General features: G+C 46.3%; 2 protein-coding genes across 2 annotated transcripts; one reads left to right on the top strand and one right to left on the bottom strand.

The window, feature by feature from the left end:
- Positions 1-31,595: 31,595 nt before the first annotated feature.
- On the top strand, positions 31,596-38,177 carry fgf16 (fibroblast growth factor 16). The gene is made up of 3 exons (XM_080007935.1): positions 31,596-32,144; positions 33,929-34,032; positions 36,178-38,177. Exons 1-3 carry the CDS (start codon positions 31,874-31,876, stop codon positions 36,421-36,423), a joined length of 621 nt encoding a protein of 206 aa, XP_079864061.1. The 5' UTR covers positions 31,596-31,873; the 3' UTR covers positions 36,424-38,177.
- Positions 38,178-40,146: 1,969 nt separating this feature from the next.
- atrx (ATRX chromatin remodeler) lies at positions 40,147-70,768 on the bottom strand. The gene is made up of 34 exons (XM_080008377.1): positions 70,659-70,768; positions 69,293-69,354; positions 69,037-69,083; positions 68,810-68,919; positions 68,618-68,698; positions 68,392-68,501; positions 68,211-68,278; positions 61,670-64,140; positions 61,495-61,561; positions 61,242-61,399; positions 60,981-61,157; positions 60,770-60,884; positions 60,581-60,680; positions 60,103-60,279; positions 58,090-58,234; positions 57,826-57,935; positions 57,438-57,584; positions 56,579-56,756; positions 56,260-56,397; positions 55,856-56,031; positions 55,628-55,745; positions 54,470-54,600; positions 54,220-54,314; positions 53,977-54,113; positions 53,587-53,737; positions 53,376-53,476; positions 52,075-52,183; positions 51,729-51,906; positions 51,448-51,639; positions 44,343-44,492; positions 42,464-42,580; positions 41,999-42,094; positions 41,713-41,841; positions 40,147-41,282 (listed from the first exon to the last, which is right to left on the bottom strand). The coding sequence occupies exons 2-34, from the start codon at positions 69,347-69,349 to the stop codon at positions 41,058-41,060; spliced, it is 6,561 nt and encodes a 2,186-aa protein (XP_079864503.1). The 5' UTR covers positions 69,350-69,354; positions 70,659-70,768; the 3' UTR covers positions 40,147-41,057.
- Between the last annotated feature and the right edge of the window lie 1,321 nt (positions 70,769-72,089).

The raw sequence follows: 72,089 nt of genomic DNA, 5'->3' as shown, positions 1-72,089 counted from the left end.
ATAAAGTGATAGTCATAATGTCCAGGATGAAGCAATCTCGGAAAACATTGGCTATCTGTCTGACGACAATACCTATAAGGATGACGGCCAATATTTCTGGGGTTCCGGTTCCAGCGGATATCTAAGCCAAGACTTCCTCTTCCGTGCGCCTGTCATTGTTAACAGTCTGTGTGGGGAGCAAAAGAGGCGGAACGTATTAGTCGAAATGCAATCTCAGAACCCATCATCTATTGTCTGATAACGATTTAGATTTTTATTCGCCTTTTTTTTTTTTTATTAATCTGCATTAATATGTAAATATCTGTTTATAGAGATTCGCTTAAATGTCGTATGGACCTGAAACACCCACAAAAAGTATTATGTTGAGAAATGTTTGAGTAAATAAAAGAAACTAATTGCTTTCAAAGTCAGATTACAAAATTGCCGTTGAAAAAATTACAGGAGTTGGCAATTCTCCCGGAACCGTATATAACTCCTTCACAAGAGTTATAGCCTCTAATACAGTACAATCACAGCAATGAAGAAGCCAAAAACAGAATTGGTGGTCTAGTTCGAGACATAACTGTAAATAAAAATGTCAGACAAAAACAACAGACCCAGCCAACCCAGTCCAGTCCACCTGTATCTGAGGCAATACCACCAGCAGATGCTGCTTTCATGCAGCTTTCTGCCAAAGACTACTCTAGCATGATCGCCTCGTACAGTTACGGTCAATGTTTTACGCCAATGTAATGCATCTATACACTTTCAGTCTATGCATTCCAGTCAGTCCATCACTGGCGCGCAGTGGGGCACAGTCAATACTGTCGGAGAGGGGCCGATGGGGGCACATTCTTAAAAGATTTGGGGATAAACCCACCTCTAACTACGAGGCTGAGTGTCACTATTTTGTGATAGCAAATCTCTTCTCCACTGTGTCATCTCCACAGGATGCAGTGAGTAGAGTAAAGTATCGTGGGTCCAACAGACCCAGCCAGCCCAGTCCACCTGTATCTGAGGCAATACCACCAGCAGATACTGCTTTCATGCTGCCAAAGGCTACTGTAGCAAGGTCCCGTTAAGGTTGGTCACAATGTATTATGTCAACCCTTTGGTCACTGCTGTTACAACCTATTATTTTGCCTTGACACGCTTTTAGCCTGTGTTATCTCCACAGGCTGCCGTGAGTAGAGTATCGGGGGGGTCCAACAGACCCAGCCAACCCAGCCCAATCAACCTGTATCTGAGGCAATACCGGCAGCAGATGCTTCTTTCAGGTCAACAACACCAACCAAGCAGAGCAGACGGAAACAGCCAGAAATGCAGAGAAGACAGATAAAGAACCATGAAAAATGAGGACACAAGCTATGGCAGACTTCAGGGCTTTGTTCCAGCTGTGGCTGACTTTCACTGAAGTATGAATTTCAATGATCTCATCTTTAAAGAGTTCTGTAACACAAAGTCTAATACAGACATAGGCACTCTACACCAAACTGTGGAATTTGGTAAACAGATAGATTGTAAAAAAATCAGCCCATGGAGAACATTACAGGCCCTGTCACGTATTCATTCACAATGTCACTGATGCTTCCGTCATAACTGCAGCTCTTCATTATTTCAGCATGGAATCTGTCCAAGATGCACCCAAGTCAAAGCAAATCCCAACAAACTTTACATCTGCAACTGAAAAGCAAGCAGATGAACACCTGCTGTACAATACCATAGATAAATGCATTATGAATGACAATACAGAGTTAACCATTGCAAGTGATATACAAAGGCATTCAATCTCTGGCTCACATTCAGACTCCCACACAATGAATCAGATGTCGGTTTCCTGACAGCAGTCGCCAACCCTTTAGAAGTCAAACCGAAAGAAAACAACATGAGATAAAGGAACACAATATCAACATTCTTGAAAACCGAGGACAACATTCAAGGACAACAGACGAAAGCAGTGGGGTCTCAGATAACATCTACCATTATCACACTGCGTTCCAGAAAGTATCATAACTAGAAAGAAACTTTCAAGATTGTATCACAGAAGGTGACGGTAAGAGGACGTGCCGATTGCAGTTGCTGCACTTGAGACAAGCGGACCAGTTGAACTACAGCCTGGAAGCCTTGGATTGCAACTTCACCTTCAATCGCTTCTGGCACCGGACGTGGCTCACAGACTGATGTGGAATGGGTCTGTGAATGTCATAGGTGGAAGAGGGAAGAATGTCGGATACACTATAGACCTTGTGGCACGGGTGGCGCAGTGCATTGCACTGCGCCACCGAGGTCCTGGGTTCGATTCCCGCCTGGGGCGCTGTTGGCACCGTGCTCCGGCGGGTTATCTCCCAAATAGGAGCCTTTCTTTGTGGAGTTTGCATGTTCTCCCCGTGCTCACATGGGGTTTCCTCCACCTCACGTCAGTAAGGACCCCCACCAAAAACATGCACCCATCATCGTCTGACCAGCGATGGACATTTATCATCTGGTCCCCGGGCGCGTCCACGTATGCTGCCCACTGCTCCTGGCTGTGCCCGCAGAGGAAGGACAAGCCAGGATGGGTCAAAAGCAGAGAATCCATTTCACCGGCCACCATCAAAAGCATGTGCATGTGTGTGTGTGCAAGCATGTGTTGTAGTGTGGTGTGTTGTGTGATAAATAAAGTCTGTTTCTTCTTTCTTCTAGACCTCACAGGCCATCTGGGGACCAAAGTGGAGTTCATCTTAGCTCAAGAAATGTCAAGATGCACAGGACAGCAGACGGAGTTGATAAAAGGGTTTGATGAAAGCTAGGGTGTCATTTGGCCTGAGTCAGGGAGACACACAGCTGTGAATTGGCAGAATGACATCGTGACAATGGTTAGGGTTCTACATGAGCAACAAGTGTTCGCTCACAAAGAAAGGGAGATTCCACACACATTTTCCAGAACAGCAGGCTAACACCCCTGCGCATCAGATGATGTTCTGAACTGGATTAACAAAAACAAGAGGAATAACCATCTGATTTACAACAAATGTGTCATTTATTGAAAGTGAGGTTTTTAAACACAACAGTTTTTAACAATTTAACAAAAGTTTGACTGCAGTTCAGATATACATTGCACATTAAATTAGCGTGCATTACTGCTGCAGTTACTTTTTAATGTAATCTAACTGTTTAAATTAAGAAATAACGATTCACTGCTCTGAAACACCTCAGATAAATCACCAAAAATAACACGTGCTTCTTCAAGACTCCCTACTTTACAGAGAATATCCTCCACTGTGAATAGAACGTGACTTGCTCTTATCACTTTCTGTTGTGATGTCGCTATTTTCAGTGAAGGTGCAATAAATGTTCAGTTTTCTATAGGCTCCATCATGTGTTAGCAGTTGTCCTCTGGCTTTTACTGGCATTGCCATCACATCTAGGGTCACCGGTTGCAACAATTTGCACATACACCGATCAGCCACAATATTAAAACCACTACAAACCACTAATATTGTGTTGCTCCACCTCATGCCGCCAAAACAACTCTGACCTGTGGAGGCATGGACTCCACAAGACCTCTGAAGGTGTCCTGTGGTATCTGGCACCAAGACGTTAGCAGCAGATCCTTTAAGTCCTGTTAGTTGCGAGGTGGGGCCCCCATGGATCAGATGAACAGATGCTCCATCGGACCGGACCCTAACCCTGGCCATCCATATGATGTAGAAGAAAACATAATTCATCAGACCAGACCACCTTCTTCAATTGCTCCATGGTCCAGTTCTGATGCTCGCGTGCCCATTGTAGGTGCTTTCGGCGGTAGACAGGGGTCGACATGGGCACTCTGACCAGTCTGTGGCTACTCAGCCCTATAGATAACAAGCTGTGATGAACTGCGTGTTCTGACACCTTTCTATCATAGCAGCATTAACATTTTCAGCAATTTGTGCTACAGTAGCTCTTCTGTGGGATCAGACCAGACGGACTGGGCTTCTCTCCACACATGCATCAGTGAGCCTTGGGTGCCCATGACCCTGTCGCTGGTTCACTTTTGGTAAGTACTAACCACTGCATTTTGGAGATGCTCTGACGCATTCGTCTAGTCATCACAATTTGGTCCTTGTCAAAGTCGCTCAGATCCTCAAGCTTGCCCATTTTTCCTGCTTCCAACATATCAACTTCAAGAACTGGCTGTTCACTTGCTGACTAATATATCCCACCCCTTGTCAAGTACCATGGGGACTAGATAATCACTGTTATTCACTTCATCTGGCAGTAGTTTTAATGTTGTGGCTGATCGGTGTATGTCGCCACATGAATGTGCAGGAGAGCCAGGGTCCAGTTTCTCTCTATCAAAGAGATCCAGCAATGTGACTCTCCTGCATTCAGTTGTATTGTAGTATCCTACAATGATATACAGGCCTATGGCAGTATTGACATACTGCTTCATGTTTGCAAAGATTCCTAGCACCTGTCGTCCATGGAAGGGAATAAGGGAATGTGCTTGTGCACAAACTCTCCCTGCTCTGCCATAGGCCTGAATATATGCCTCAGGATCTTTAGGAGGGCCATAGTTCACAATATGATGGACTTCCTGGAAGTCCACACCCATCCCAAGAGCAGAGGTAGCGATGACAACAAGTAGGACAGAGGAGGGATCATTGAGGGAATTTGTGATGTGTTGCTTGATTTCGCTGTCTGTTTCAGAATGATACATCTCCACAAGCCGGTTTTTGGAGATGTCAGCAGCCCAACAGGGCCCACTGACTTGTCTCCAAGCACTTTAAAAACATCACAGGCGAGTCTCGCACAGTCATCCAGAGATTTGCAGTAAATAACAGTCATCTCTGTACGAGACCCTTTTGACTCCAGCTCCCTGACGAACCATGAAAATGTCTCTGTAGGGTCAGAGGACACCTTCTTTATGGCGAGGCGAATGTTGGGATGATCCGGGCTTTGCACAATTTCGACGCAGTCCTGCATACCCAGGTGCTTAATCACACTCAGACTTGTTGCCAGAGATGCTGTCACTGTGATTGCCAATACAGGGACTGCTTCTGGAAGTATGGAGTGAAGTTCTCCCACAAGTCCACAACACTCTGAAAGGAGCATCAATGTCTTGTCCTCCACCCCTGTAACACAGAAATACCAATGATAATGTTAATATTGGCAAATAGTGTCAAAAATGACTGTTCTATAACACCCCTTTGCTTTGAGTAGAAGTAGTAAAGGTGTATAAACCACTTAATTGTAGCCTAGACCAATCAGGTGACACAAAATGTGAAGCCCAGTTAAATGTGGGTATGGAGGACAATAAAATTCCAGTGTTCTTTAACTTAGACTTTTAGCGCACATTTGATGCAAAAGCTTCTCCCCTGCAAGGAATTTTGCATTTACAAGATGTTTAATAGTTGTTTATACGTAGACTCAAGAATATGATCAGCATCTATCATCTCACAAGCTGTGTAGGCAAAAACTACATCGAACCAATTTAAGATGGTTTGGAATAGAATTGGACAAAAATCAGGGCTATATCCAGCCTGGCTGTTGAAATTATAGTCATTGCTTGCTGGGTCTCATTTAAGGAGGCTAAATAGACGTAACAGGATAATGACGATGAGACTTACCACAGAACGACAGTATGGACCTCATCCACAGCCATCCCCACCAGATGTTTGCAAAATACATTGATTTGCAAAATCTTTCTCTGGCTATCATTTGCCAGGAACGTTTCAGGGAAACCGAAAACATTGGGCACGAGTCCCTTGGCAATGTCTTCGTCTGTATTTTGGTTCTTCGAAGCATATGCAGCAAGTATGCCCATGTCGTTCATGATTTTGACCTGCTCTTCCATTATAGAAACAAGTGGACTGATCAAGATGACAATGCCATACCTGGTGTATCAAACCTTTGCAATACCCTGTCGGCAAGCGAGCTAACATGTCACATTTGTATAGAAAATACCCCAAAGAAAGCCGTTGTAGTGGTTTTAAACTGTTTATTGAGCATACTTGTGAAACAATCTGTTCATAGACATTGTCGCTCAACTCTAACTCCATTCTTGCGTCTCAAGTTTCTAAATGGACAGTAAATAATGAAGGATGCATTGAAGAGGAAGTTTTTTCCTGGATATCCACTGGCTACACCGGAACCCCAGAAATATTGGCTGTTGTCCCCAGAGGTATCGTTGTCAGAGTGATAGCCAATGGGTTCTGAGGTTGGGGATATAGTGGCAGAGGGTGTTTCATGCTCAACTATATTCAATATTTGGCCAGTTGGACAGTCCGGTTGGACAGTCTTTTGGAACCGGGATTATGATGGTGTTGGTGAAGCAGGTGGGAACCGTTCAACAAGGTGAACGGTGAAAAACTTGCCTAAAAAGATATACAGAACAAAAAGGAGGAACTAGTGAAGACAAGAAAAGAAAGAAAGAAAGAAAGAAAGAAAAAAAGAAAGAAAGAAATAAATAAAGAAAGAAAGAAAGAAAGAAAGAGAAAAAGAAAGAAAGAATCACACTTAAACAATTAACAAAGAAGCTGCTAAACAAACATGGACATTAGGGTCAATCTGAATCATGTTCCTGAGAAAATGATCAAACTTCCAGAAACTTGGCGGTCTGCAGTGGTCTGATCCTGCGGTTACCTAAGAGCCTCCAAACACAGACGTGACCAGACCTCCAGTTTCCCGCCAGAATGATCTGTGCTTTACGGCCCAAGTGGCAACAGAGAGCACTTTAATGGTGCTGAAATTTGTGCAACATGTGGTTCACAAGTTACATACCAGAAACAGGAGCGGAGGTTGGCGAAAGACAAGCCTCACCACAATCCCAATATAGTTCATCATGACGGCACAATTACACCCCCCCGCCCCAACTCCCGAAACAGGGGGACTATTGCCCACTGGGAATTAAAAGGTGAGTGTCCGCTGCACGGCATGAGTCCTACTAGGCTAACCAGTCTCTATCAATTTATTCTCAATTTATTCTTGATATGTTCTCGATGACATTGTCGTCCGCTCTATCTCCACAGGGCGCCCCACCCTAACTCAAACCAGATGAGCTCCATCATGTCATACTTGGAGGAGAACCAATCATACATGACAAAAGTGGGTGGATATTTCTTTACTTCTGATAAAAACGGAGCGAGTGGGAAAAACATTTCTAAGGGGACACTCTATTAAAGAAAAGGCATGAGGCCCTTTCCACAGCTGTTTTGCACATTGCCTCGAGTGGAGGCTCTAGCTGGTAATGGCCTGATAGACAGTGTGGAGGCTCGCTCCGCTGAGGACCATTTCACACGTTTCAGGGTGTTGCAGAAGTACATTATCAGGACCGCACACACTCCCCAAGCCGCTTCTCTCACTTTTGTTTCTCACACACACACACACACGCACACACACACACACACACACACACACACACACACACACACACACACACACACACACACACACACACACACACACACACACACCGTGTCATTTGCATATGCACAGAGACACTGCCTGTGGACCGGAGGAAATCACAGGCAGACAATTCCCACCTGAAACCCTGTGGGCAAATTGTTTTCTTCTAAACCCAGGCTTATGAAATAAGCAGGAGGGGGTTACTGACACACTTGTCTCTCAATGCACGACTGTAGCAGCAGGGCCCCCCCGGACAGCCCCTGATAGCTTGATAGGCCAAGCCGACTTGCTCTGTCCCACCTGATTCCCACAACTTTACTGCCTGCCGTGCAAGAAAGCTCATAACATGAATTTGCACTTCAAAGTCCATTTGGAGCACTGCGCTTCATGTTCTCTGATTGCCTCACTCATACATTAGAGTCATGTGCAATACTAAAACAGCCTGTAAACCTTCAATGCGACCATAATGTTTAATGCATTTTCTTTGGTGTTTGCTGTGCAGCGCAAGCCTTAATGTTTCCTTCCACACACAGCCAAGACTTATTTTAGTGACCAGCTGCATGCGCCAATGATCACTTTGCATTTACACTTAGAAGTATTCTGGCAGCTCCTGCACCTTTGTTCCACGCAAACACAGACATGCAAACATGCACTGCATGCACACACCCACACCCACATCCAAATTCATGCGTGTCAGACACTATTATGTGATCTGCATAACACATAATTTGGGAAATCAGGGAGATTGGAAATTCTGACGTGGCAGAAATTGATTTGGGGTTTTGGAGCAACGGAGTGTGTGTAGACGCCTTGCCAGTTGTACTTTGAGCTTGTTGTTGTGATGCTGCAAACTATGAACAGCAAAGAGAGCTCCCTGGAGGCTGCTACACCTCTGCATCAACCCCACAACCCCATCACACTCAATAACTAAGAGTCTGAGTGGCTTTTGGAGAATTCAAAAATGTTTTTTTGTTTTTAGTATGATCACATCTTTCCTTCCCCTCCCTTGATCAGTTTAGACCGTTTACCATGGACCAATAGCATCTGCTCATTTGCTGCTGTCAACACGTTTGGCATCTCTACCTTTAACCAATCAAGTTTAATCACACATTAACTATGAAGCAATAGCAACAAAAAAAGATTTAACTTTGTTTGACTCCACACTTCCATGTACTTATAATCAATCAAAATAAGAATCATGCTCTAAACATTAAAATTTTACTAAAAATTAAATGGAATGGGAGTATTAATTAATGTTTTGATGTGATGGGCCGAGACTTGGTGGTTTCACTGACCTTTTTTCTTTCAAATCTAATCTTAATTTCAACCCTAATTTGAGCAATGAAGTCATTTGGGGTACTTTTCTTTATGTGGTTCTCAATGTCATTGGCCTTTTGTCCTTCTAGTAGTGAAGGTACTGATATACTGTCTTCCTGGCCCATTCTTGGGCTTCCCAGATGAATTTTCAAATTTTGTTTCTCACATGGTGATGCATGCAGATACTATATTATCTGCACCCCTTAGCAGGGCGCTCCAGGAAAGACTTGCCACATTTAGCTTCACTCAGTTAAAATTTGAGCCGACACACAGTAATGGTAACACTGTTGACCTTGTACTAACCTGAGGCATTGGTACCTAATATAATGGTCCTCCCTTAAACCTCTGGCCTTGAAGAGTATTACAGAATGCTGTGGCCAGAATCCTGACTAAAACCAGGAGGTTTGACAACATAACTCCTTAGTGCCTACTTTGCACTGGCTCTGGTGCTAGTTTATGTCAGATGTGACTTTAAAGTCATTTACCAATAAAACCACCACCTTTTTATTCGTCTGACTCAGTGGTACTTAAAGTTTGTACCATCTCAAGCCCTACTTTTACAGCATGCTGGCCTTTTATTGACTGGAAGAGTTAAAAAGAAGTCTGCAGATCTCTGTGCAATGCTTCAGCACAATAGACTCCCACAATGTCTAGTTAAACATAATATTGAAAATATAGTTTAAGACTGATATATTAAATAATGCTAATATTGTTGCCCACTTGCACCCATTGCAGTCTGGCCATCCTAGGGGTCCAAGGGGGGATCCCTCCCACTGTGGCCCCTTCTCTTTTTCCCCAAGTGGTCTTTCTGGGAGTGTTTCTTTCCCCGGTGGAGGTTAAGGGTTCCAGGTTAAGGATTCTGTTGATTTCTTCTGTATATTTCGATTTATTTATGCATTTTCTCTGTCTGTCTGTCTGTCTGTCTATAACACACATTTCTCTTGTCTTGTATATATTTATTTCTTCTTCCCCCTAGAATCTCTCACATTCCAAAACATTCCCTGCCATGTCGGCTAGATGCTGGCCAAACTACACTGAGTGACAAAGTGGATCGGTGCTTGAATTTCACAGAGGAATCCACGGCCTCTCATTAATCTGACTTCAGAGAAGGGGAAGGAGGCAGCATTATCATCGTGGCCGAGGTGCGCGGCGCCCCTTCGCAGCGGGGGCCCTTTTCATTGCAACACTGAACACATGCTGTCTTTATTAGACCATCTAGATAAGGTAATGCCTTCTGTCACAGATGTGCTCTGTTCTCATACGGGGGTGATGATGCACGTAACTGAACACCACCTTCACAGCCTACGAAGCCTGGAGCTCAAACTAGCCGACCGTGACTAAAGACAACCGCTGACCCCACCTGCTCTGAGCGAACATCAGCTGCACCTTCCACGCCCATGTACAGGTTCAAATCCTCGGAAAACGTAATTCATTTATGCTGACATACAGTGCATACATACTGTATTGCCTCTCTCTCTCTCTCTCTCTTACACACACACACACACACACACGCACCCACACACGCACGCACGCACGCACACACAACACACACACACACACACACACACACACACACACACACACACACACACACACACACATACACACACACACACACACACACACACAGAGATAGCAGCATAAAACTTTTTATGGTCTTTTGTGAACATTTATCCCACAACTTGAGCTATTCCATTCAACATAACTGTAGCATTACAGTAGAAGAACATGTAAATAAATTAATAAAATGAACAATAAACAGCTTCACGGGGACGTTAATGACTACTAGACGGACTAGACCAGTGGTCCTCAATAGTCCAACACATTTGGTGCCTAAACAGAAAGCCTCATACAGGGTTTTAAATACTTGCAGCTTGACATCTGTTGAAGCAAAGGCAAAACAACAGACGATGACCTTCCACATCCCGCCCAGGGACTGGGATGCCACTGGACACTAAGACTCTATAAGTTACACCTCCCACTTCATTGAAGCATGCTTGTGTTAGTTTTATAGCTCTTGGCCAGTGGCGCTACATATCTGTAAAAAAACTCGGAGCGCACAATGGAAAGTCAAGGTAGTGGGCCGGTCGGTATAATCAGACCAGGACAGTCGGGAAGGGGAGAGATAGGGGCCGCCACGAGCCCACCAAATGCGCCGAAATGTCACAGAGTGGAGAAATGAATCCATGGAAAAGGCGCATAATCCTCATTACAAAGGGCTCTGGCGCCCCTTTATTTGACACATGTGACTGGAGAACAATTATGTGCTCTCCAATCCCCTCGAACCAGTCGACAGCCACCCCTGTTACAGTGGAATCTCCTGATCAAAACAGGACGTTTCTCCACCCCATCATTATACTCAGTTTTTCTTAGTTACACTTCTATATCTACATCTACACGCACTACATACCACAATACATCCACCAGCCAGGACAGGGAATTCCTCAATGTACTTGTCTTTGTGTGCTTGTATGCGCATATTTGATATGTAGAAGTAATGAAATACAACTACTCATGTTTCTGCACTTGAGTAGATTTTTGTTATTTTGGGGGTATTTTTCCAGGTCTGTGATTCCTACTAATTACTCATAATGTGATGTAATGTGTTTTTTTTTTTACAGTGCAATAATTGCAGCTGCAGTTGAATGCAGTAATTGTTTGGTGTAATGTACTGGATTATGCTCAAAATCTGTATTTAAATACTAACAACGGCCTAACTATCTCTATGGATAACCTGCTGTTTCTGTGGATGTATTCATCTCACTGCTACAGCGTAGGAAGGTGATACTGAAAGAAAGTATTGAAACTTAATATTTGGATTACATTTTGTTTAATTAAATCAATTCTACCGATTCTATTCAATCAATGCAATCTATCTAGTCATTTGAGTTTTGACTAAAATATAGCAGTCAGCACACTAACGCAAAGTACTATTTATTTTCATCAATATTTTACTATAATATTTTATAATATTTGGAAAGAAATTTGCAAAACTCCACTCCACAATGCTCCATCCACATCAAGATAATGCGGGCGGGTAAATTGTCCCATTTGATGTTGCTTTACGGGGCTGAAGCCTTCTGCTTTGGTTTATGGGTTTCTATGGCCACAATTCATTGGAAAAACGTTTCTTGTCAGGCTCTTTACAACTCCATCAATGGAGGAGGAGTGAACACACACACACACACACACACACACACACACACACACACACACACACTTCACCCACTGTAAAGGAACCGATTAAATAAATGTTTTGTTAATAAACCTGTGTGTGTGTGTGTGTGTGTGTGTGTGTGTGTGTGTGTGTGTGTGTGTGTGTGTGTGTGTGTGTGTGTGTGTGTGTGTGTGTGTGTGTTAGTGTGTTTATCTATGTTTGTGTGCGTGTGTGTCCGCTCCAGAGAAGGTCTTCGAGGATGAGGTTTGCTGCGTGACCCGCTCAGGCTCCTCCAGCAGCTTGTCAGTGTTGGCGGCTCCCTCCGTGGGGCCACTGGCTCGCTTATCCAAATTGCAGTCAAGCTTCAGGAATAAAGAGCCCCTGAGGCCCATTCGCCCAGGCAGGCAAACCCCGCACTGACTGTGCGTCACAAACTCCACAGTGACACTTTCATTGCTGCTTTTTTTTTTCATTTCATTTTTCTCTCTTTTTTTTTTTTTTTACCAGCGCTTTGACCTTTGGAGAGTTTTCACTATTGTTCCCTCCTTTACCCCGCCCATGTCCTCGATATTTTTTCCCCTTTCATTTTTTTCTGCTCCCTTTCTCTTGTTTTGTTATGCTGTTTCCCCCCCTTGATTTCTATGGTGACAGTGCACTTCCCAGGAATAATGGAGGCTGGGGGATTAGGAGGCGTGAAGGCGGATGGATGGCTTTCTCATAAATAGGTAGGGAACTCCTGGATCTGGCTAGATGGGACCAGCAGATGTGTGACATGAGATCAGGCTCTAATTGGAGATCACTGGGAGGTATGAGGACCCAGGGAGCGTTCAGGCGGGCAGGGAATAACCGAGACACCATTTTCTACTGGCAGCCGTCCTCCGGTCATCTCACTCCCTTTGAACGGCGCTGCCACTGAAACTGCCCTTAATCTGGGCTCAGGCCAGAACAATAAGGCACTCACACACCTACATATGAGCACGCACATCCACGTACACCTGCACACAAGCACAAACACACACACACGCAGCGCTGGCCAAACCCCAAGAACTGCAGGTATTGACCTACTCGCATCCTACAATGTGCCGCTCCCTTGTTCGCAGAGAGGCTCCATGTTGACTAGAGCCCGTCCAGCATGGCTCGCTGAGGCATGGGAACCCCTCCAAGTCAAAACACATCAAGTCGCTTCGCAGACACAAGCAGGCAGTCGGATGGGAGGCCCGAACGAAAGAAGTGCGGTGTGTTTACAATCCGATGTGACTTGTTTGGAATACGAGTGCGGGGCCGTGGGTTGGTTCACATGGACATTTCACTCTGCCATGCAGTAATTCTAACACAGCGTAATGAGGAAGTTTGGTTTCAACAAGTGGTTTTTTCAACTAACTGCCAAGCCCTGCGGTATGTGCGCACAGCTAGTGTTCAGACAGAGGGAAACAGACAGCAAGGCAGAAGGACCGAGTCAGAGAAACAGGGCCCAAGTAGCTCAAGTCCGTGTGTGTGTGTGTGTGTGTGTGTGTGTGTGTGTGTGTGTGTGTGTGTGTGTGTGTGTGTGTGTGTGTGTGTGTGTGTGTGTGTTCGCGCTCCGTATCTTAGGGAGCATGTGAAAGCCTGAAACGTTCAGTGGTGGCCGGGCCCCTGTGCTTCCCTGACCGCAATAACCACAGGCCTGCCACAGCTAAGCCTCCAAAGCCAATTAAAATGTTATGAACTAGCGCTCCCTCTTATTTATTTATTTGCCGCTTGGCGTTGGGGATGGCGAAGCGGTCGCAGTAACTGGCGGAGCCGGCCGCGAGCATCTGGCCTTTTCGCGGCCGCGTCTGTGGAGAAGACGTGTGAGTGGCAGTTCCGTCTGCGGCCTGGCAGAGCAGACGCAACTTGTTTCTTCAGGTTTCCCTCTGACGGGCCGACGGAGGCCTCGAGGAAAGGCTGCTTGCAGGCGTCAGGGAGGGAGGCCACAGTGAGCGCCTGCACACCCAGCGAACCGCACAGCAAGACGGGGTGCACTGATCACGTAACCCCATGACGTCACGACCCGAGCCGATACGCCTGTGCTCGCGTGCAAGCGCGCGCATGTGTGCGTGTGTGTGTGTGTGTGTGTGTGTGTGTGTGTGTGTGTGTGTGTGTGTGTGTGTGTGTGTGTGTGCAAGTGGGGATTGCCTTCCTTATAAAAACATCCTGTGCGTCCAGCTGAACATACACCCAAGTCCCTTGCAGAGCCTCAGCAGCACAACGCACCCTCGACGTGCACCCCAGGAACACTCAAACGTACACACACCCATCCCCCACTTTCATCCCTCCACGCTAATCCGGACCTTTTCCCAGGCCTTTTTCTCATATTATGTGTCACAGGTGTTTAACCACTGGTCTCGGCAGCAGGGAGCAGAGGTACAACTTCGGAAACACTCCAGTGCCGGTGTCAGGCGTGAGGGAACATGCTTGATATTACCTTGACAACATGTTTATTTCTTTGCTGTTTTGCCTCCCCCTTAAGTGAAGTGTCTCTCCCCCCCGGTATTCCCTGGATAAGTCCCTGTTCCGCACCAACACCCTGTAGATGACAAGGCATCAACCAAAGTCATTCCCACCTACTGATGTCATCAGCCTAGCCTCGCTGTGTGGGTCTAGCTACCTGCTTCTGTCTCAACAAGAGGAAGAACTGCTGCATATTTCAGAGCTGCTCTCCTGCAGTGTGTGCATGTATGTGCGCTAACATCTGCTTGTGTGTGTGTGTGTGTGTGTGTGTGTGTGTGTGTGTGTGTGTGTGTGTGTGTGTGTGTGTGTGTGTGTGAGAGTGTGAGTGTGTTCAGGCTCTACACCAGTGAGGATTACAGGTGATTATGTCTACAGTCTTGTGGGTGAGTCTTCTAGCTGTCATGAAGTGGCCTTTCTTACTCTCTTTCTCTCCCTGCCTCTTTCACACACACGCACACGCTCACGCACACACACACACACACACACACACACACACACACACACACACACACACACACACACACACACACACACACACACACACACACACACACACTCCTTCAGGGCACCTGAGCCTCCTGACTGAGAGGAATGTTTTTCCTTCCTCAGCCATCAACACAGGGGGAAATTGTTGTTTGAGTGTGTGCGTGTGTGTGTGTGTGCGTGTGTGTGTGTGTGTGTGTGTGTGTGTGTGTGTGTGTGTGTGTGTGTGTGTGCGTGTGCATGCGCGTGCATATAAGCGTAGGCTCAGGAGACACGTCGAGCACAATACCTGTGAGCGGCAAGACAATATCTCATGTCTTAGCAGGTTGAAGAGCCTGAGTAAACAGCGTGTAAGCAAAGCGGTAACCTGACAACCTGTTCCTAAAGGGAGGCGGCGGCGTCCCACCACACACAGGCTTTCCATCAGCTAATCAGGATACAAGGTTGTTTGCTGTGGGGAAAGATCCGCTTTCCAGCCACCACTTAGCCTAATTGGCGAGGGAGATTGTGTGTGGTACAGGCTACAAAGAGAGAAAATGATTTTATGTTTGGAGGGCTTCGTCCGCCGTGGCTACGCACAACAAAATAAAAGGCGCTCCCTTGGCCGTGCCTTTCTCAGTTCTCAGTCAGACCACCAGGGGCAGTACTCGACTAAAGCGGACGAGGGCGGCCCCGGCTTTACTCTGCTGGATCGGACGAGGCGTCACCGGGCACGAGGCGATGCTCTGAGAAGGACAGCGGTGGTCCGAGAGACGGAGGAGCGGAGGAATTCGGATTGCATGTTTCTCAGAGAGAAATCAACCGCGGAGAAGGGGGGAAAAAAAGACGGCGTTCTCCGCCGGGCCAAGGATGACAGCGCCGATGTTGTTCTAGGTGAATAGGATGATTGATGCGTCAAGATGTGAGGGAGAGAGAGAGCTCTCCCAGGTCCGAGGGGCTGTGCTGCCTCACAGTAGTCCGCTCCAACACCCCCCCCCCCCCCCCCGATGTTGTGTCTTCCCCACAGCCTGTCTGGGCCGCGCTCGGCTCGGCATGGCCCCGCCACTGGCTGGAGCACCGGGCGCTGTTCCTTCCGCCTGGAAAGCGTGGGGTGGAGGTGGCGAGGGGATCCCGCTATTAGTCTAAATGGCGGAAACATGGAAGCCCACCAGCTTGAGAATGAAATCCCACGAAGCTAGGTTCACGGGGCCGAAACCCGGACACCTGCAGGAGAGCCACAGAGGGTTGACTACAAACGGTAGCGTTCGGCGTTTGAACCGCGGGACTTGAGCGATAAGACGCGGTGCCGATACAGTCGAATAAAAAAAACTCGACATCCAGCCAAAAAACCCAGAGCAAATCCCTGTCGTCGGTTGTAAACAGCGACTGGGAAGCCGGGGTCGGGGGAGTTTTCCCGTAGCTTTAAGCGGAATTAAAGGGAAGCCCGAATCTTCCAAAACGGGCTTTGCGGTCTGATCCAGGAAATACCGTAAAGACGCAGCAACTGTTTGCGAAGAGTGAAATAATGTGAAATCATTTGTCCTGGCTGTCAATGCTCCGTTCTCGGATATGTGCGGAATCTCAAACAGAGTTTTGTTTTTTTAATCTGAAAAAGAGGAGAAAGTCACTCCTCAACTTTGGCTTATTTCACATAAATAAGGTTCGATACCCGTGGTAACTCCGCTATAAAGAGCTCATATTCTTTTTCGCAATTTTCCAATTGCTGCGGACTACACCGGGTGGATAAGGGGTGTGGGGGGGCGGTGATGGGGTGGGGTGGGGCGGGGTGTGGTGGGGTGGGGTGGCGGTGTAATTCATTTCAGAACCTGCAGACCTCATAGCACAAAACTTCTATCATCTTCTCCGGTAAAAGGACAAGTCGGTTTCTTTTCCTTTCACGTGAAAAAACAAACAGTGGCATTCTTTCCCAATCGAGTCTACTGTAATGCAGCCACATATTTGTCGTCCCCCCCCCCCCCCCGCCCCACACACACACCCACCCCACCTCCATCCCCCCACCCCCATCCCCGAATCCCAATCAATTCCTGCTGGAATTACAGTATTGTTCCATGGAAACTGTTGAACATGAGCAGGTGTTTCAGACGGTGGAGCCGCAGCTCGGACCGTTGGCTTTAATCTAACGTGACGGGGCCTCCGAGGACGGGGGAAAGAATGGGAGATCATTCCGCTTTTCCAGAGCCAGCCTCGGTTATCATGTTAACCACAGGTTAACCACAAACCGGTGAGAGCATTAACGTCAAACATTCGTTGGAGTTTTTTTTTTTTGCCTCTCTCTCTTTCACTCGACAAGTCGAATTCTCTTCCATCGGATCGCATCGGGGCATCGACGCAGCTGCGGCGCAAGGAATTCCATCGTCGTCATTATTATTATTGTTATTATTATGAATGGCCTCTCCTCTTTGACGCAGACTTATACACATACTGGAATGATGAATCATATTCAGACATAATCACCTTTCTTTTAGCTCCGACGTTTTCCCTGGATAAGGTTCCGAAAACAAAGCAGCGCGTTTGAAGAGCTAATTAGAGGTATTTCATCCCTCGCTGTTTTTCGGGTGAAGATGGTATCATTCGTCAAACGGGTTTACATTCCCAGGACATAATTCGATGATGGATTCTGTTTAAATGATCTGCCAGGGCATGTAATATATGAGCCTGTGTGTTGGCAGTTACTAATTTGTTTTATCAGCATTAAAGGGATATCCACTAATTAGGTAATTTACTCGAGGAAAAGGGACGTAACTTTATTTCCCCCTCTCACACATGTATATATATATTTTTTGCTTTGCACATTTTTCGTGACAAAGCGGGGAGGAGACAATGTGCATGAGTGTTGTGTCGCCGGGTGATCTGGCGGCCGCCCTGGTGCAGCAGGTGTTTTGAAAGGGGAGAGGCACTCCATAAATCCAATGAAGAACATGTTCACAGGCAAACAAAATGTCATCAATCCCACGTCCACTGGGTCGCGATCGAAAACAGAGACCCGCGAGGAATCTCGCCCACATCTGGTTCCAGTGACTTCAGCGGACAAAAGTCATGGAATCACTCACTGGAGAGAATAAAGAGAGCGAGAGGGAGCGTAGAGAAAGAAAGAAAAGGAGAAAAATAGAAACAAGATGGTTCAGATTAGAGGGCTATAGATAACCTCTCATTTTCTCGAGGCTTTGCCCCAAAAAACAAATGTAACATTGACACCATTGGCTAATACGCTCTTTCTTTTACCGAAAGCAGATCCCTTTATCAGCCCTGGACAGCATCAGCTGTAGGGCTGTTTTTAGCCGGGATCCAATGCTCCACGCTGACAGGATAAAGGGTAAACAATGGGGAGGGCTCACGCAAGGCCCCAGAACCCCCCCTCCCCTCCTCCTCCTCCTCCCTGGGCTGAACCTGTGAGAGCAAAAGAAAGAAAGAGAGAGAGAAAGAGCTGAAGCGGTGCCACGGCCGCCGCTGGACGGCGAACAGAGACGACAACATCTGCTCGGCCGATGACTGCGCCGAGCCACACAGAGTCTGTGCCCCTCAGCGGCGGCCAAGCGCTCCCCGAGACTCCAGTTAATTATCTCAAACACTCTCTTCCTCGCGCATGCACACACAGACACACACACACACGCACACAATCACACACACACGTGCGCGCGCACACACACACACACACACACACACACACACACACACACACACACACACACACACACACACACACACACACACACACACACACTCATCAGCCTCCCCCCATCCCCCAAAATCCACCACAGATCCAGTCTAAATAATCACGCCTTCGTAAAGTTAAACATATAATGTCCCCTAATAAACTGGAGGATAAGCGTATATATGTGTGTGTGTTAGATCCAAGTGGGACTCAGAAGTGCTGGCCTCCGTGGTTGAGAAACGGCCCAGACGCAGCCAGGAACCACCTATTGGGCCGCAGCAAAGTCAGCCGAATTAGTTTTTCACTTTCCAGGGTATTTCAATAGTTAAGGGAGGGGAATCCGAGACGCGGAGAGCGAACACGGACGATCGTTGGCTGCGTACGGGGCGACCAGAAAAACAGGTGTCGATGTCAAGTTTCACGACAGGTCCGATCGCACCGAAAGTACGGAACGCGCATGTGATTTTAGCATTAGCGCTTTCCTCCCTTTTCTGGGAAAATGTATTTTCCCGGGACGTCTGGAAAGTGTTTATCGGTGGCCGTCGGCCTGATAAAAACCGCTGCCAGGTGTATTAACTACTGTCAGGAGTCGCTGGGAGTAAAGAAAGGCCAAGACGCCGTCACTCGAAACACCAAGATCACAGGGAGAGGTGGGTGTAGCGGGACCCCTGGGGACATCCCATAGTACCTTTCCCCTGGGGGTCACAGATAACAGGACCAATGGCATAATGAATGACTCTAATGGCAGGTACTTCCTTTCCTGCGTCCTGATGACACGGTTGTTTGCGGAGGTCATTCTTCTCGGGTGGCGGGGGGTCGGGGGCGGCTCTCGGTTTTTAAGCGTGGCGCCATCTTTTTGAAGCTAAAACGAAACGCAGCTGCTGTTTTTTTTTTGTTTTTTTTTTCTTTTTTTTAATGCAACTGACACGCCGCCGCAATAATTAATAACCTCACACATGAAAGCCCTCGGAGAACGTTGTTTAAAGTCTCATCCATCACGCCGGGGCTCTCGTGTTGTGTGGGCCTCCCGGAGGCTCTCGGCCGCTCACATCCATTATCACAAAGCCGAAGCAGCTCCGTTCTGCGCTGTCCGATGTGATTAAATTCGGGATATCGACGTGAGCGGGAGAGAAACGGGGAAACGGGGGAAAAACACCGCGACGGCTTCACCTCCTTCCATCGCCGTGGCGAGCCGTCCAAAGGGTTAAGGTGGCTCCCTTTTCCCGCTTACACTGTTGAACCCTAACCCTCTGAGAGCGCGGAGGGCAGCCGGAGTCGGGCTCTGATTCCAGCTTTGGCTCCTCAAATAGATTAAAGATGTGGTCAAGACTTCCTTTTAACCGCGGGAAATGCTGGAAGAGCGGGCCAATGCCCTTAAAAGCAGACGCTTGGCCCTCCTTCCCCCGTCCCGAGATCCTCAAAACCATTAACGGCGAACATGAGTCATATTTTCTCTGAAACTATTTGATTGATGTGGACCCCGGTGATAAATGTAAGCAATTAGATGGAATTTAATGTGCTGCGAGCCTGTGATCTACAAATGACTATGGGATGGGGGGGACTACAACAAAAAAAGAAACATAACGGTTGCAGCCACATAAACATAGACAGACAGGCAGATAAACACACACATGCACACGAACGGACATGCATGCACACACCCACGCACGCACGCACACACACACAAACACACACACACACACACACACACACACACAATCTCTTCCATACCTGCCATGTGGAAAGATGTAATTCCCTCAAAAACAAGCAAACAAGGGCCCATTAAACATAATTTTTGTGGTTATGTTTGAACAAATAAACAATTGGCGGCCCGGAGGGAGCTGTTGTCTTTCTTGTTAGGTCACATAAATATAAGTTTTAACACTTTGTAAACATTTTGAGAATTTGTCAACATTCGCTTATATGCATCACGCTCTTATCCAAACTGCCCCAACGTTTGAAGCTTTGGAGCAATCGATGAAAATGATGGAGGACTTCAGTCGCACGTTTGTTTTAATTGGTTTTAATTTTTGGTTTTAATGACCCATAAGTCATAAAACTAAAACTGAAAACGACCATCGGTTGCACCAGAGATCCTTCCACCCTTTCTGCTCACCCATCTGATGAAGCCGCTTTTTTTTTTAATCTTTACCCACGTTTCGCCCTTCACTAATCCCCCCCCCTGCCGCACTAAAGGCAGCGAGGAAATGAAAAGTTGTATTTGATTCCATGAATCCATCTGGCACGTAAACAAAGCATCCTCTCAGCGTGTGTTTCCCCAAAGAACGGCAAGAACCTCATCAAATTACCGGAGCTATTCATACCTGTCTCTCCTCCGCTGGGAAGACTTAGGGCCCAAAAAAAAAAAAAAAAAAAAAAAAAAAGAAACCCCAATCCCATCTTTCCTCAAGAAGCTTCAATCGCTCTTTAATTGTTTCCCTTTTAACCGCTGGCTTAAATGGCATCAGGCGGGTAGAACTGAGATTTATGTTCCAAGCTTCCTTGTTGTACTCCATCGCCATGGAGATCTCTACAATCGGAGACGTTTCCGATTTATTTCAAATCATTTATTATGCGTTCATCCTCTTTAATAACGTGATATATTCATGTTTTAGCTGACGCCCCGCCACAGATTGCAATTCTCCATATGGTGCGATCTTGAGGTGTAGGGTGAAATGAGTCGCGCTGGCTGGAGTTTTGTAGCCATAAGCAATATGCCATGCTAATTTTCTTATCATAAAAGCAGATCTACCCAATCGATTCGATCGTTGTTTCTTTCTGTGGCCCATCATTTCCTAATCTATCATTTCAGTAATATTTGGTCCGGGTTCCCCGTGTTGTGAGCGATTTTCCAGCGTCTCAACTCTCCGGGTTCTGGAACACTCGGAGGAGCGGTGCAGGAGCGGTGCAGGAGCGGTGCAGGAGCGGTGCAGGAGCGGTGCAGGAGCGGTGCAGGAGCGGCGTTTTTCACCTGCCGCATGATATTTACAACCTCACCATGGGCGGCCCGCGGCCCCACAATGCATTGCTGTCTGGCTCACTCTGTGGCCCCGGCTTTGGGTGGAAAGATGTATCTGTTTTAAATAGCTCGGCAACACTAAGCAGACCAAGGCCTGATTCTAAAAATTGTATGTAATCAGTGCCTCGGCATGGTCATGCAATCGCTCGGTCGCCGGCCAAGCACAAAACACAAAGAGCGTGTACCACTGTTTTTAATCACGAACCTCAGGAATACCACTGTGGATACGACGTGGTATTTTTGTTTGAGTTTGTTTGGCTGCAAATGCCTAGATTGAATTAGACTTTTTTTTTTTTGGGGGGGGGGGGGGTGTCGAACAACAGGTGTCTTTGTACGTATGGGGCTGTAGTGTGTAGAGAGCGTCCAGTGCTTAGGGTTTCAGCCTTTGAAACCGATATGGGTGAGCTGCTTTTCTCAAGCCTATCCCAAAATCTGCCGTTGACGGACAGACCACCCAACTTTGGCTCTTATAGGCAAACAGCGGCTCGGCGCACAGCGGAGGCAACCCCCCGTCCTCCCTCCTCTGGGGAGGAAATGGATCAGCGTGGCGTGTATCGAGTGCACTGGCCTGGCCTCGCACAAAGACGGGCGAAAAAAATTCCCAAACAATGGCAAAAATGCTCGAGAACTGAATTAATGCTGCGATAAACAGATTTACGCCGAGCGTCGTCCGAGTGACTGGAACTCGCCGAGACGGTCCTGGCGCGGCTGACCCGGCTGCGCATGGATCGTTTCAGCAAACAACAGGAAGACGCCTGAAGAGAAATTTCTTCCTTGTTCACGGGTCTAAATGTATTTCTCCCGAATTTTCTCCTCTCTCTCTCTCTCTCTCTCTCTCTCGCTGCTTTGCGTGACTGCGCGGAGGGTTCCTTCCCTGCATTCTGATCGGTGTAAAGATTCCCGCAGGACATCTCGGTGCCAGAGCCGAGGATGCCATAGCAATTGGTCAGTGGTTAACCTTGCCGGGCCGCTGAGTTGACAGCACTTCTTGGCCGGCGCTGGATTCGAGGCTGAGACAACAGGTTCACGCCCATTCACTGCTCTCCCAGGCCCCCTCCCCACCCCAATTCGGTTCAGTTCAGGGGGATTATTCTGACGGACGGGCGGGTGGGGGGGGGGGAGCAACCGAGGAACACAGGCGGGCCTCACTGTCCCGTCCCGACCCGCCCAACCCTCAATATTTCACTATTTTTAGTCCAAAAATCGTAAGCGGTGCAAAATCGTACAAAGCAACTACGATAGGCGTTCTGCCGCAAGTTGTTGCGACTCGAAACACGACAATAAAGAGGCGAATTTGTCGGATCGATGTGGTGAATTATATTGATAAGGGCCGCGGCATGCTCGCCGGGGGACGGGGGTGGGCATCAGATGCACTGTTTCTTTCCGGTGTTTGAGCAGAACCCTACCATCAATCACGCCTGCTCTCTACAACAAACATACAAACACACACACACACACACACCAGATTTTATCCGGCGAGATGACCGCTGCAACGCACGGGGCCCGCGCCGCCTGCCCAGTCAACAACAGGATACAAGCTTTGTTTGTCTGGCGAAAGGGGCAACCGGCGAGTCCAAAATCCCGAACATATGTTCCCTCTTGCGTGATGAGATCTGAGATACTGATAATTACTCCCGCGGCTCTCGCAGGGGAACCTCTGCCCCAATTAAACCGGGGGCCCCCGCCGCGTGTCTCCCCGATCAATAGCAACGGGGGAGGGGGATCGAGTTGCTCAGCCTCCTGCCGGCAAACGACGCCGTGTGTGCCACTTTGATTGATGTGAGCCCTCTGAAAGAAAAGACACGAAAATATTGCCCCCCCCCCCCCCCCCCCGCGGTGGACGCGGTCTCCTCTTCAACGGAGTGTGTACTGTACAATCCATAGGATTACATCCGAGGAGTCAGCCTTCACATATTTCAAGGGCCCGACTCACGCTGGGAATTGTTAGATACCTTTTACTATTGTGGCTGAAAGGTTGATGCAGTGTCTCTTCCATCAAACAAATCAAGCTAATGCCACATAAAAAAAAAAACACCAAAGGATATAAACTAATAGATCCATGAAGAAATGAAGGCCATGATAAATTTCCCCTGGACCTTTTTTGGGGGTAAAAAACGCTTACTTCACCCTACACTTTGTTCATTACTCAGACACATCTGGTTGACAGGTGCTCCGTCTGTTGCGCGTTGAGTAATTTCATTCCAGAAAAGAGGAGCAAATGGAGAGGAGGAGGAGAAGGAGGCGGAGGAGGGGGAGGAGGAGGAGGAGGAGGAGGAGGAGGAGGAGGAGGAGGCGGCGGAGGAGGAGGGCAGAGAGAAGGTATTCTATCTTCTATCTGTGATGACATCAGGCCTCTGAGAGCCTAGTTGGAGACAGGGAGTTAGAGAAACATTGCCTGGTTTCTACAGACAGAAATCCAGCCCCGCCGCTGTCAGTGCCCTTTCAAAGCACTGATTACTCCTTTTCCAAAAGGGCTAATCTCTGTAAACAATCTCTGTTTTCATTATCTTTTAAACTGATTAGCCCTATGAACATAACTTTCCAGCACCGGACCCAAACAGAAAAAAAGGGCCCTGCCATATTGATGCCAGCTGTAGCGGCATGACCTTACAAGAGAAATGTAGTTGCGATACAAACGCAGATAGAGGAGCCGATCTGGGGAGGAACGCAAGCGACAAAGCCACGCTCGAAATTGGATGACGGGGGGGGGGGGGGACGGACCCTCAACCCACTTGTGGTATTTGGACAATTCGTAGTTGGATATTGTTCTCCGAGGCTGTGAGTAAACACAGTCTAGACCGTCCTCTCCCGGACCAGATCAACGAGGCCGCTCTTTTTTTCTTTTTGGCCTCGGATCCAAACGAGCGACGTAGCAACAGTCACATCGAGACGTTCTCGACTGATTGCTCTTTGGACGTCTCTCTCTCTCTCTCTCGCTCTCTCTCTCTCTCCCACTCTCTCTCTCTCGCTCTCTGCTCTGATATCCTGCGTGCCATTTGGAATTAAAAGCCTTCCACCACTTTCTTTGGCGCACACCCCGCCCCCGCCCTCCGTCCTCCGTCCCCCATCTCCTCTCTGGACAGAGTGAGGTAACATTCGCCAACTCGTGTCTACATCTGTTAACAAACACTTAAAACATGTTGAGAACAACATTTTGGCCCCGCTCTCCTCCATCAGGATGTGATGAACGCCGTGCACCTGTCTCGGCGCTCCCTCTCCGCGCTCCCTCTTTCGATCTGGCAGGGAAGAGGCTGTTTCAACCCAACAACTATGCGCCCCCTAACATCAAAGACGCACGAGAAGTTAAAAAACTGAGGAATCGAGATAAAAACGTAGCGGAGGTTGTTTTTCTTTTGGGGGCGTGGGGTGGTTGCGGTTTTTCTTTTCCGTATCGGCCTCCAAACACGGATCATCAGCCGTAAATGCACTGGGGCCTCATTAGTTTGTTTGGTGTTTCTTTGTTTGCCAAAAATCACTTTGACTCAATTAAAAGAATGTCTCTGATGGAGGCCACTGATGTCAATGAGTGGAACTGTTTAATGTCTGGAAGCACGCGAGAGATGTGCCCTCCTATTTGGTAAACACACTTTCAACCTCTGGGAGCCCGGGGCCCCGACACAATCACCCCCCGAGCTGTAAATCACTCTCGGGGAGACGATTATCCCTGGTAGCGAGCCGCGTCTTCGCCCACGTATCTCGCGTGTGTCAACGCCTTTTTATTTGTTTTGTTTTTTTTTAATTCCGATGACGCAGCGGCCCCTGGTTACGCCGATGGCACCGGCCGAGTTGACCGCGTTGACTCCGCTTTGTGATTCTCAAAGGAAAGGTCCGGGGTTTTTTCATTTTTTTTTTCGAGGAGACGATTTGCCTCACCCCCGTTCGAACTCTCCACTTTAATTAACTAATGTGCGTCCATTTGTTATAGCGTGACATCGCACAATTCTGAGGCGATCTGGTCCGCCGGCCGAGCCCTGGAGGCAAGGGGAGCGTCAGCGCCCTCTACTGACCGGATGTCCGGGAACCCGCCGCCCCCCGCTTCACCTTCCTTTTTTTTTTTTTAATACCAAATTGTACACTCGCACACATTTCTCCTGACGAAAATAGCTAAATTGGTTCAAGACAAGGGGATTGATTATGAGCTTTTGAGTTCAAAGCGTGGCAACGGTTGGATATCCAAATCCTCCCCCCGCGGTCTCCAAACAACGACAACGCGACTCGCACCGTCGGGGCACTCTAAACTGTTGATAATGTGAGGAAAAAAAAAAAGATAATAAAAAATGTCCCGGCTCTCGCCAAACACATTTTCGGAGGTCACGCAGACTGATAAATAGATGTGTTAAGCTTCTTAAAAGACCTCGCAGGAGTCCAAAAAGCACCAAACATAAACTCTGATTCTAAGAACGGTCATTATGGCGCAATCTCCCCCACTTACACTTGCGGTCCAGCAAGGAAGGACGATAAGTCAGCGCGGCAGGTACGCCTGGAGGGTATTTTTGGCTTTTCCGTGAAACAAAGCAACTAAAAATAAAGCAGGGAGTAAGGTTTTTTGGGGTTTTTTTTGCCCCAGAGCTGAGATATTCTAAGATACGGCCCTTTTCACCCCTCCGTAATCCAGTCGGCATCGGTTTATCACTGTCTCCTCACCTAAACAAATTAGAACGTTTGATTGATCGAGGTTTACACGAGAACGCCGTATTCTATTTCAAACACAACGGGCAGAGGGAGAAAAGGGGGGGGAGGGATTTGTAAACTAAAAGAAAGCCGGTCGCAAAAATGAAGACGGTGGGTGAAGGATTGTGGGAACGAGAGAATAGGAGTATACAGGAAAAAAGAGACAGAGCGAGAAGGATGGAGTGGAAAGCAAAAAGAGAAAGGGAGCCAGACACAGAGAGAGAGAGAGAGAGAGAGAGAGAGAGAGAGAGAGAGAGAGAGAAGAGAGCAGCTGGATTGCCATGTAAATAGCTGTGCAGATAGGTATGGTTGGGCTCCGTGCCAAGGGTTCTACAAAGGGCTCCTAACATCTGTTTGAGGGTTGATTCCCCGCTCCAAGTTGTAGTAAGAATAATAGTCTCATTCTGAAGGGCCTGTTCTCTCATCAGACGGGATCATGATCACGCATATACACCGGGTCTGCGTTCTAATGTCAGACCGTGGTTTGCGCTCCGGGGCCGAGAAACCCAAAGTGAGCTGTTATTACACCGCACTTCAATCATCACGTTGGATGGACAGGTGGAACATCGCTCAGCAGATCCTTTCAGGAAAAAAAAAAAAAAAGAAAAAGAAAAAGGGAGGCTGCGACGGCGTCGTGGGGGCGGGGGGGGGGGGGTTAAAATGGGTTGGGCCGCGGTCCGCCAGGTCCTTTCAGCGATTCATTACTGAACCGCGAGTATTACCAATACGGTACGTCCAATACGGTAAATAACATCCAAGTTGAACTGTGCCAGCATAAAATTGATTCATTCCAGTTAGTGATTAGTCAGACGGGGAAAAAAAATTTAATTTGTAGAATCACCAAAATAGGGTGTGTGAACAAATCAGCAAAAGTTTCCAGTGCATAGCATGTTGCCCTGTTCAAGCTTTGAGGCATAATCCTCGTAATAAGGCTTTTCATTTAATTATGAAAACATAAATCCACATGTTTACCGCATGGCTAATTGCCCGCTAAACCAAAGGCTGCAGGAAACCAAGTTATAAAATCTTATCGTGGGTTTTCCTCCAAGATTATGAAAACGCACACACACACACACACGCACACACGCACACGCACACACACGCACACACACACACACACACACTGTTGGACAGCTCTGTTGGTGTGTCATGACAAGGATTCATTTTTTTTTCTCTCCTCCTCCTCCTCCTCCTGCTCCTCCTCCTCCTCTCCCCAGAACATATGCAAGCAATTTGTACGACAAATGTTGGTTTTAGACTGTGTACCTTGCATTCTGGTGGCTTCTCTAAACCTAAATGCTCCATTCATTAGCGCTTGAAAGCAAAGCAAACAAATTAATTAACACTATCTCCACGCGAGGTTGCCAAGGAAAGCAGGGGATGAAATATTACACCGTTACCTAAATTCACATGCATCTGTCCACCACCCCCCAGCCGCCCCCTACCCACTGCCCCACCCCCACCCACCCCCTCCTCCACGCCGCCCCGGCGCGCACGGTGCCCTTGAACGAGGCCGAGGGACCACCTGCGTGAAAGAGGAGACCCTCTCTGTTATGTCTCTGCTAGGGAATGAAATAACACGGAATCCAGCTCTGCAAATAACTCGCAGCGAAGATCATTTTCCGCGTGCCGCTTGACAAAAGGTAAAATAAGAACAGATGATATCCTCTCTCGCTGTCTCTCGGGGAGTTTGGAGCGCCACTCCGCCGCTTTTACCAAACATTTATTTCATCCTCCGGTCTCGCCCGGCGTCCCCCCTCACACCCGGCGGGGTTTGACCCGTTCAGTGGCCTTGCTAACTGGGGATGAGGGAGGGGGTGCGATAAAGTTCTGGCTGAGAATAGCCACTGACACCGGGTGTGTGATGGTCATGCCTGGAACTGTGAGGAGCGGCAGGACGCCTCATCCTCATCCTGACTTCCATCTTTGACCAGAGTCTGGTCAGGGCTGTGGAAAAAAAATAAAAAACGCTTTCAAAAGTCTCCACGCGTCAACCTACGGACGGAGCTCCACGGAGGGGTTTCGGTCTGGTTCGAGGTATCCCAGCCTCCCGCGGTGTAGGGTAGCATCCTTGAGCGGGCCGCCAAGAAGGTTGAAGGAATAATAAGATACCTGGTCCAATCATGAGGCAACTGATATGATTCATGGGTCCGTGTAATTTGGACTTGAAATGGACCAACACCTTCGGTGCGCCCCCCGAGGGGGCTCTGCCCCCTGAGGGGGCTCCGCCCCGCGCGGGGCTCGCGGCACATTTCCCTGCGTCCACCGCAGCGTCTTTGAAGACGACACATATGAAGTTTGTTTAATCCAAATAAACAGGTGAGGCGCTCATTAGCCCCAATTCACATGCAAGTGTAACCTTGTTTTCCAATTTAACTGCGACTCGCGAGAGAGTAACTTCAAAGCCGCAGCCCTGCACTTGAGGTCATTATCTTCATTTCTATATCCTCTGCAAGTTCTCACCATATGGGAACATTTTAACTCTGAAATTTTTTTTTTTCTGTTCTTGGCCATAAATCTGCCATGTCAACTATAAAATATAGCTGGCTGGCAGCAGATGTAGTTCTAATAGCTGCAGAAAATCAAAACTTTACCACCTCTAGATTTTCAGCCTGACACCTAATGTGTAGCCAAGGGTCTCCCCATTCTAAAATGCGATGGTATTCTGGAGCATGCGCACAGCGGGGAGAGGCAGCGGGCAAAAGTCGAGACAACAAAACACTTTGTGCGTCAGAACAACGGGTGTTCCTCTTACATTTCTACCCGAGTCTGTGACGCTCACTCAATCTCAGCCCTTCTCTTGTGCTCTAAACGCTCTACTCGGACCCTTAGCTGAGACGAATCCGGCCTTTCATCCTTCTTTCTGCGGCGAGGGCCCTGGTGTCTGTTCCCACAAAGGCCTGAGCATCCCTGACTCCTAATCAACCCCTCGCCCAATTCATCACCCAGAGGCCCCCGGACATCCATCAATCCCGCTACCTTTCATATCCCACACCAGCTGAAAGCCACTGTCCCTCCGCTGACTTCAATGCAGCCGCGACACGCCCCGAAGATTTATAGCGGCATAATTAGTAACAGTGGAAGAGCATTGCCCGCGGTAGCCCACTTCGCTCCTGAGGTGATACCGCGACGGCCTCGCGCCGCCAGCCACATCTGCTTTCAAAACGGGCTCCGCCGGCCAGAGTCGATCAACTTTTCGAATTTGAATCCGAACACGCGCTTTACCCCGCCCTGACACATTTTGCAAGAAAATACCAAACGTGGCCAGGAACGCAGCCGACGTGCTAATCACAGTGTTGTATTGTTGTAGTTGTCCCTATGGCTGTGGATCCGTTCAGGAAAGCGAGCGTGTGTTGAATCTTGTCCCGAACCACAGCGCCGAGGAGAGGGAGGGCGCCCCGCGACGAGGTGAGAACGCCCCCCCGAAGAAGGGGGTTTCCGAAAAACAGTTTGAAGGAGGTCTACAATAACACGTCTAATAGTTAAATTGTGTTATTGATGTAACCGTGCCCTCCTCTCCCACCCATTCTGCTGTCACCGATATCTCAGGAATAGTGAACTTATTAAAACCCTCCTGAGGTTTGTTTTCATTTCATTCCGTGCAGAAATAAAGGCCTGCCAAAACCCGGCGCGTTTATCTGCGAGGCAACAGGTCGGGGCCCGCTTCGCCATCGTGTACCTAAATTATAAAAAAAATCCCCATTCAATCATAAATTATACCCATTAATTCATTATTCAAGTTGTGGCACTCACCGCGTTCTCCTTCAAGTTCACCACTGGAGCGTGACAGCACAGCTCAGCGTGCACCTGAAATATCAAATGTTTGGAGTTTCTGCAGGGTTTGAGAATACCCAACTCAGCAAAACATATATATATATATATATATATATATATATATATATATATATATATATATATATATATATATATATATATATATATATATATATATATATATATATATATATATATATATAAACATATAAACATATATAACATAAAAAGTTAAAGTTAAAGTGGTAATCTGTGACATTATTTTGTCAAAAAAAAAAGTCCCATATTTGATATTTATCCCATATTTATTACCTGGCAGTTTATAAGAAACAGTCATTCAGATGGATTTGCGTAATTCATGTGCTCCTCCACAAGCTGTTTCCATTGTTGGTGACGGGGTCCGCCGCCTTTCCCAGCAAGAATGCAAAGATCGGGCGCGTGCGAGAAGTGAAAGGCAGCCGCGGTGAATTTGATGAAGCGGCGTAGTGAGTTGTGGTCGGAAAACTGTCATTACGGATGAACGTTCACAAAATAAAAAGAACGGCACCCTCGGACAAGAAAGTGGCCGAGGAGAAACAAAACAAACCAATCAATGAAAAGAAGGAAAACCTCCCAGAAAAGAAAGAGACTGTGTAAGAGCGACGACGAGGGTGAACCCGCACGTTGGAAAGAGAAATGCAGTTTTGAATGGAATTGGGGCACTTTGTAGTGTGACCCACCCAACACAGATTCGATGGATCGTTCAGTGTCTGCAAATTACCTCTCTCTTATCAATATCCTGGAACCAAAATCTGAAGCCTTTGCACACAACAAGAACACACATTCTTGAGGATTAATTGGCGGGACTCCGAGTGCAGAGCGGAAGTAAGAAGGGAACATTTTTAAGCAAAGGTTTAGTCGTAAATGATGGAAAAGTTACAGAAAATAAGACGATAACGGTGATCAGCGTGCGCCGCCAGTGGATGTGGATGTTTTCCTGACGGTCTGGTGCTGGCGAGAGGGGGTGTGGGGGGGGGGGGGGGGTGAGGAGGCACCTGCTTCCCTCAAGGAGGAGGCGGAGGAGGAGGTGGAGGAGGAGAGAAGGCTGCATGAAAAGTTGGAGCCGCTGAGCTGCAGGGAAACACCTCCGTGCCCCCAGACAGTGGAGCGGCAGATCATGGAGAAGGTGGAGTGCTTGATGCCATATCAATTTAAATCAAACAACGGTGGTTGCTGGAGGTAACTAACACCCCAGCCGAGCTCACAGAGTGTATTTTATATATATATATATATATAATATTATATATATGCATATGCATATGCATATACTGTATATATATATTTATATATATATATATATATATATATATATATATATGTGCATATGCATATGTATATACTGTGTATATATATATATATATATGCATATGCATATGTATATACTGTATATATGTATATGTTTTGTTTTTGTTTTAATCAGAGATCCTCCAGTCGTGAAGGATGAGGCCACATGAAGGCGCAGGAGCGACGAGAGGACTCTTCTCCAGTTGGATTTAGACAGACAGGCAGACAGACAGACAGACAGACAGACAGACAGACAGACAGACAGACAGACAGACAGACAGGCAGACAGGCAGACAGGCAGGCAGGCAGGCAGGCAGGCAGGCAGGCAGACAGGCTTGGACTCGGAAAGTGGACTTTTTTTAAGTGGGAAAACCCGCCGCGCGTAAAGAGAAGCAGGGATGCCAGCCAGGCGGGGCTTGCGTTTGAATATCCAATGTGAGAATGCTCGGGGAGCGTGCATATAACAGGCTCTTTCCATCTGATAAACAAGACGCATCAAAGTGATTAATTTCGGGGAAGGAGGGAGCGTTAATAACAGGGAGAGGAGGAGCGCGGACGGTGCGCGGAGGAGCTGTCGGCGCGCCTTTATGGATCGGACTTCTGGACCGCTCGCCTCCCCGAATCGAATCGCTCCGAACCTGCGCTCGTAGACCCATAGATCATGGCAGACGTGGGGAGCTTCCTCGGGACGCCCGACCTGGATTTACAGAGCTTCCCGTCGCTGGGGAGCGCGCCTCTGCCGGAGCCCCCGGTGAGCCTGACCGAGCGGCTGGGCCAGATCGAGGGCAGGCTGCAGCGGGGGTCCCTGACGGAGTTCGACCACCTGAAGGGGATCCTGAGGCGGAGGCAGCTCTACTGCAGGACGGGCTTCCAGCTGGAGATATTCCCCAACGGCACCGTGCACGGCACCAGGCAGGACCACAGCAGATTCGGTGAGATTCGCGTCTCGTTTTTGCGTATCAAGAGGGAGACTTGAGTTGTGTGGTTCTCCTCTTTTTGGGGGGGGTCCTTCAAGAAGTGGTGGCGGGGGGGATACTCCACTATACTCCACCGTTATTTGATTCTGTCATGACTATTTTGTTGTAGTTTCATTATTATCTCCGTGCTGTTGCGCAGACCTGCGCTATGGTTTGGCCAAAAACACATCTAACAAAAAAAAAAACAAAAAAAAAACATCTTCTCAGGTCGGGGCCCCCAGAGACTGAATATCATCAAATGGGGGCCATATGAAATTGAAGGTTGAGAATTGCTGGTCTGAACTCTCAAGGACACTTTTCGGGGTGCAGGTGTCCCTCCTCTCTCCAAAAGTGCGCGCAGAGACGCACCGAGATGGAGACGCACTGGCCCCCGGTGCGCACTGGCCCCAGGCACCCAGCCCACACAGCCGTTTACGCGAGGCTCCGCTTTTCTCTTTTTTTTTTACTAATAATATAAATCATTCCAGGAGTGGTTTGAGTCTGAAGGATAAACAAATTAGGTCAAGTGGCAGATATGCACATTTTTTGGCCCAGCTGAAAAGTGTGTGCATGTGCAGGATATGAACTCAAACCATGACTATCGCAGAATTAAAAGGGTTACTCTAGGTTTTTTTTTGTTTGTTTTTTAAGGAAAAACAGACAAAAAGTGTCTGTCTGACCTTGATTCAGGCGTAAGGTCAATACCAATTTCATCTTTTTTTTTTTGGTAAAGTGTCCATGGGTATAGGCAATCATGAATAAAAGTTATTCTTATTTATTTATATTAAAGTATTCTTTCATTTTTTTATGCATTATTATAATTTCTTTATTTGTTTATTATGCATGTATTATTACGCTTGATAAAGATGCAAGATTGAAATAACTCTGGTTTTGAGACGCTGAAGCTAGGCTAGCTGCTTCCCTCTGCAGCCATGCATTCGGCTAACACAGTTAGCACGTAGCCTGTCGCCATCTCCCCACTGGATGCACAGGGTCGTAATCGGTATCGACTCTCTCGTCCGCATCTGGGAAAGATGGACTAAGAGCAAATTTCCCAAAAGACCAGAGTGCCCCTTTAAGGATTTAGTGGCAAAACAAGCTGGTTTACACTGTTGGGTGGTCCTTATGTTACCAAACTGTCTCGGCGCTGTAGGGAGGCCATGGCTTTGATTAAAGGGGGATGAAACAAGCTTGACAACCCACAGAAATTAGAGGGTTCCTCTCAGTCATTCTCTGGCATCAGATGGAGGCAAGAAGATGGGGACCAGGTGTCTGCATTGTTCATGCCATTCAAGGCATCCAGCTGCACTCTCTCTCTCTCTGACTAATCTCTGCATCACAGTGTGCGGGACTTAATAAACAGTAAATAGTTTTTAATGATACAGGCTGAGCACTGCATTTATTGGCACTTCCTCTGACTCACAATTCCATCGTGCACTTAACATTTCACCTTCCTCAAATTAAAATCCCCGCTTAATATTTAGATCTTGTCTGAACGACTCGAAAGAAACCCCCCTAAAAAATGTGGTTTCCAGAATGCCATGCCATGTGGGACGTCTTTTAATCAAAACTAGAAAAGGTATGAAACCATAGAGGTCTCTGCGGCTAACACATTTGACCTAATAAATGGGTTGCTTTCACCATCGTCCTCCATTTTCGAGGTGCCCGTTGAAACCTATCAGGATATTTGGGCAATATCGCCCCGGTCCTAGTGTGAGACTTTGGTGACCGGTGTGTTTTTGGTGTGTTTGACCCGGTAGGTATCCTGGAGTTCATCAGCCTGGCGGTGGGTCTGGTCAGCATCAGAGGGGTGGACGCTGGACTCTACCTGGGCATGAATGAGAAAGGAGAGCTCTATGGGTCGGTGAGTCAAACTCCTTCTCCCACTCTACCCCCCTCCGAGTACAGACACATAATGCCGTCACTACATCACCAACTCCAGAATTAGGAATTCCATATGCTGTATGGTGAATTCATTACTGTCCATTCTAAGTAGAAGGCAAACAGGAGAGCAGGGCAGTGTTGAACTCTTTGTTATCAAGGTTCCTGAACCAGGCAGATGGGAAACCCAGGGTGAGACATAACAAATGTGTGTTTCATTTTTAGACTCACACATTATCTACTTTTTATTTGCTTAACTCCGTTGGTTATTCTAGTGGGGTTTAAAAAAATTTTTTTATATATATATATATATATATATATATATATATATATATATATATATATATATATATATAGATATAGATATATATATGTTTGGATCCATATGCGTAACCATTGGCTCAAAAATCAGCAGCCCCAGAATATACTGTACATGAAAAGGAATTCTCATAAATCCACTTGGCATCTATTTGCAGGAGAAGGTAGGAAACAAACCGCTTCATTTAGTTTCAAGATATCCTAAAATATTTACATATTTTCCCAAGTAGAGAGGGGAACATTTGGAGTTTACTTTGGATGTACTGTTAGAAGTGAATTCGGTCTCGGAGGTTTCTGAGATCACCGGTCCACGCACAGCTGCTCTTGGTTTAGGGCACCGCCGTTAAATATAGATGTGTCTTCTCTTTATTGTCCACGGCACAAAATAATCCCTGTGATCCTTTTACTTTAAAAAGGATCCTAATTGAGTCTCTCTCTGTGTGAGAGAGAGAGCGAGAGAGCGCGAGAGAGAGACCATATCAGGTGTCCCAGAGTCCTACACTGGGGCCTCCCTGGCTTAGACTACTCTGGGCTCCAAAGAAAAAAAAAAAGAAAATCAGAACAGAGTCCCCTATTAAGCCACGTTGGCCATTATGTTGATAATATGTGCAGATATAATTACGATGTCCTCTCAGAGTCGGGCTGCGGAGGTGGGGGAGGAGGGGTCTGAATCACCTGACTCCAGAGAGATCGAGACGCAGACATGGCTGTCTCACTCTGGGGAGCCCTGGGTTCCAGATCAACCACACCGCCGGCGGGAACAGGGGCAGAAAGGCGCTTCCGCCCGACGATCACCAGACCCTGACGGGCTTTTGATCCTGTGCAGTTTGGGTGTGTATATATTAGGACGGAGGAGGCCCAGTCATGCGCCCCCGGGCCCGTGTTTACAGACAACAGATCACCACGCCGCCACGGCCCGGCACAGCCCGACAGCTAATTGACAAAACCGATGCTGGAATTTCTGAAAGGCAGAAACACGTGCCGCTCTGGGCGGCTGCCGAGACTCCGCAGCGCGCAAACAGTCTGGTGAAACCGTTAGATGTTTCCATAACGAGACGCTGATCCATCGGGTCCATTATTCTTATCGTGCGGAGGCATCTGTCATCCGGAACCTCCCGCGGCGGTTTACGGTGAGCCCACTGGCCCTCGAGCCCACTGGCCCTCGCGCCCATCAGCCCCCGCCTTCCCAGCTCCCCTAGGACGCTGCGGAGCGTGGCGGGAGGGGGCTGGCGTGACCCGGCGGCGTCCTCCGCCGTTCCCCGCCCGCCCCCCTCGCTCGGCCGGCAGCCGCTCAACCCCCCCTGGCCGTCGCTCATGCTGCGCTGTCAGCGGAGGCGCCAGGCTCCACAACCGCTCCAGGAGCTGCTGTGCGTTTAGGTGAAAGGGGGAGATGGAGAAAGAGTCCACGTCTGTTCACTATACCGGTTACATCACGGGGTGGGAGGGGGCGGGGGGGGGGGGGCGTTCTTTGCGCACACCAAAAGGTTTGCTGGGCCAAGGAGTTTTGGGTGTCAAGTGCAAATCAGCTGGTAATGACTTTCCCTAATCTGCCGTAAAGGAGCACCTGCCTAATGGAGTTTCCAATGGTTTCTTGGTTTGGAGTCCAATTTCTAAAGAAAAAAAAAAGTTTAATCGATGCTGATGCGTTGAGCGCATTGAGAGGGAAAGCCGATACTGGCAAGCGCCGTCCATCTCCAACCAGTTACATTTCTATCTCTCCTTTTTAAACACTTTAAAATCTCATTTTCTGCGCCGGTTTCTTAAGCGGTACCATATGAGCCTAACGCTTCGCTGTCTCTCCTCCTCGCAGAAGAAGCTGACGGCGGAGTGCGTGTTCCGGGAGCAGTTTGAGGAGAACTGGTACAACACCTACGCGTCGACGCTGTACAAGCACACGGACACGGGGCGCTTCTACTACGTGGCTCTCAACAAGGACGGCTCGCCCCGGGAGGGGAACAGGACTAAGAAGCACCAAAAACTTACCCATTTCCTGCCCAGGCCGGTGGAAATCGATAAGATTCCTCAGGCTTACAGAGACCTGTTCCAGTACAGGTGACCGCAGGTGACCGCGCCGGTGAGAATCGGCGATGCAACGGGAAGAGAGAGAGAGGGAGGGAGAGGGGTGTGGAGAGGAGAACTGGGATGTTTCGGGGATCGGGGAACGGAACTCTTGGCCCTCCCCCGAACCACCTGTCGCGCTCCACATTCCTCATCCCGCGGCACCGGACACACGTCGCCCGAGCGGCGAGGCCGCCTCTTGCCAGAGCGGCGCCGCGGGCGACGCCGGGCCGGCTTCGCGAGAGGACGCCCCGGGGGAGGTGAACGATCGGTCGAATCTGAGCCAAAGTCGCCGCGCCACGAGAATCTTTCTATTTTTATTTGAGGAACCACTCGCGGACATGAATGGGTGCTTAATCGGTGTTCAGTTCATAGTCGAAGGACTGGATGGGGGTCCGTGCCGAGCAGTTGCGCAGCAGCCGCAGAATAGAGGGTTTGACCACAAAAAACTCAGAGGAACCGGAGAGTGTCAGTCATCAAGCGACTGCTCAAAGTCTCCAGATGACGGAGAGCAACGCGGACCTCGTCTGGTGCATTTCTCTGGAAATTAAGCTCAGTCATGGTTCCCTCTGTGTTGACTGGAAAGCCAGGGGGTTAGGAGAGGCAGAGGGACAGGGCACATACCACAGATACAGTTCAGAGTAATGGGTCCAAGAGATTGGAGTGATACAGCTTATGTGCTAAATGCATTAGAAATGAAAGCCTTGAAGCTCAGACACGAGGACGGTGTTTACTCAAAAAAAAAACAAAAAAAAAAAACAAAAGAAACAAGAAAAAAAACACCACAAAGAAAATGTGTCGGGAGAAGTCTGTTTAAAATGCTCAAGATGGAAGATTAGTTGAATTTCTGACATTTGTTGATAGAAGAGCACTTACTGAAGCCCCGGAGCCAACCGGGAGTTCTGTCGTCAAGAAGGTCAGATAATCACATTGGATTCAAAACCTAAACAGCGTCCCGGAGCCATTTTTACACGATATACGTGAGCGAGCTCCCGGACGGAAGTACTTCTGACTTTTCTGACCTTTTTTTTTTTTTTGTTGTTGTTTTTCCCCCTCCCCTCTTTTTTGTTGGGTTTTTCCCCCGCATGTACGACGGCTTCTGCGAGAGCGACGTGTAATGTTCCGAGGTCGGGAACATTATTAAAAATGCAAACAGCTGAGGTGTACATATGGGTGATCCTATTTATGAGATGTACAATATATTTATTTTATACATACAAAGTATAAATATAAATCTATATATTTATTTATTGCAAAGACTTTATTTTGTAATGAACTTGAAGTTAACAAAATTGTAGATTCTACTGAAATTATACAGTAAAAACAACAAAAAAAATGAAGATCACTTTGACAATAAAATTGTCTTGGCTATTGAGTACTCATTGTGAGACCTTTTTTTGTTTGCTTGGCTAAGAATCTAATGTACCAATTAAAGACAGATATATAAAATACATGAAAATATCCCGTTTTTGTTCTGCGTTTTTCAACACTGCTTCACCTTAAAATGACCCCGAAAGCCTGCGCTGACAGTTGGCAGACACAGCACTTGTGGTTGTGTTGAATTTCCAGCAAACCACGAGAAGTTTAAACATACCATGGCTGTCTCTCCAATTGCCGGGGAAAAAAAAAGAAAAACTATTCGGGCCCGCCTGGTGATGTAAGAACATGGCACTGTAAGAAAGTGCAAAGAGAGACTACTCAGGAACACAAATCTAAAATAAAAACGCTGTTTGAAAGGCATGCTGCACAGGCATTTCCCCACCCAACATCCAAAGCAAATGTCGAGGAAAAAATAATAAATAAATAAATAAAAACGCTGATATTTTCCCAGAGTACGACCACACAATCTTATCGCAATTTGCCTCATAAAGCTTTTGGGCAATATCACACAGGCCCTCTCTGTCTCCATAAGGCCCTCGTAAGCCCCCGCCGATCATTGAAAATCAGATTCCTCATGCAACTGGATCTCAAGCTCTAATTGGCTTTACACATCAGCATGGATTTAGGGCAGTTTGTTCGATGTAGGGGCCCTCAGGCTTGGCCGTAGTGGAGGCTATATCAGGCCTTTCCAATGGACAGAAACAGCTGCCTGCTACACAGCAATGCAGCGGGGATGTGCAGCAAACCTGGAGTGGTGGTAATCCAGGGCTGAGAGGGTAAGGGATCAACATTTCAACATCTGCAATAGTTGTAATGTTTCTTCACTGGCAGATATCTGTAAGCTGTGAGAGCGATCCCCCGGAGGCTGGGAATGGAAAAGTCAAAGACATGCAGGGAAAACCCTGGCAGACTGAGAAATGAAAACAATACGGGGTGGGGGAGGTGGGGCAAAAGGGGGCTTAGATAGTGGCGTGGGTGTGAACGGTCCCGTGTCCAGAGCCGCCGCGTCGAGATGTTCTAGCGATCGGCGTTCTGACCGACTATTCATCGCCGCTACATAAACACTGGAAATGATCAGGTAATTAGGAAATTGTTCAAAATGATTACACACAAAAATGGACAGCTAAGGCCCATCTATGTTAGTTCAGGCCTTTCAAATTTTACATCAAGATCAAATGAGGCAATGCCTCCAAGTGCTGTGAAGAGCTTCATATCTACTCCTATTTTGTCAGCAGATTTGCTACGCCTTCTAGGACTGCAATTAAAGTTTCCAGTCCATACATAACCAATAAAAATGACTCAAATATTGGGAGGTGGACATCCTTTTGGTCACTTTATTAAATGTTGTATTAAATACTTATCAAGATAATAGCAGATCAGATTAATGGTAAATCAAGTTGGTGTATTTGCTAACATAACATTCTTTAAGTGGGCAAATAGCTTTCTCTAGATGAAATACACCTTGTGCAAACACAGGAGCCAGCGGTCTCCTAATGAGAAATTAACATATGCTTCATCTTAACAGCTACACCAGTTTAAGCATTTAGAAGCAAGGATGTGCCCAAGAAAAGTACAGGTAGTGTGGAGAGGCCTGCCTCGTGAGCCTAGGGTCAGTGTTGAGGGTGCCACGCCTTCCGCCGATTTGTGTCAAGTTACCCAAAGTTTACCAACCAGATTGTTAAGCTTCCCTTTAAAGCATGGAGCGCGTCTCAAAGCCAGGAGGTTCAAATCCACGCGTTTTGAAAGAGACACGCAAAAAGGTGGGACCTCCAAAGGCCGAAGAACAGTTTGATCACATATGACGTGCTTTTGATCGCGCCGGTGCCTTTTTTTCCCCCTCGACTGAATTTGATTAACATTTCCGGAAGAGGCGTTAACGATCGCGCCATCGGTTTCTATGGATTTCCATAGAAACCATCATCTGGTGTTTAGTTGTGGACTTAACCAAAACGGACTAGCGGCATCAAACGTCTCCCATTGCTTTGCCGCTTTGTTTCATATCTGACTCCTGTTAGCAAGGCGCATTTCTCTGATGCCAAAAAGGGAAAAACCACCAGGACACGATTTGGCTTTTCCCCAGTTGCCATATACGATGCAATACGGCACAAAGCGAAGGAACTGTGTTTCTATGCATGATCCAACGGCTGTTTTGACATGGCAGCACGTTGACCAAGCAAACCGCATTAGAACATGACAAAAGCGCGTCTCATGTGATCACCGCCAAAACTGACAGTGCTTTGTGAAGTCCAGGCTTTTTGACCCTGCCTTAGGTGCAACACAAGTAACATAAACAATGAACAGGACGCACGGCGCTATGCTAATCAACAGTTGACAACATGAATGATGTTACAAAAAGTTTATAGGAACTGGCAGGCAGTTTTGAACGACACAAGCATTCCATTACAATGTTCAGCAACAACTAATGTAAACGCCTAAAAGCATAATAGAAAAGATTTCAACATCTCAAATTTCAGAACTTTACAGAACCTTTTAGGAAATTATATAAGGCCTTAATATTTTTTGTTTTTTTTCCCCGTTTGTTATTTTATCTCCCAAAGAGAGCAGAACTTTGCAGCACCAATAGCCGTCTGCTAACTAGATACCGGTGGAACAATCTATTGGGGATAACTTTATAGAATCCTGTCAGCAACAACACTGGTCCCACTCTGAATTAGTTAGGCAATAAAACCTGTATAAAAAAGAACTGAGTCTAAATAATCAACAAGCCCTCCTTAAAGGGGAAAAAATGCAATGCTTAAAAGCATCTGGGCTTAAACCTTTTTACTTTAAATACATGACAAATGAAGATGTAGAACTCGAATAACATTAAGGCGGTATATACATAATTTCTGATGAAATTGGTAATACACCCCCAGCTCACAGTCTTTGTACATAAATTTTCACCTCGCAGTGTCTGATGACCGGAGGAGGCGGAAGGACCGAGGGGGTGGGGGGGGTTCTGAGATCAGTCTGTTGCCGGGTAGGGCTCAGCGGGCAGCAGCCCAGTCCCTCACCTGCGCCTCGCTCCACCGGGTGGCACTACCTTAAACCAGATCGAGCTAGACGGGACGCTTTGACCGGACCAAAGCAGTACAGCAGTTTGGATTAACGTGGTTTCACGGTGCTTTACACAGCGAGAGCAGGACTTTCCCCGCCCCCGGACTGGGCCACTCTGATCCGACTTGTTAGTTGGGGTTGGTTGGGGTGGGGTGGGATAGTGGGGGAGGGGATGTCAGGAGCGCTCCTCCTTCCCTACAGGCCTTTGGAGGGCCCGGGGTTTTTGCCCATGGCTTGGTGGGGCCCCATGTTATGAAGCTGCTGGTACAGCCCCAGCAGGTCCATCTGGCTGAGCCCGGTGCCTCCGAGCATGCCGTTCTGTATGGCCAGTTGGTTCAGGTAGTTTGCCTGGTTGGCCATAGCCAGCTGCTGCTCCCGCACCTTCCGGTTGGTGATCACCTTCTGCACGTACATCATGAGCTGCACAGACACGTTGAGAGGAGGGAAAAACACACCGTGAGGACGAGCCGGCCATAGGAACCAGCCAAGACTGGTCTGAAGCATCAAGACCCCAGATATGAGAGAGGGTGGAGTCGATTTATTTTTATTTTTTTTCCTTCTTATTTTTGACACAAAGCAGCACGTTAGATGTCTGAACTGGTGAAAACATTTTATATTATTTTTATAAAATAATAAATAACAATATATTATTATATTTCATATCAAAATAATGGCTCAGACCTGTCAGCAAGTATCCAATAATACTCGAAAGTTCAGAATTGAAGAGATATCCACCCATCCCAGTGTTTGGATGGAAAACGGCCCAAGTATTTGGAGGGGCAGAACTTCAAAAACACAGGAATGTAAAATACTTTCCGGTAAGTTACTTATTACCCACGATGGAGCTTACCGTCTGCTGCTTGTTGAGGACGTCTCTGTACACAGTCTCCCGGTGTTTGAGCTCCATTTCCACAGAGGCCTGCTGCCCCAGCGCCATGGCCTGCACCTGGCCCTCCGTCAGTGACGAGTTCTCTTGCCACTGTGGTGGGAGCGCACGTTAAGCCCGTGGACCATTCTAACTCATGTGTACATGCTTTTCCTGTGGCACGAACATCTACAACCGTTCTTTAGACGGAAGACGGATGTGACTGTGGGGTGAGGTTAGCAGCTTCTGTTTTTCTGGCTGACTGACTTACCACTCTGGCAATAATATCCTCCAGGGACTCCCGTGGTAAGGTCTTTAATGCATTTGTAGCCTCCATAACCTTCTGGCGACCCTGGTTTATAAGGTCCTGTGCACACATGAAAGACGGAAAGATTTGAAAGGGGACGTTTCATTAAAACAACCACAAGGTTAATTCCAGTTTTGTGCTGATCGTTAACTCCACATTTCTCCTTGGATCTCATCTTTGCTCCACTCCCTCTACTCGCTGGATAGGCTACTATGCATAAATAGCAGCTGGCACAGGCACGGGAATACCAACTGTTGGGTCGGGGAGTGGGGCCAGCCCGTGCTGGGGCACGGCCGGGCCGTCCAGCTAGCCGACTGCTGTCACAATTAGCAGCGGGGTCTATGGAATGTGGGGCTCCGTGCTGTGGAGGTGGACGAGTGGGGGGTTGGGCAGTGGGCAACACAAGGGCATGTGGAGCTCATTATTTACCTCCAGCTGCTGGTTAGTCATGGAGGCCAGAGTCGCCACGTTGAAGTTGAAGTAGCCGGAGGCACCCATGTCCATCTGGGGGTACCCTCCCGGGTAGTTGGTCCTCGTGTTCAAACCCTGAGAGAAAAGATGGGGACAAGGAGAAAGGAAGGGAGAGAGGCAGGGAGTCAATACCCCCCACAGCCAACAAAAGAGTCGGATTAGTACGTGTCACTCAGGGAGGCGTTAAGAGCCACCAGCAGCGCGACAGCAGTGTCTGCATGCCATCGCTGTGATTGACAGGAGGTTGCAGTTGCACTCCTCCCGGACGCCCTCATCAAGCCACAGCCTTTGCCATATCCCGAGCAAGCTTGTTTTATGTTGTCAAACCATTCATGTCCAGCAGCGGCAAAGCCGAAAATAAACTTTTGCTCCCTTCGTTTTTTGACTGCTGCTTCTGCTGTAAGCTGTGTGTGTGGGTGTGTGTGTGTGTGTAAGTCTGTACCTGAAATAAACAGGCTTCTTCTAGTAAAGGCCAGCAGGATGCCAATGTTTGCGTGTAATTGAGCCTCTGCTGCAGATGCTCCTGCCCTGTAATCTGGCCATCCGGTCTGCGTGTGTGCGTGTTGAAAGGATGGGGGGGTGGGGGGTGTATTTGGACCAAGCCTGAGGCAGGTGTGCAAGGCTAAACAGAACGAAACCACAAAACATCTCAAATGCATACAGAGACCCAAACAGGGTTGCATTTCTCGGGTGGGAATTAACAACTACCAACTTTAAATCCCTTTCAACTCCAACCTTCGCATTCTTCCTTCGTAAATCATCAGATATGCACACATGCACACATGCTCGACCCCCCCCCCAAAAGTTCTTGATGCATTGTCTGAAAGCTGAATTTATGGCGGGAGCCTGTGTGAGCTCTGCGCAGGGCTGAAGTCATCCCAGCGAAGCTGAAGACTCCTGGGCTTCGGTTTCGTTTTGGGCGCCTGTTCACTTTCTCGCCGTTTTTCCCATTTCCTGAGTTGGGAGCGTGGAATGTGTACACCTTACTTTACAAAGCCTCCTCTAAACCAATCTTTAAGCGGTGAAGACAGAGGCAAAGTACTCTTTCGGGTAAGTTGTTGACATGGTGGCAATATCCACCTCTGGATCTTTGGTGAAGAAATTCACCTTGGAGAGTGAGGGGAGTTCACAGTGGAGCCCGACCAACCACGTCACTTCAGTGTCTTTGTTTTGCCTCTGATACGATGACCTCTGTTCCCCTCAAAAGCTGAGAAGCTGGATGGGGGGGACGGGGGTGGGGGCAGCTTGGAACTCAGGAGAGTTGGTTGGAAAAATAATCATTAGAGTGAATTAGCCTCTAGGATTACACAGGGGGAGAGGAGACTTGCTCCTTCACAGCAGCCTGTCGGCCTCCCTCTCGTCTCTCTCCAAATAAACCCGACTAATTACCCACGACTTGTTCTACAAGGCAGGCGGAGGGAGCCGCGGCGTGAGGAACAAAGGACGAAACGGCGACGAGGCAAAGAGAGCAGGAAGACAGGAGGGAATCAGTCCCTGACATTCTATCACACTGCATGTGATCATCATCACATGTGGTCATCTTTGGACAAAGCTGGCAGAGCTACAGCGCGGCCCACTCGTCAAAAGAGGGTCAGAGGGCAAAGACAGGGTCAGCCCTCTCATCTGGCTGACAACGGGCTGAATAGAAGATGTTTTTCGTTTTGTTTAGAAAACACAATTCCCATGTACTGACAAATACACAACCTATGTCCTGAAACAGTATTCACAATTAAGGATACAAAAGGTTAGCGTTTCTAAGAGCCGGAGAATACTGGTAGCTCATTCTGTGTGAGTATCCCTCTTTTATTTTATTTTTTTTAACCATCTTTCTCCTTACCTTCTTCTCAGCCTCATACTCGGCCCAGGCTGCCTTGCGGTCCTCCTCGCTCAGGGCTTCCTCTTCCTTGTGGTCGAGCAGGGAGTCGTGTTCATGGTAGCACACAATCTGGTCCTTGAAGCTGTGGAGAAGTTCCGCCAGGATAGGATCCTACATAAGATAATGACAGGGCAGGATGGTTAACAGTGTCTTTCAACATCAGAGGATGCAGAGAGATTGCTCTGAAAGTATTCAATAGACTAGATTCAAAGACATGGCGGCAGTGCTCCTGGCGCACATTTACAAGCTGTAAATGCTTGTTCGTATGGTCGAGCTTTCAGCCAAGGAGGTACGGTACATATGAAATAACTAGGCAGAAATTTAGCAGAACAATTAGGACGAAGGAAAAAGCTGACGGTTTGTCGCAACTGCGAAAGTGCCCGTAGAGAAGACCGTGAGTGAATATTGTGAGCGTTTTAAAACCAGCGTACCTAGACAACTAGCTGGTAGGAGCAAGGATTGGATACCAAGTTGCACAGCTACGCAGGTCTATTGTTGTTGTACCATATTGGCACAAATAGCGCTGGGGCGGCACGTTTTCTAATCAGAAGAACGCTTAGTGTGAACATGCACAATCAAAGCGTAGAAGGTTTCCAGCCTATAGGAGCTGATAGGTTTGAGTAAGAGAACACAGTGTGAGAGACAGCCAGAAAAGAACATGCAAAAAAAAAAAAAAAAAAAAAAAGGATTCAGATTCCTTCATGCAACTCCAGTTTCCATGGCAACACTGTTATTGAAAACAATACCTGAGTAGAAAACCGTGTGCTGAGCCTGGCCCCGGTCATACAAACGTGGTTTAAATTACTCTCTCATGTTTGCTTTTCTTTTTAGTCTTTACATTCAAATGGAACTCTGCAGGTCTGGAAGTGACACCATACCAGGGGCTGCATTGTCGCCCGTTACCTAGACATGTTTACTCGGGGCTGTGATACGCACGTGTTTGATCATCGCCTCTCCAGGCCTCCGCCTTTCTTTCCCTCTAACAACTCTCCAAACAGTGACAATGAGTTCACCAGCACAAATAAAATTAATCATAGACATCATCTGGGTAAGAACGGGAGAAAAACACATCACAGACCAAGAAATGAAGCAGTGATTACGAACCTACATTGCATACACAGAAAATAAACACCCGTCTCGAAAGCAGGATCCGTTGGCGTTGGGAGGAGAGAGCCACTAACGGACAACATAAGGCCCTGTTTCAACCCCAGCGAGAGAAGAAGATCAGAAGAATGATACAAGTTGGAGCAAGGTCCTTCCGCATTGAGAGACTGCGCTCAAAATCTACTTGCACTGAGCGCCCTGGGACTTAGCAGCACTGATGCCTAGAAAGCAGAAACATGTGGCAGTGAGGTGCAGACCCGGTCCAGGATCAGGCCACCCCTGAACAGCCAGGCTTTCTGGAGACGAAGCCCAGCAGCCACTCAGCGGCTCCTCCGCTTACTAATTGAGACATGAGAGCACAGAAGACCCTGCCGGCCAGAATCACATGAGGGAAATGAATCGGTAGTTGACTTTTCAATAATATAAAAAAATAATAAAAGCTAAATAAATAAAAAGGGAAGATGAAGGCAGGCTTGGATTATGGTTACTTGTATGAACACAAGACCATATTCATCTGGCTGATCATGGTGCATATTGTTGGTAGCTCCCATACTTCTAATATCAATGTGTTATAGTCCAAAAAATAGCCATTTAAAAATGTGTATGTTTGCACATAGGTGCATTATAGACTTGGGGCCTGGCAATGGGTCAGTGGAGCGCCAGGTCAAATGACGCTCCCCCTGGAGAACAGACGCTCCCCCTGGAGCCCAGTGCATTCTGGGATTCCATAGTAATCCCCACCAGCAACGGCTCTGGGTGGTCCGGTCGATCTTCCGTCCTGGTGCGCCGTTTGCGTGCGTGTATGTGTGCGTGCGTGTGCGTACATGTGTGTTCTGAGCCAGCACTAATGATGGTAGGTAATCGGACCTGAGCTATTGTCAATCTGAAGGAGCTGGAAGGGAAAGCCTATCGTTTTACTGTAGAAAGAGGGAGAGAGAAAGAGAGAAAAAGGGAGGAAGAGAAACTCTGGGGGGGCAGATGCTCAGAGACGGGAAGAGGTAAATTACTCCACTCAACTGCACTAGGACCACCCCACCCCCCTCCCCCGAGAATGAAAGGACAGGGAAAAAGTATTTCTCAGCAGCAGAATCTGGGAAGGAATTCTGGTATTTGGCATTGCTGTTTGCATGTTTCAGGGTGTAAACTCTAAGGACAAGCTTAAGACTTTCTCAAATCATCGAACACAGGAACATACATGAACAGCGTCTTTCTTGCTCTTCTGAGGGCCTGATAATCTTCCATTTTAATTCAGAGATGCACGTTGCGGTGAAAAATTCCTTCTGGAGGAACAAAAAAAAAAAAAAAAAAAAAGGTCCACAGACCAACAGTTAAACTAAAGCATGCTCGGCACTGGACATCCCGTCGTCAGCAGGCTCATCAGCAGGAGTGGGTGTGGATGACAAGATGTAAGAATCGGTCCAGTAATCCAACTCGGTAACTAACATGATTGGAATTCAGATGTTGTATTAAAAACAAAAAAAAAAAAAAAAAAGAGTCCATTGTTTCCATCGAGAGAACAATTTATGTTCACCTTAAGCCAGATTCTTGTATGTGTACATTAGAAAAGCGGCCGACCTGCCAGCACTCCATAAATGATGAAAAACAGTTTTGATTCTGGGCAGCTCCCCGCCCCCATCACTGAGATGAAAACATGGGAGTGTTCGTATAAACGGGCCTCATGTAGAGGGCTTCACAACTTGGCATAGGCACCCATACGTATTTTACCATCGGACAGATGGTGCTTAAGTGGAAAAGCTCTTATGCATTTAAACACCCTTGTACTCTACATATATAACTTTGCTTTCTGCACTGGCAGTTTTTTTGGAATGTATTATCAGATATTTAGGTCTAGCTGAGAAACACTCAACCATGTTAAACCAATTTCCGTCTCCCAAGCTGCAGCCTATTGTGGCGAGCACGTTTTTATCAAACAAACGCCACTATTCAACATTTTATTTTCTCATTACCAATACATTAACCTCTATGTTCAAGCAGGTGAACGGGTTGAAGGAAAGTGATACAGTAAGTGGCCGACGTACAGGTAGACTGAACAGTAAAAAAAATGCATTCTAGCAGGAAATTAAGAGGCAACCAGTGCCCCCCCCTCCACTACTAGCAGAGACTACGCTTGACGCACAGGTTCCTTAACCATAGCAACAGAGGGGCCGAGCAGAGATCCCGACGGCAGGAATGTGAGGGCCTGAGATATTTGTAATACCTAAACCCAGCCAGTCAAAACTCTACACCACAGCTGCACGGAAATGATACACATAACCCAACTGGCCTGCTCTGAGGAGTTTCTCTGCGGCAAGGCACTTTGCTCAGGGCATTGCGCCTGACATCAGAAGGCCACCCCTGCCCTCAGGACTGTGTTGCTTTTACACCCTCTGGAGCAAAGACACAAGTCATGGGGTTTATCTAGCCATCAGTGAATTAACAAAGAAACAAAATCATGCATGTCGCAAGGTGGGGGCAACAAACATATCGCATTCCTGCAAAAGCAACCCTGGCTAGAAGTGGCAGGGGGGGGCGTTTTCTAAGAGAACTTACTATTGTGGCCTGCATGTCCAAGGTAGGTGCTTGGGAGACCGGACAGGGAAGATCGAAGAAACAGGCAGGGGTACAACAGGGTAGAACTGTGCTGGGTGGGGAAAATCCAAGTGGAATATTTTGGAACGCAGAAGTATTGGAAAGATGGAACAAGAAAGGATTGCTTCTCTCCCGGGCCCCGTTTCCTTGCCCCTCCATGCTCCCTCATCCAGGCTGAGAAGGGCTGGATATTGCTCTATGGCCGGCTAGTAGGAAGAGCTATATCTAAGCCAACTGCCAGAGATTTAGGAGCCAGTAAAGTTTCCCAAATTCTAATGAGACAAGCTTGGTGTAAATTGTAGCTCCAATTTGCCCATGGACATCTTTTTCAAATGTAGTGTTTTCACAGCTTTTCAGGATGCATTACATTGGCCAGACTGTCCAGTAGGGCTGGATATTGTTAAAAAAAAGTTTAAGAGTCAAATCATCAGTCAGAAATTCTTCAGCCGACTGAGATTCAAGTCAAGCAGTTGTTTTTTTGTTTTGTTTTTTTTGTCAGTCAATGTGCATTACAACAGGACAAATTAAATAGGAGCTTACAAAAATGCACAGGGAGAAAATTTCAATGAGGAACTATAAATAAGGGTAATCATAAATGTATTTTTATATGTGTGAATCGTGCGCTTCGGGCATGGTCTCTCCAAATAAAACTACTCAAAATAGTGTGTTTAGTTGTTTATTTGGAGGGATAGGGCACAAGTAGGGATAGTTATTGTTAAGAATTTAACGCTACCACTCCTCTTAGCGATACTGGTGTTTGTCTCTTGTGAGAATAGCAAAAATGCTTCCAAGACTAATATCTTAATATGATAGCAAGTTAGAAACGGGTTGTACAGCCTAAATGAATAGAAAATCTTTTTTACTCATTTCAACAGTCGATATATTGATACTACGGTCTTATGCCTGGGGCCCGTTTAATTCCCGGTTTCGGTACCCAACCCTAGGCACGAGCAATTGTTCGTGCCCCCCACAACCCCAATCCTTAGAATGTTGTAGCTGCAGTAGTGAGCCAATCACACATCGCATTAAATCGAAGAATACTTGCAGGGATTGGCTGCGCGCAAAACCATACAAATAGTTATTTCTTTCTAGATCTGGGCACGGAAATAATTGAATGCAGGTATCGTTTGACTGGACACGTTTTGATACTTCTTGGTATTGGGTTATTTCGGTCAATTCCGTAAAATGTATTGAGTACCAATACCAGGCCCTAATGACCAGTAAATGAATGAAACTCTCACCTATGAATGAGTCGTAGAAAAACAACATAGCTTAATCTAGAGTAGGTATGCACTTTGAGTGTGTGTGTGTGTGTGCGCGCGCGCGCGCATGCGCATGAGGGTAGTTTCAGTCAGAGGTAGAACCCTCCTGTCTGGGCAGTAGAGACCCTCTTTGTCATTAGTAGGGGAAGTGGGCTTGCTTCCTTTTGTCTCCAATTAGTTTCTCTGAAGAGCAAAAAAAAGTCTTTAAAAAAGGGGGTTTAAATAATGACCCTTCATCAGGCAGGAGAGACCAGGGGCCAAAAAGAAGAGCTTGCTTTGAACGTTCACAGGCAGAGCGGTGAGTCAGGGTAACAGATGGTCCCAAAGATGGCAGGAGAAGGACATGGGGGGGGATTAAGGTACAGGGGAGTAGAGGGGAGACAAAGTGCGTAGTCTGAGATTTGGGAGGGTGGGGGTCATTGTGGTGAGGGGTACACAAGACTGGACAAGGAGGTAAGTGCGAGAAGCAGAGGGTCCACGGCTGCACGCAATGGGGGCACAGAGGACTTTTAGAAAGGCTAACGAGGGCTCGCTCTGCAGGGAAACTACAAAATAAAAAAGTGCTGCTGCTTTGTAGGGAATAGCTTCATCTTTTCTCTAGTGAGCTCCAATTCTTAAACAGGTACACCAATTCAGCCCCTCAGCTGGAGACACTGTCCACAGACTTCAGGGCCTCTGGAGCTTGAGGGGTGTTTTCCTGCTCAGAGCACAGTGCTTCACTGTAAAGGGAGGTGAAGAGGGGGCGAACGAGAAGTCTACTGCCACGGCTCGAATGATTCTCTCCTTCTGTGCGGAGCACATTTGGCTGAAGGTGATGGAGGGTGTCTGACTCATCTTCACATTATTCCAGGCGGCAAATTCCTTCCATAATAGCGCACTCCCACTGCCACATCAGAGTGAATCCCCTGGCCAAAACGGGTCGGCTTGTTAAAGCGCTTGTCAGCCTCTCCATCTTTTAATACTGTGTCACATAAATGTCACAGGGCTTGTTAAAGATCATGCACATCTAACAGGCTGTGGCTCAATGAACACATCTTTCCTTGTCAAATCACAGGCTGTGTGCCATGGCACTGAAAGCACGCTGCTGCTGGTCAAGGGGAGCCCAGAGGTCGAGCTCAACTGGACTGACGGGACCTGCAAGTTCAAAGGCTCCATGCAGGGTTTCAAGCTCAACTAGTCAGAAATGTTTTTTTTGTTTTTTTTAATAATAGAGAGAGATCTTCTGCCACTGGAGATGGAAAATAGATTCTCCTCTCTCAAGATGCTCACCTGTCCAGTGTAAAAAAATAAATAAAAACAAAAACAATTTGAGTCGACCTGGAGAGTTACTTTTATCCATTCGGTTTACAGACCTCTGAAAATAAACCCAAGGAGAGCCAAAACAGCTTGGGGGAAAACACCACAGAGTGTCAGGATGGGTCGAGGGGGGTGCCTTAAAAAAATGTGGGAAGGGCACGTATATTGTGGTAATTCAGAGCAAAGTCAAAATTGGACAATGAGGGGAGAAAGAAAGACAAACTTTTTGAGAAAAGGAGTTCTCTGCCACAGCAGAGTTGCAATATGAAGACTATTTACTAAATAGCAGTAAACAGACCAATCCATGCAGCTGTGTGTGCTTGGATGGCTCTTCTAAGGGCTGTGTGTTCTCATTAAACCACAGGGGGCCGAGGGAGGGAACTAGTGACACAGCACCTGCTTCCAGGAGAGAGAAGACTGAAGGGTAGGCCAATGGAAACGAGGAACCGTAGAAAAGCCAGAAAAACTAGAAGCTGGATTTGGACATGCTTCATGGCTAAATGGTGAAGTTTATCAACAAAGCTGTTCGGCAGGCAGCACACAGGCCACCTTGACATTTAAAGTGACATTTGGTACCGGTTACGGTGAGGGGAAATAAAAAGAAATATATGATTTTACAGCACTCATTAAATGGATATTTAAACTTATCATGTGCCTGAAGCATGAGGAATTTACAGTGGTGGATAAGAAAAAAGAAAAAAACAACAAATATTATTTGAAAAAAAGCTATGGCCTGACATACAGGTAGATTTTTAGTCATGGAAATGCAGTTTTCCCCATGAACTAATGTACGCACACAAATACATAAAACTGACCTTGGGCAGTACGGGCGTGGCTCTTTTGCTTTTTTTCCCTGAGGGGTCGTCCAGCAATTCTGGCTCAAAGTTGTAGAGCTCAGCCAGCTCGTTCATGGTGAAGTGCCTCTCAATCTGCTGCTGGTCCACCACTCGGAAAGAAAGGGATTGCTTGGTCACCTGCCGCTCGTAAATCTTTTCCTCCATTGTACCCTAAGGAGATCGAGGATGATGAGGCGATCATGCGCAGAGTAATGAAGCGGCAGGATTCTTCAACAACGAGAGCCAAGAAATCAGTTTACCTGGGCAAGAAAGCGGTAGACAAAGACGGTCTTGACCTGGCCAAAGCGGTAGACCCTGAAGATACTCTGGATGTCGTACGAGGGGTTCCAGGAGGCGTCGAAGATGATGACCCTGTTGGAAGCCACCAGGTTGATGCCAAGGGATCCAGCTCGCGTCGAGATGAGGAACAGACGGCCCCTGTGCAAAAACAAAAACACGTCTGTTTGAGAGAGAGAAGACGACGAGGACGACTCAATCCCCTTCGCCAATTATCTTGTATTCTAATACGGTGATGCTCTACACTGCTGCACAAGTTGGTAAAATGTTGCTGGTTTCAAGGGTGCTTTTTGAGGCTTTTGAGCATACCTTATGTTGCTAGGGTCGTTGAAATCTTCGGCCCACTTCTTCCTGGTGGTGGCATTAGTGGAGCCGTCCAGTCGATAGTAGTCAATGTTCCTGAACCACTTGCCATCACCTTCCAAAATACATGCCAGAATAAAAACACCACAGTCCCATCCATCTCAGACATCTCATGACATGCTCGTCAACTGAGACCTTCTTTTTTCCCCTTTTCTTTTTAAGGCTTGTGCTGAAAATGAGCAGATAGGTGGTTTCGTGGGACCCTGCTGTGTTCAGCCCTTAAGATGGCCGCTTAGCCCCTAACCCTATCAGCCTTCATAACCAACAATTCAGTATGTTTTCAATTACAGCACTGTGATCTTTTCATTACAAATTGCCAACCCTTGAGCAAACATTTCTTTTGGGGGGGGGTAAAAAAAAAAGTCAAGGTCTAATCATTTTCAAAATGAAAGCAAAAACAGCTGCAGAGGTTTAATTAGGAACATGACCTTATGCCAGAGGCTATGTGCCTGTGCATGTGGGAGTTTAGAAGGGGTACAGAGTGTGCCAGTGCCTACAAGAATACATGTTGCATGTGGGCTGTCTTACAGGTGTGAACCCTGTGTCTACATATGAAAGTGCTTGAGCCTTCTCTATACCTAGAGCTCTTTATACCTGGCACATGGCTGCTTAGTTCAAAGACTAAAAGGGGAAAACGACAAGAATCAGCCTCAAGACATAACTATGCTTCCAAAGCTCAATCAATCACCAGTTTGCCTACAGACTACTGCACTAGACGATTTTAGCACATCATGAAAGCTCAAATCACCCTGTTAACATAACATACATTATAGGCATTAAGGTCGACACACAATAAATCACTATTATGCCTAGTATTCACCGAAGGACGAGACAATCATAAGGAAATATCATGATGCGAGGATTGTTAAGAGCGTGGCCCCGGCCAACCATGGCTGTTTTTTGGTTGATTTGAGAAGGTCAGGAACACTTATCCATATGAAACTAAAAACACTTGTTTTATTTGGAGGAACAGGGCACAATCGGGGTGCCCGGAGCGCAGACAATTCACACTTAAAAATGTGGTAACGCCCATACAGTTGACGCTGTTTGTACATGTTTTTAAATAGCATAAATGGACTTTAAAGTCCAATAACCCACCCACACCGCCAGCCCCCCACTGTAAACGGCAAACCCACGGGGATAAGTTGCCTTTTCAACGCAGTAAGAAAAACATCATACCATCACAGCCCTATTCAACATACAATGCCAACTAATTAAAATATGGTTGGACAGCCTTCCATTTCTACCTTTGTATGGAGAAGGCTTGCCCTCCTCCCGAGCCCTGCCGGAGAGCTCCAGGAAGTCCTCAATCAGGTCCAGAGAGATCAGAGACTGGCTAAACACCAACCTGAGGAAGGACGAAGAGAGAACACACTGGTGTTCATTTACCACAACGCTACAAGTTGGTCTCACCCTAACTATATCTACCCACAATGCATTTTGTCCGGGCATGCTTACACTTTATCGTCGACCTCCTCAGCCATGCGCAGGATCTCAAAAAGAAGCACCATTTTTCCGGAATGTTCGAGGATCTCCGCGTCTGCCTCAGTGACAAACTCCTTGTGCCAGTCAGGAGAGGGGTTTCCCGATGTTGAACCAGATGGCCGCACTGCAGGGAGGATCAGCGATAACACAAAACTTGAATCACACTACAATAACTGTTGCTGTGGTACTGCATTTCTTAGTGGATGTTGTAAACAGTAGCCGTTAAAAGGGGGCTCTTCCTTCGCAAGGCTTCCTCACTTCCTCACCTCACCTGACTTCTCACACCCTTTAAAATGCGGGGGTCATATGAAGACCCTTCACCAAGAATAGTTTAATAAACTTCATATTAAACCATCTACTCACCTTCCTCTACTGGTTCTGCCCTGTTTCGCCCCTCAGGGTTCCCTCCTCTGGAGCTGGTGTTCCACTCTTTTATAACCTCCAGTTCGTCACTGTCCGACTCTTCCGAGTCCTTTTTCCCTTTGCCTTTTTTCTTTTTCCTGGACAGATAGTTAAGAAGATACACATCAGAAGGGAAAGCTAAACAAGGTCCTGTATGTACTGACAACTGATGCAAAGGAGGCAGAAAATGGTGTTTGTCTTTACTTTTTCCGCTTTTCGTCCTCGGAGGTCAGACTCATGGAGGACTCTTCTGTTTCTGAGGCGATGAAGTCATCCATACTGTCCTCGTCAAAGTAACCCTGTAGCAGAGAGAACGTTGCAATCAAAATGTAACAAGACAAAATGGCTAAGATGAGGGGATCATTCGCTGCTGGCATATTGTTAAGGGAGTTGCTTTCTATTGGTATTGCTACGTGTTCTACGTCTGTCACGCGCCATCGTCTCCTGTTCTCACCTTGTTTTCTTTACTAATGTAGTCCAGCTGGAGGCACCAGGGATGGGTCCAGATTCTGCTGAGCATCTGGAAGTCCTGGAAGAGCTTGGTCCCTGCACGACCCCGACCCCCCTCCAGGGCGTTGCCCACACCTGCACGTGAGCGGAGAGGTACGTGTTGTGAAAGCGATGTCAAATAGTGACACGGCGCAAAACGTGCATTACCCAAAAAAGGAGAGAAGACGTCCATCACACTGTTTATTCAGAGATTTCAGAAAGATCCTTCTGAGCTGTAGGGATTCTGCAGTGTTCCCAGTGTTGTGCTCTTGTTTACTTACAGGTCTGAGAGATACTTTCTACACTTTTTAAGTCTGATTTTTGTATTCGGTAGAAAGGGTGAACTAGATGATTTGAGCAATCTTCATTTTTCCACAGAAAATCAGAGGGGTAAGTAAGGATTTTCTTGGATTTCTCTCTACAGTTAAGTATAAAGTGAGATGGATTCATGTAGATTTCATGTAAATTTTGACAAAATTAAGACATGGATTAAGAAAATCTGACAAAATGTTGGAGACCATTTAACGACTGAATTTAAGACTCGCAAGACCTTTCTACACTATAAAAGACCTGTGGACACCCTGGGTCCATTAGATCACAAGTTAAAGCAAACAAGCCTGCAATGAGCCGAAAAGAACGAGCCAAGGTTAAAAAAAGACACTTCTTCCTACTCCCAACACCCTCCTCCCCTCACCCAGCCCCTGGCGGCCTTGAGTCCAGAGACACCCCCCTGGGGGTCTAGGCCACAGTCACAATATCAGCAGTGTGCCCTCTGAGAATCCCGGCCTAAGGAGTCGCTGCACACCCACCGCTCCGTCTCCTTATTATTTCATTCTACCCACAGAACTCTCTTCTCCCTGTTCTCTTAATTTTATTTTTTGCTGGTTAAACCCCCCCCACCCCGCTTCCACACCTCCTGATTCTCCTTTCCTTCTCTCCCCAAGCTCTTCATTAGAAAGCGACGTGGGAACCTGGGCTTAAACCCTCCTGTGGCACTTTGCCAGCTGCCACCCACCCTCAACCCACACACTAAAGAACTTAAAAACACCCAGAAAAGGAAGAAATAAAAATTCTACAAAACAATGTTTTTCAAGAACCATTGTCATTTTTCCGGACATCTCACCTGTGAAGTGCTCCTGGTAGTACCTGTAGAGCTTGCACTGGATGGGCGTCACTCTCACCGACAACACATATTCGTGCTTGGGAGGCAGGAACTTTGTGAGAGCCGTGTAGTCTTTCCTCTGTGGAAAGGAAACAGTGTTTGATTTCTGGACCCCCCCGCCCCCCCAAGGACAATGACAGCTAGGGGGGTCAACCTGAGCCTGGTGGCTACGTGTGGTGAGTGTGCTACCTGGACACAGCCCGCCAGCATCTCGTACAGGATGTGAGCCCTTTTCTTCATGATGCGCACGTCGTGCATTGTGGAATCGGCGCACTGCCCGTTCTGGATGGGGTTGATGAAGCGATTTCGAAATTCCTTGACGGAGCCGAGCAGGTTCTCCTTAATAAAGTTCACCATGCAGTGGTCTGGTAAAAAAAAAATTAAAAAAAATAAAATAAAAAAATAAATAGGATTTCTGAATCGATTTCAAAATTCAAATATCGACACACTGCTTGGAAGCTATGCAACATTTTCCACTGAAATCAAATGCAACCATAGTTACGTCAAGAAGATGAGTCAAGAAATCTTTAAAGAAATTAAATATTTCAAGTTTTATTTCTTTATTAGACTAGCATTTGTGCAGTGTGACTCACATTCTATAAGGTTGTTCTGCAGAGGTGTTCCAGTCAGGACAATTCTTCTCCTGGTTCTAATGGCGTTCATCGCTTTAGAGACAGCGGACGCTTCATTCTTCAAGATGTGCCCCTCATCGCAGATCACAAAGTCTGGACCTGGTTATCGACACACAGGGGGAACACAATTGAACATGTAGAGGATAAATGTGACAGACTGAACACACACACACACACACACACACACACACACACACACACACACACACACACACACACACACACACACACACACACACACACACACACACACACACACACACACACACACACACCTTACCTGGATCAACAAGTGACTTTTGGAAGGTCTCCTTAAGCTTCTTGCTCTTGATGTTCCTGCCTTGCGTGAGGTTGCGGTACATCTCATAGCCGATGATCATGATGCCTCCGTCCTCTTGCCAGCGCTGGAGGGCGTAAGCTCGCTCCTGGGGCCTCTTGACCGTGGCCAGCTCGGTCACCTGGCAAAAACACAGCGGATAGCGACACACCTTATAAAAGGGTGACAAAAAACCAGCCCCCCTGAAAGAGACCGACTTGAGGAAGGTGTTTGGTCTCGATCCCAGTCAGTTATTCTTTTGTATCGTTAGGATGACAAATCCCAACACCATCTATAATACATTTAAAAACTCTTCTCTAAACTCAAATCACTTCCGGGACATTTTAGGATGATTATCACTTGTCCATGACTCAATAATACACATTGCGTTGTATTCCAAGAGATCTCATCATCTGACATATCACCCAATTTATTTTAGAGATATGTGGAAGAGCCAATTAGAACTATGCTTTAATATTGGGGAACCTCATATTGCCTAAATTGTTCTGTTCACCAAATGTCTCACTGAAAAAGTAACTCAAGGAAACAGATTTTGTCATCCAAAACCAGTTCACACCTTACAAGTCGATTTGTTGTAGATTAGGTGGTACAGATCAATAAATTAACATTTTTTTCTTAAAAGTCTTGACGCCAGTTTGAATCTTTGAGGAAGGCTCAAGACAGCCTTACACACAGAAAATTCACATCCATCATTATAATAGGGTTGTTGTGGGGAAGAACAACAAACAGAAAAGAAGAACGTTCGTTGAATAAAAAAATACAATTAAATACAATAAAAAGGCAAGACTGGATAACCCTTTACCTCCAAACTCTCTTCATCCTTCATTCCTTTCTGCCACTTCTCAAACTCATTGAGCCAGTTGAGGACTGTGTTCAGGGGACACACCACCAGCGCTGTAGTGAAGTTAATCTTGTCGCACAGGAGCAAAGTGTGAAGCAATGTCACCACCTACAGGGCAAAGGCAGAACTGCATTCAGTCAAAGGAAACCAAGATGGTACGGCAGCATTCCTTGCCAGGTATGTTTAGCAAGTGTGGCCAAAAGCAGGAAGGGCCACTCTGGGTCTTTTTTTTTTTTTTTTTTTTATAAACCCAGTTTAAAAAAAAAAAAAAAAAAAAAAAAAAAGTTTGTGAGAGAGGGAGGATGACAACATTAAATGGAGGGAATTAAGAGGGAGGAACCCTGCTTACCTGCAGGGTTTTCCCCAAACCCATGCAGTGGGCCAGGATGCAGCCTGATCCACTGGACTTGTCGGTCTTCTTCACCGACTCACAGCAGCAGTCCCACATGAACTGGATACCTAGAAGAGGCAGCCATCAGAACAGATCTCAGAAAGAGGAACAATAACAGGTGACAACAACTCTGGTTGCAGAGTTAAAGGAACGGGTATTCTTTTTACCGCAACTTAATTTTTATACATCTCAAAGCATGGAATGGCGCGGCGGGGTCCTTACCATCAACCTGATGTGGTTTGAGCTTGGTGACGAGATTCCTGTGCACTTGAACAATGGGCTCCTTGGTCTCATCGTCCTCATCCAGAACTAGTTTCGTGGTGATTGGACATGCCATGTTACATGTGGGCTCCTCCACCACAATCACCTGAGAGAGGAGATAGAGACGATATGAAAGGACCGTTTGTTGAATAAAATATATCACGGACGTATCTAAAAATTACCTCTTGGCAGTCCCTCAGTTCACGCGATTTAGCTATGGTGTTTGTTCAACAATATTTCCTCGGGGTAATCACGATTCAGATTCAGAACCTTAAATCCATTTAAATGAGCTTTCGATTTCAAACTTAAAAATCATTCCCCCCGTATTTTTGTGGGTAGTATTGTCAGACATGGTCGCCATATTGGGGCGGTCAAGAACCAACGGAAAACAAATGCAGTGCGCGCTGGGGGGTATTGAATGCAGCTGCCTGGGTCCGAACCGACTTTAATGAAATTTGGATTGGAGTTGGGAAAGCTGTGGCTGGCTCCACTATGCTGCATCCCACAACGCACACTGCACCCACACACGGCACCAGGGCTGCAGGAATGAAATTCAAATTAGAATATGAATATAGAATATTATAACATAAAAAAGTTCAATATAATTTCATCCAGTTTGTTGCAGTTACCACACACAGAGAAATATTCCCATAACTGTGTGCGAAGTCCGCGTCGGCGGAGAAGCATGAAGTGCGCTTCCCTCTCCTCCGGTATCTCACCGTGTGTACAAGGTAGAGGGCTGAGCCTTTGACCAGAGTGTCCAGTTATTCCACAGATGTGGCTATGAAAGAGGGAAATAAAGTCGACCATCACTGACAGAATGTCCTCTAGTGCAGAGGTTCCCAACAGCTTATGGACCGTGCCAGGCCGTGGGGCATTTGCCACCAGGCCGTGAGAACGCAGGTGGGATTCCCCCCCCCCCCCCCAGGAGCAATCTGCGATCTTCTCCACAGCAGAGCAACAGCAGGAAACAGAGTAAATTAAATACATCTAGAGTTTTTTTGTTATTTTTTGCTTTGTTTGGAGAAAAGATTGCTCTGATTGGAGTAGCGAGCTGCAGGTGGTAATTTGCCTATTACTACCAGCGTTCCCCTCTGGAAAAAATTGCATCCGTTTTTCTGCACTTATTTTGGTGGGTAACTTAAAAGTCGTGTAATAAGTAACTTATTGTTTATAATTTCAAAGTTGAGTTTTTCTAAAATGTTTAACTGTTTAGGTGTGTTCAAATATTCTCATATGTTATTATTTATAATATTAAAATAAAAGGTACTTATTGAGAAGACAAATCAAGTCTCGATAGTCTAACAATGGCAAAGCAGTCAGTGCTGAAAAAAAAAAAAAAAAAGAAGTTTAAATCGAAAATCAAATCGTGACCATAAAATCCAGAGTGAAATCGAATTGACACCCCTAATAATTAAAAAAAAAAAAAAATCAAAATTCAGTTGAAGAACAAAGATGTTTCTTTAGCTGATTGGTCAAACAAGGCACCAATAGCCCCTGGGTTTTAGAAAGCCACTTGTTGCGGGGCCCCTTATTTTTGAGCGGATATTCTTCTAATTCTTAGTAGTACCTATAGCACAACTGTGTCTGCTTCCTTTTCACGGCAAATTAAGAAGAAATGAAAACCCAGCCTGACTTAGGGTACGACACATTAGCAGTAAAAATGACAATGAATGAGTGAATGAGTGAGTATTACAACATTACAACAGATGGCACTTCATCTGTGCAGCCAAGTCTTAAGTGCACACGTGCTACGCTCCAGCGGATGTGCAGGCCGTGTTATCGCCTCTTATCTTCTCCATAGATATTACTCTCCGCAAGATCCACATTTGCGCAGTCTATTTTCTAGTGCATTTATTTTAGGTTTTTGGTAATGGACATTGCAATACCGATAGCAATTAAATTGAAAAAGGCATCAATTAAAAACCACAAGCAATCCTCATAGGTAGCTGTGGTAATGGATATTTTTCTTACCTCTCTTAGCTTTTCCCTCAGTGCCTCTCGCTCTGCAATACGCTTCCTCCTGTCCTCCTCCTCTTTCAGGGCATCCCTCGTTTCTGTGCGCAGCTTGTTGTCCTTCAGAATTTTGCGGATCTTCTTGCGACCCTTGGCAGAGTCCTTCCCATCCTCGTCTTCGCCATCCTCTCCACTCTGTTGCAAAAATAAATAATAAAAAGGAAAAAAAGGGAAAATACTTCCAAGTCCATCCCCTTGATCTTCAGCCCTCGGGTCAAACACTCACCTCCTTTAATCAGTCACCGAATAACACCGCAGGGCTGAGTTCAAATACTTTCTAAAATTTGTCAAGTGGGTGACCTGATTAGAAAATTCGAGGTGGTTCTCTTCACCTGGAACTTTTTGAGTGCTATAGAATTTTAATGCAACATACAATTAGTTTTCCCTCATGTACAAAATATAGTCTACAGATTCAGTTTCCCAGCCATTTAAATACCTTCTCGTTGCTGGACGAGGAATCCTGAACCTTGATCCTACGTCGCTTCTTCTTCTGCTTGTAACTCCTCTGTTTCTCATCGTTCTTCCTCTTCGACGATCTACGGACAGGAAAGCACAGCTGCGGCTTAATGGGGAGATGTGCCCAACCCGAGGAGCCGGGGTGAGGCGAGCGGCCTTCTCTGCTCACCTCGTCTTCCGCCGTTTCCCCTCCTTCTCCGATCCGCTGAGCTCCTCGCTCATCTCTGAGTCCTCGCTGGATTTGGACCTTTCAAAATCAGAGTCAGCAGAGTCGTCGCTGTCCACTGCCAGAGCAACACAAGGTGTGAGAGGATGTCAGAGTCATACGCAGAGATGAATGCACAAATGTGGGTCGGAAAGACATCAGAATTGAGGTCAACCTTTCCGCCTGACTCTTTTCTTGGTCTCCTTGCTGTTCTTCTTCTCTTTAGCGGGTTTCTCTTCTGCTGACTCGCCCTCGCTCAGTGACAGCTTGTGGCGAAGCAAGCGGTGGCGGCGTCCGCCCTTCTTCACGTCGACGTCAGAAGCCGAATCTTGCTGCGAATCCTCCTCATCGTCTAATAGCAGAGCAGTGATAGAATAGATTCAGATGCGGTGTGGTGGACGTTCGCTATAGGGCAAGCTGTGAGATTTAGTCTTACCCTCCTGCTCTTCCTCTCCATCTCCGTCTTCATCCTCCTTCTCCCTTTTGACCTTCAAGGACTTCTTGTCCTCCTCATCTCCTTCATCGTCAGAGGAGCTGTCATCTCCGGAGGAGTAGTTGGACTTTATTTGGGCGAGGAGCATTTTCTTGGCAATTCTTTAGGGGGGGGGTGGAAACAGGTATGAGCTATTCATATATATCAGATTTGTTTTTTTTTGCAAACCATTTGGATTGCATCCATTCAAACGTACCGGTTTTCAGCATCGTCATCATCTTCACAAGCCTGAGAGTCTTCAGCTTTACCAACGTCTTCGTCTCCTGGACAAGAAAGGCAAATAAAATTATTTAATTTGATTCGGTAAACATTAATAAACATAAACCCAAGAAGCTACTAAAGAACTGTGTGTTGATATCAAATGGTTTTACCTGATGACTGATGGAATGCCCCACTTGCTGTCACTACGTTCTCTTCCACAATGGGTTTGATCTTCTGCTGGTCGCTGTCCTCTCCAGAATAATCTTCGTCGTCTCTCCCCCCCTCCTCCTCCTCCTCCTCCTCCTCCTCTTCCGCGCTGGATGAAGACAATTGCTGCTGCTTGGAGGCTCCTTTGGACTTCCTTGCCTTTCGCTTCTTTTCATAGGACCTCTTACGGTCCACTGACTTCTCCTCGGGAGAGGTCTTCTCTTCCTCCTTTGCTTTGTCCCGTTTCTTGACGCGGCCCGACCTCCTCTTGGGTGTTCCCGACTTGCCATGCTTCTTGATGTCCTTCTCAATCTCCGAGTTCTCTGACGAGTCAGAGCCGCTGTGTTTCTTCTTCTTGGAGGCCTTCTTGGATGCTGCTGTGGAGGTCTTCTTGCCCTTGTCCTGCAGGTCAGAGTCAGAGGAATCAGATTTCCTTTTGCGTTTCGCCGCCTTGTCTTTATCCTGTGGTGACATCTTGCTTAGCTTGAACAGGCACTTTTTAACGCTCTTTCCTCCCTTATCTTCGTCTGAGCTGTGATCCGCCGCGGCGGTCTGCAGAAGAATCTCAGGGACTTCGTCTGAGTCTGAGTCTGCCGTTTTGACTTCTGGCGAAGATGCCTTGGTCCCCTCTTCTGTCTTGACCTTGGTGGTTTTTGCTGCCTTGGCCTTGCATTTCTGTTTAGAATCGGACTCTGAGGAGCCTTCCTCCGGCGCGTTCTCGGCCTGCTTCCTCAGAGGAGTGGTTTTCACTCTGCTGGAGCGGCGGCTGTGGGGGGTGCCCTCACCCTTGTCACCGTCCACCTCACTTTGTTTCTTCCTCTCCTTCTTTTCCTCCCCCTCATGTTTACTGGCACACTCTCTCTCTTTCTCCTTCGTTTGTTTGTCCTTGTTCCTGGACCTGGAGGATCTGCATGTCTTCACCACTGGCACAGGAGTGAGTTTGACAATGAGGTTCTTGACTTTTGGTGGGGCCCGCTGCTGTGACTCAGACGATTTTTCGTTGGAATTTGCCTTGGCGTCTGATGCACTGTCGGGGTCAGACTGCAAGAGCATGGAGGAATCTGCCAGACTCTCCACCATCTGAAAGAGCTCCTCAGGAACCGATGGTGGAACAGACACAATGTCGTGGTCGAGGGACATTTCACAAACTGGTACTTGGCCACCATCACAGTCTTCAGATTTAACAGTTACTTTATCTGCATCTTTGTCTGCATCTGTGTGAGTTTTTTTCATTTTAGCATCCTTTGACAACTGACCATTGTCTGTATCCGGCTTCTTAGCTCCGGTTCCTTTCTCCATTACAGTTGCACGATCAGCAACGGTCGCACCGTCAGCGGCGGACGTACCATCGGCGGCAGACGCATCGTCGGCGACGGACGCATCGTCGGCGACGGACGCATCCTCGGCGGCGGACGCATCCTCGGCGGCGGACGCATCCTCGGCGGCGGACGCACCCTCGGCGGCGGACGCATCTTCGGCGGCGGACGCACCCTCAGCCACATCCTCAGCGGCGGACGCATCCTCAGCGGCGGACGCATCCTCAGCGGCGGACGCATCCTCAGCGGCGGACGCATCCTCAGCGGCGGAGGCATCCTCAGCGGCGGAGGCATCCTCAGCGGCAGACGCATCCTCAGCGACGGACGCATCCTCAGCGACGGATGGATCTTCAGTGACGGACGGATCCTCAGCGACCGACGCATCATCAGCGATCGACGCATCATCAGCGATCGACGCATCCTCAGCGATCGACACATCCTCAGCCGCATCAACCATATTGTCCTCATGATCATTAGTGGCAAGGGTAACTCCGTCAGTGTTTTTTTTATTAATAATTAGTCCTTCATCACCGTTCTGCAATTCCATGTTTCTGAATTCAGGCTCCAGAGCCTCCTCCAAGGCGCTGTGGGCCTTCTTCAGGTCAGAAAGCACAGCTTTGAAGGCTTTCAGGTGCCGATATCTGATGGAGCTGTCCCCTTGCATCTCTGTTGCCTGCTGAACAAACTGGATGAAAGTGTTATTCAGCCCAGTAGTGGTTTCAACTAGTTTTTTCGCTTTCTTTACGAGTTCTTTGGGCACTTGCAACTTTCTATAAGAGAACGTCGTGGTCCCCCAGCTCTCTGTGTGCTCCTTTCCATTGACAACAGCTTTGTGGCCTTTGACTTCCTTGTTCTTGTGCTGCTTGATGTCACGCTCCTGACTTTTATCTGATTTTCTCTCCTTGTTCCATACCTCTTCTAGTTTTGCCATGATGCTGTGGCATTTGGAGGTCAGGTCCAGCAGAGGCTCAGGGCTGCACACATAGCAGTGCCATTTGGAGTTCTCATTAGTGATGACAGACAGTTCTTTCCTGCCCAGATTCCGCAGAATGCACTTCTTACAGAAGGCGTTGTTGCAGTAGTCACAGCAAATGAGTTTCCCCCCTTCAGCACACCACCTGGGAGAGGTGGACAGAGAGTTCTGGGTGTCAAGAGCACAATATTTCCAATGACAGATAAGATATTTCACGTGTCAAAGACAAGTTCCCAACTATACACAGCTTTCTCCAGAATCATCAATACTATAATGATTGCTAGAAAGATTGGCAAGTTAACTGCCTTTACTTTTCAAGTTCACACACACACACACACACACACACACACACACACACACACACACACACACACACACACACACACACACACACACACACACACACACACACACACACACACACACACACACACACACACACACACACACACACACACCAAGTGGGCCAGTTATTTTGAGACATTGGACAGCAAGAACTAAACAAACGGTGACACGGCATGATATGCCTGGATTCGCAAAATGATTCCTTTGTGCAAAACAGCAGGTTCTGATTCTAGGTTACACTAAAAATTACACTTCAAGAGCAGAGACTAAAAATAAATAAATATAGATAAATAAATACATAAATTGATAAAAAAGCTCCAGGGCCTTGGTCAGCTACTTGCCGCAAATTGTCCCTACTGTTTGAAGAGCCAGTCACTTGCTTCTAAGAAACATTGCCTCTCAGGAATGCAACTTAATTTACAACGGTTATCAATTTTAGATAACATGGATACACAACAATATCATGGAGAAATTAAGAGGTCCAGGTTTCCATCAGCATTTGGGCTGGAGAGAACATCCATGATGAAACAGTACTCTAAGAAGTATTGCAAAATACTCTGATTTTAACAATATGAAACCGCTATCATAGTATAATAATAACAACAATACACATCCATCAAAAAGAGCCATTTAATGACAATGGTCAGAGGAACATAAAAAAATAAAATATAAAAATATGAATCGTTGTAGACTGCTAATTTGCTGATTAAAACGTGCCCGACCCATATTTCATTAATTTCAACATTTCTTATATTTGCTTGAAATTCCCCTTAAACAAAAAGGTGCAGACCGACAACTTTTGCGCCGCTATCGCAAAGACAACCAGATCGATTTACGATAGTTTCGAGTGCTCCGTGTAAATGATCAACACCACTTTGGAAATAAGAGAAATGAAAGAAGCATGTTCACTGAAGAGGTCAACTGAAATTGTCACAATTTTAGTTTAATTGCATGTCCTTTGGTTGTGCAATCAGACACACACATATATATATACATATATATATATACATATATATATATATATGCCTCATTGACTGCTACGACTTGTCGCCACCATATTGGAACAGGCGAGACTGGCCTGTAAAATAAAAAAAAGTAAAGGGGGTAACTGCAGTTTTTCTGGATAAAAAGCACTATAACGTTGACATTTCTCAACCAATTTCAATGAGTCATTTTCATATTCAAGGGTTTATGATCTACCTTGAGTGGATTGCTCCACTGTCCACAATTTTCACTAATGGTTGTGCATTGGTTGATGTACTTCCAATGACGCACTGCCTGTAAATCGATCATTTTCCCGGGAGTTCGTACCCGTTGGCAGTCTGAATACATAGTGATATGGAGGCTTACACAGAACCAATCTAAACGCTGTGCAACCAACATTAACTTTATAATGATAAGTTAAAGGAAAAAAGTTGTCTATTGCTCCTATAAATTAGAATTCAGTTATTACATAATCGATGTAATAACAGAGCTGTAATTGACACTTTTTCAAATTCATCCGAGGTTCTTTAAGATTAGTGTAAACATGAAAGTTTGTGTAAAGTGAACTGAAATTTGTTTCTAAACACATTATACATGTTTGAAAATGATTGCTGAAAACATGTGAAAAGACTGATCTATGTAGTACTGAATAGTGGAATTAGACCGTTAAACTGTTTCTCACCATTGATGTATGCTAGATTTTTTTGGGTGCGCTTAAATCATGACTCGATGACTCACTGCTGTCATACTTTGCATGGTCACTCCGCTAACACTAAAACACTGTTTTGGGAATAAACACCTGGAGTAAAAATGCATCTTCAGGGAGACAGTGAAACTCCAACTGCCAGTTCGTATTCGCTTTGCAGGTTAATTATTTGCATAGTTGAATTCTCGAGGTGGCAGACCACGGAATGGAAATTGGATCAGCACGGATCGGCAATGTCCGTCCAATATCTGATGACCTAGGGCTGAATGACTAATCAAATTTAAAACTACATTGCAATGTAATAGAACGTAATTTACAAATCACAAAGGCGGGGATAAAAAAAATAAAATACGTTTTTTTTTTATGTTACACCAACAGGGCTGTCAATATTGTCTAAAAATCATGTTTGAATATTCCTTCTGAAAAAAAAACATAAGTTTGAATATATTATATCTATTACAATTCTAAAAAGTTGCAGGGAGCAGAGACTGGGACAACTCCTTCCTCCGGTATAATTACACGATTTGGTCCTTTTATTTGGCTCCTCCTCTCTTTATGCTTCGTTGTGAAATTTCAGAAAGCGGTTCCACTTTTTTTTTTTTTTTCTTAATAATTGCGTTAACCGTTTTAACTGAACCTGCACACTACGCCTGAGTGAGACGGGGTGGTCCATCGCACGCTGCGGTGTGCTGTGCAGGGTGTGCGCTGCTGGCAGCGCCCTGAACACCTGAGTCCGGACGGAGCCTCTTCCTGAACACTGTTTGTTCCCTCATTATTTTTTTTAACTTTTTTTATTTTTATTTAATGAGCATAAAGCTGTACCTGCATATGCAGGGAAATAAAAAAATAAAATAGAATGCACAGACAAAGTTCATTCACTTGCGCACACAGAGGATGTATGCAACATTTAAAAAAAAAATAATAATTGTTTATATATATCTATATCTAGATATATCTATATATATATATATATATATATATATATATAACACTATCCCCCCCGAATGTTAATTTTCAGATTCGAACAATTAACAGGCTTGAAATTAAATCAATGAGTCAATATTCTACTTTTTGAAGGTTTTTCATTTTATAATTAAATTGTTAAATAAAGATGTTATTCATATCAATTCATGCATCAAATCATCTCATTACATCATAAAACGTAGGCCTGGCCGACAGGAAAGAGCAGTTTATATGTTGACTGTATCCAATGTTGTGTTAATCATAATATAGAATGATTTGTTGCTTGCGTTTAGTGAATAATACAGAAGGAACTTGACGTACAAAAAAAAAAAAAAAAAAAAAAAAAAGCATACTAAATCGCAATGTTTGTTTCAAATTTCCTTTTTTTTTAATATGATAAATCGATGTGATCGACTGATATTGGAACGGGCCCATCTCTAATCTAAACATGTAAACAATGTAAATGTTTGACGGGATTAATGCGATTGGCCGTGGTTTCAGCGCCTTCGGCAGACACACGCTAGCGTCTGAGCAGAGGGTAATGCGTTTTTTTTTTTTTTTTCATGATTGAGTAACTATTTAAAAAATAATTATGTATTGTCGGTAACGTGGATCCGCTGTGTGGATCGCACAAAGTCGGAACAGACTTCTAAATTAGGCCCCGTAGATCTAATGAGTGAAGATTCAGCAAACGGGTTGCTTATTGCTGGCCTCAAATGTGTTCAGACGTCGGTGGACTGATGACATGAAATAAGTGAAAGTTTACAGATTTCATACAACGGAACCCAGAACTCCAGCTCACACCTCACAGACTGACAGAATGAGGGGCCTCAGGAGGGTGGCTCTACCCACTAAACGGACCGTTCTGAAACAGGATGGGATAGAGGCATGTTTGGGTGCATAATCTGAGTGGTATTTTCAGCAAAAAAACTTCTAAATCATGTTTTGGGGACCTCAGAGACCTATATTAACTTGTTGAAAAGGAGCATAATAGCCCCCCCCCCCCCCGTTTTTTTTTTAATAATCATTCAAATTTGGCTGGGTGGTTAACATCATTTTGCAGTGTGACAAACTCAGAATACATATTTAGTTTTGCTTTACACGAACTTGAAGCAACACAAAACAAAAAGTTCCCCAAATGTGCAAAGCTGTTAAGTTCTTGACGTCAAAAACATCTTGAAAATCATCGTAGATCAGACACACAAGAAAAGTCATACCTGCACTGCTCATCCATCCCATCCGAATCTTTGCTGATGTCATCACTTGTATAGTATTTGTAGCATGACTAGAAGTTGGAAGGAAATATAAACAATGCATTAATATAAAGGAAACTGAGATGAGGGTGACGTCTTAATACCGCTGAATCCCCTGCGGTGGCTTCACACAAGACAACGCTACCTTGCAAATGAGCACTTTGAGCACGGGATGCTCATGGACAGAGTTGCGCTGGAACTGGTTCACTTGCTGTCCACAGGCCGTGCAGTTGACCTTCTTGTGCAGGGCATCTTCTAGAAAAAAGAAAGATAGGTCACATCCGTGAAGCCAACTCCTTTCAGGGGACAGTTCTGACTTTCTCTTCATCCATTTCATGTTATTTGCGTTCGCATCTGGGGAAAATATTTACCTGTGTGTTTCTGTTTGAAATCCACTCTGAGCTTCATCGCACCTTTGTTTTCATTCCCAACCGGCCTCATCACCAAGGTGGCTAAAAGAAGAAGATTAGAAAGGTAATCAGACCGATAACCCAATTCCCCAGCTCCCATTTCGGCAACTCATGTTATCATGGTCAATACCACTGTGAGACCCTTCGACGTACTTTCTGGGCTGCTCTCTGAAAGATTGTCAGATTTGGCATCTTCGTTTTCAGACTCCTCCGAGGAGTCCAACTTGTTTAATCCAGCGTGCTTAGTTTCAGCAGCAGACTTCCTATAACACAGAACATTTTTGTGTGGCACATTAGACGAAAGCCATGAGGATCTGGGTGTGACAGTGATACAACACTAATGAAAAGGAAATATGAATCTTAGAAAAACTTTATTTTACCTCTTAATAGAGGAAGACGGCTTCATGTTGTCTGTGGAGCTTCCAGGCTGAGGATAAGAAAACACAAATGTAATAGCGTCTTTGCACAATACATAACATGATTTGGTAATTAGGTACTACATTTAACAAAAAAATAAATAAAGACTGATAACACTGGGCTCAAACATTTGGAAACCATATCTCTAATATATTATTCTATAATTGATCAAAATTGTCCAAATAGGTTACTTAACAGGTTTTATTTAATGAGCCTTACCTCCTCTGCTGATTCTGCCATTTGGTCTCTGTGTGATTCACAAGAAGCCAAACTCATCTTACCTGTGGAGAAATTCCGAAAAGCATCAGTTGTTACCTGTAAAAGTGACTGGGTAGAAGAAAGTGACTTTGGGGAGTTAGATGTGTTCTTTGGAATTTAGTTTTGCAATAGAGCTGAACATGCTGTGTTCCTTCAAGTCCAATGATGTTGCACAGAGTCAACGGAATTCAAGGCATTTTTAAATAAACAGCATCGCCAGTGATAAGTTATATTGCACAGGAGAAAGGTGGCGTTAAAACCCATTGTATTGTTCCCAACATGACCATGTCCCAGGCAGTGATTGGAAACAGTGTATTAATAACATAATTCAGACTCATTATTTATGCCCTGAGGGAAATTGAGTGTTAGGGCAGTGCACATCAAAACAACGGGCAATAATAAAGTGGTAATAATAATAATAATAATAATAATAACAAAAAATATAAAATGAATAGAACAAATAGAACTATTGGAAATACACAAAACTACAAATGAAAAAGAAAACGCTGTATAAACAACGCACGCAAAAAAATGGTAAATGATGCGAGTTGTAAAAACTATACATGTACTGCGTGCGATCAATAAGTAAAATAATATTGTAATATGGTAAAATAAAACACCGAATAATGACATGTACCGTGCAGATACGTGAGGCGATGGGAAAAGCCTGGTGAGTGTGTTATTAGCGGGGGCAGACGGAGCCGTGTTTACGTTGTGCGTCATCATAATGTGCGTGTGCTGATCAGATCTCCAGCGAGGTGTGGATGCATCGGGCATGTTGTCCTCCGCAGGCCCCAAACCCCCCCCCCCCCCCCCCCCCCCCCCCCCCAAAAAAAAAAAAAAAAAAAAAAAACCCACATACGTCCCCGCAACGCGACCCGACGAAATAAAACACACCGAACCCGACGGGCCGTTCCGTCTCTGCAGCCGCCAACGATTCGCTCGCTCCCATTCCAATCGAAGCCATGTCGATGTGTTAACGCGCCGCTAACGATATTAGCGCGTAATATGAGCCACTGTGATAATCGCCGAAACCGGCGAAAACAGCTCGATTATCTGCAGCGGCGATTCGCGCTACGCAAACGCGCTCGGTGCAGACGGCTCGTTGGGTTCAAGCCTTCTCTGCTCCGGCCCCAACCGACGCTCGGAAATGTTTGGTTTGGAAGAAATATTGTTTCGCCGGTTGCGCACTTAGCCCTCTTATCACAGTTGGCGCTGTTAGCAGTAGCGCCGTTAGCAGCGTTAGCATGGGCGCTAGCAAGCTCGGCAGCCGAAAAGCGGATAAAATGTCCGGTCTGAACAAAATCCCCGTGATGCTGCTTTTTACCTGCTTCGCTTTGGTGTCATTTCTCTGGCTCGACGGAGATGCGACGGTAATGCGGCGAGGCTGCGTCCGGTTCGGATCGGCGTCGATGTGACCCGTACCGCGGGAGGGGGGGGGGGGGGAAGCCTCAGATAAGGAAGCCGCTCGGCTCGGCGCAGACAAAGCGGGGGACCATCTTGCCGGGCGGCGGTGGACGCGCTAAAATGGCGCACGGTGCTCAGCCGCTTTTCCTTTTTTTTCAAATTTTTTTTTTCCTCTCTTTTTTTTTCTTTTTTTTCATTCAAACTTTATTTCGTCGAAAATAAAATGCAAAGGACGACGAAAATTGGTGGCAAGTTGAACAGCGCATACGTCCCCGTATTATGGTTGTTGTTAGATCATAAAAAAAAAAAAGGAGGGAAGGGGCGTAAACACCGTCTTTTCTTTTAATATTTTATAGTCTGGTAATAACACTTTTTCTTTTTTATCAAGAAACTTCATTGTTTTTCGTTGCTCTCTCAAGAAGAAGAAAAAAGGTTCGATTCATTCTTATTTACACACACACACGCGTGTGTGTATACATGTATAAATAAAATAAAAAAAATATATATATATACACACACACACTATATATATAGTGTATATATATATATATACACAGAGATACTGTATTCCTTGGACCAGGTCGTTAAGCGAATTGGTCGATAAGTGAGGAGGTAAGGGGGCGTGGCCATTGCGAACGCTAGTGTAGTGAATACTGACACACTGCGGGAACGAGACTGCGAACGGTGATGAGACGATATGATTACAGTATATATAGTGTATATAGTATATACTGTATAGTGTATGTAGTGTATATAGTATATATAGTGGATATAGTATATATAGTGTATATGGTATAGTATATGTAATATTTATTGTTTATATAGTATATATAGTGTATATAGTATATAAAGAGTGATGCAGGTTGAGAGGCTTGACGCTGAGACGCTGTGGTATTGTACGCAGTGTACAATACAGACTGGTCCAAGAGCTGGTCCTAAGTCTGAACTGTCGTTAAATACGTAGGTCGTTAAGTGAGCAGTATCTGAATATATAGTGTGTGTATATATACACATATATATATATATATATACACAGTGGTACCTTGATTTACGAGTGCACTAACATACGAGTTTTCCGAGTTACGAGCCGTCATTCCGTCGATTTCTTGTATTGATTTGCGAGCAAAAATGTGAGTTACGAAGAGCGAGCTTCAGGTACGCCGCCATTAGATAGCCAGAGAAACAGCCCAGCAGCCACCACGGGTAACCACCTGCAACTAGCTGCTTTGCCCAGCAGCCAAACCACCCCTCTAAGCAGCCCCCGCAACAGCCAAGTCTGGCCGCGCCTTCACCAGCCAGCACAGCAGCCCCGAGGCCCCACGTGCGGGTAGGGAGGTTGGGGCAGTCTGTC

Source organism: Zeus faber, assembly GCF_960531495.2.
Source record: "Zeus faber genome assembly, chromosome: 10".
Classification (NCBI taxonomy): Eukaryota; Metazoa; Chordata; class Actinopteri; order Zeiformes; family Zeidae; genus Zeus; species Zeus faber.
Note: the sequence above shows the minus strand (reverse complement) of the source record. Positions and strands in the feature narration are given on the sequence as shown.

What these genes read in the sequence shown, in the direction of transcription:
- fgf16 (XM_080007935.1), top strand. Translation starts at nt 31,874, where the DNA reads ATGGCAGACGTGGGGAGCTTCCTCGGGACGCCCGACCTGGATTTACAG. An exon ending in GCAGGACCACAGCAGATTCG is followed by an intron (nt 32,145 to 33,928) that starts GTGAGATTCGCG and finishes TTGACCCGGTAG; the next exon opens with GTATCCTGGAGTTCATCAGC. An exon ending in AAGGAGAGCTCTATGGGTCG is followed by an intron (nt 34,033 to 36,177) that starts GTGAGTCAAACT and finishes TCCTCCTCGCAG; the next exon opens with AAGAAGCTGACGGCGGAGTG.
- atrx (XM_080008377.1), bottom strand. Translation starts at nt 69,349, where the DNA reads ATGAGTTTGGCTTCTTGTGAATCACACAGAGACCAAATGGCAGAATCA. An exon ending in TGGAGAGGAAGAGCAGGAGG is followed by an intron (nt 61,158 to 61,241) that starts GTAAGACTAAAT and finishes CTCTGCTATTAG; the next exon opens with ACGATGAGGAGGATTCGCAG. An exon ending in CCACGCCCGTACTGCCCAAG is followed by an intron (nt 44,493 to 51,447) that starts GTCAGTTTTATG and finishes TATCTTATGTAG; the next exon opens with GATCCTATCCTGGCGGAACT.